General features: G+C 36.5%; 4 protein-coding genes across 8 annotated transcripts; 2 read left to right on the forward strand and 2 right to left on the reverse strand.

The window, feature by feature from the left end:
• Positions 1–24,243: 24,243 nt before the first annotated feature.
• Positions 24,244–26,001, reverse strand: LOC111880170 (uncharacterized). Of its 2 annotated transcripts, none has more exons than XM_023876575.2 (5): positions 25,355–26,001; positions 25,016–25,115; positions 24,803–24,923; positions 24,605–24,691; positions 24,244–24,523 (listed from the first exon to the last, which is right to left on the reverse strand). In XM_023876575.2, exons 1-5 carry the CDS (start codon positions 25,773–25,775, stop codon positions 24,386–24,388), a joined length of 867 nt encoding a protein of 288 aa, XP_023732343.1. In that variant the 5' UTR covers positions 25,776–26,001; the 3' UTR covers positions 24,244–24,385. The 2 variants fall into 2 exon arrangements, with proteins under 2 accessions (XP_023732343.1, XP_023732359.1); XM_023876591.2 differs by having other exon boundaries at positions 25,016–25,197; positions 25,355–25,655.
• A 3,773-nt stretch (positions 26,002–29,774) lies between these two features.
• Positions 29,775–31,519, reverse strand: LOC111880187 (vesicle transport v-SNARE 12). 3 transcript variants are annotated; one of them, XM_023876595.3, is made up of 6 exons: positions 31,379–31,519; positions 30,844–30,978; positions 30,673–30,731; positions 30,420–30,593; positions 30,166–30,336; positions 29,775–30,050 (listed from the first exon to the last, which is right to left on the reverse strand). In XM_023876595.3, the coding sequence occupies exons 2-6, from the start codon at positions 30,938–30,940 to the stop codon at positions 29,898–29,900; spliced, it is 654 nt and encodes a 217-aa protein (XP_023732363.1). In that variant the 5' UTR covers positions 30,941–30,978; positions 31,379–31,519; the 3' UTR covers positions 29,775–29,897. The 3 variants fall into 3 exon arrangements, with proteins under 3 accessions (XP_023732363.1, XP_042756784.1, XP_023732370.1); XM_042900850.2 differs by having other exon boundaries at positions 31,326–31,429; XM_023876602.3 differs by lacking the exon at positions 31,379–31,519 and adding an exon at positions 31,051–31,148.
• Positions 31,520–35,131: 3,612 nt separating this feature from the next.
• On the forward strand, positions 35,132–39,542 carry LOC111880201 (CSC1-like protein At1g69450). 2 transcript variants are annotated; one of them, XM_023876615.3, is made up of 11 exons: positions 35,132–35,403; positions 35,646–35,985; positions 36,090–36,245; positions 36,316–36,379; positions 36,470–36,679; positions 36,776–36,892; positions 36,986–37,284; positions 37,407–37,683; positions 37,774–38,046; positions 38,135–38,368; positions 39,164–39,542. In XM_023876615.3, exons 2-11 carry the CDS (start codon positions 35,705–35,707, stop codon positions 39,326–39,328), a joined length of 2,076 nt encoding a protein of 691 aa, XP_023732383.1. In that variant the 5' UTR covers positions 35,132–35,403; positions 35,646–35,704; the 3' UTR covers positions 39,329–39,542. The 2 variants fall into 2 exon arrangements, with proteins under 2 accessions (XP_023732383.1, XP_052626118.1); XM_052770158.1 differs by lacking the exon at positions 35,132–35,403 and having other exon boundaries at positions 35,410–35,985.
• A 5,186-nt stretch (positions 39,543–44,728) lies between these two features.
• Positions 44,729–45,526, forward strand: LOC111880571 (uncharacterized). The gene has a single exon (XM_023877006.1). The coding sequence runs from the start codon at positions 44,729–44,731 to the stop codon at positions 45,524–45,526; it is 798 nt and encodes a 265-aa protein (XP_023732774.1).
• The last annotated feature ends 26,563 nt before the right edge of the window (positions 45,527–72,089 follow it).

Genomic DNA, 72,089 nt, shown 5'->3' on the forward strand with positions numbered 1-72,089 from the left:
TCTAATTTACTTTCAAAATCATACCTATTAAGAAGATATTCTACTTTTAGTTTATTTCCAATCTGATATTAATTATACTTTGAAAATTGAAAGTTATAAAAAGTTTTTGTATAACTACGGAGATCCTTTTAAGTTGGCAATTTTCCTGCATAGTTGGAAAGGAATAAACATGAGAAATAAATAACAATGCACTTCCATTTTTTCTTAATTAATGCAATTCACTATAAAAATAACCAAAAAGTTCTTGACTCAACATCTAAACCCTATTAAAAAACTGATTAATAAAAAAATACAAATGAGAACATATAAAAAACAATTCTACTTAATATGTGCATGGCGTAACTAATTGTTTTTAATACATCCAGATTTTTTAATATGTGCATGGCGTAAGTAATTAGACAAAATTGTTGATGCAACAGAATCAGAATAAGGCATGATTTTTTAATACATCCAGATTCAGACATAGAGTAAAAGAGGTAGCAAAAGTAAAGTACAGAGGATCAGAATCTAAAGCTCTTCTGAGAGGAGTGGAATTGTTGAGGAATATGAAACCAAATCGCTTATTACATCTTTTAATAGACCAAAAGCTGTAATAAAGGAAAAATGAAACAGTTAAAGAGAATAACATTGATTTCCCATCTATAATAAATTTAGAAATCCAAGTAAAACGAAAAGGGTTGACCACACATACCCACAAGGGATTTTCCACGTTCAAACATAATCAATCACAAGCAGGCAGAAGCAATCTGCTTCAAATTAACTGATTTTTGCTTCAAATTCTTTATAGAGCGATGAAACTGAACCCCAAAGCACAAAAAACATATAAATTAAGAGAAAAAGAACTAAAAATCATGATGTTAATTTGGGAACTGGTCAGACTGCATTTACCCATCTTTCGTCTTCCTCCATCTCTACCTACTTCTTCTTTCAATCATGATTTCAGATAAGGAAAAGAAAACCCTAGACAACATGTAATCATATTGGAAAAAATTCTTCATATTCGGGCCTCAACTGCTCCATATTTCTAGTATCTCCATTAAGACCCTGAAAAGAAAAAGGTGAACGATTATATACGATGAGTAAGAGAGAAGACGTATGGCGAACTGAAGAGCAATTGAAACAAACTGATCTTGAATCCAAGATTGACAACATACGTACGGACTACGTGGTGGAGATCAAATGATTTTAAATCAACAAATGCAAACCACACTTACTGATAAAGGGGATGATTGTGATGTTTGAAGTTTTTTGAGGTAATAAAGGAAATTGACGGTGGATAACAGTTGTTTTTTTCTAGCGTTTTCATTATATGTGAAGAAGGTTGCGATGGTGGAGTGCGAATTTATTTATGCTCAGATTCCCGAGTCTGGATTATAAGTTTTTTATTTTTAAATAAATATACATACATATAAAATATAATAAAAAAAAGTTAGTCCCAAAAAAATTAGCCCTTCTAAATCAATAACAAAATCCCATAACTTCAAAGAGAAGTTAATGGCTCCACACTGTGACATCCCCAAAATCTCGGCCAGAAAAGACCGGTTTCATTTATGCTTTTAAAATAATTTATGAGTAAATCCTTTTGATTTAAAAGAGTTGCAGAATTTGTTCCCAAAAACAAAACGTGATAAAATAATATTTTCCAAAGCATTTCATAAAGAAATGTATTTTCATTATATAATCAAAACTCGAGATGTCATGTTCCGATACAGACCAATAAGCATAAATGATAACATTACAAGTCATTCAACAAATATATACATATACAGACTTGTAAACAAAACAACTTGATGATTCATCCATCTTATGCCCTCACATCACTTCCTGTAATACAAATGAACTGAATGGGTTAGGCTTGGGAGCCTGGTGAGCATATAGGGTTTTCAACCCACAATAAATAATTATATTTAATTCAACAATCACCATAACCTGATTACACATTCCCGTTATCCTCACTTTACATTCCTAAAACAACATCTATTACAAGAGACCTAATCTAGGATTTTCATCGAGACGGATATTACTGCAAAGGGGCTTCCTCAGCAATAAATGTCCTAATGGCAACCATGAGGGGGATAGAGTACACCGGTGAACACATCGTTCACAACACCTATAGGTTATTAGCCTGCTAGTGTTCCACAGGACCGTCTAGAAAGAGTCTGTGGTCGTCATCCATACTCTGCTGAATGACTAGATCAACAACAACAACATCGAGGCCTCTCATCTGTTTATCACACATCAACTATCTACCCATGTTCTACCCAACATATTAGTAGATAAAAATATACATATTTATACATAGTTTCAAACCTGTATAGCATGTTCAATCAATACATATTCCACATAACAGATGAGGCACACACACATATCACGTATTTCATAGAGAATAAATCAGATCTATGAGATAGAAGAAAGTGAATATACATTCACACATATAATCAACAAAATATACACATAACACGTATTTCGTACCAAATACTTCATAATTATGCAATAGAAGAAAGTAACTACACACTCACTTGATCAGAAGATGATCGGACAGCACTATAACTTGTAGAAGTAGTATTCTTCGGTAGATCTGGAAGATCTTCACAAAAACCGGACTCCTCGCGGGCAGAGCTTCGGCTTGGGAATCGCACTTCTCGGGATCTTCGGGGCTTCGGGACTTGCTTCGGGGCTCGGGAATGATATCGGGGCTTCGTTATATTTCTTGCACGAAAATCGAGGTAAAACGGGAGAGAGAGAGAGAGAGAGAGAAGAGAAAATAAGCAAATGAATCAGCTGTACTCAACTCCCTTTCATAGGGTCTGGATCCTCAATTTACGTTGGGCGTAAATCTAGGTACGCTGGGCGTAACCTGGATAGGATCACTGACTCCCCCCCCCCCCCCTTTGGATAATATCGGATATTTTTTATTTAAATTAAATACCGAAATTATTTAATAAACTTCAAAAATTCATATCTCCGTCATACGAACTCCGTTTTCGACGTTCTTTATATCCCCGCGTAGGTGAGACTATGCTCTACAACTTTCGTTTAGACTCTGTCGGCTATTTTTGACTTTATTTTTATTATTTATTTTTAGTAGGCCGGGACAGGAAAACTCCGTTATAAATTCATAACTTCTTCATCTGACGTCCTTTTTCGCCTATCTTTTTATCGTTTCGCTACTACTAACGAGATCTTCGATTCTCGTTTAGATTGTTTCGGCTAAAAACCGCTCGATCTCAAATCGAGTATTCGGACTGCATACTGCTAAGTCGAAACTTCAGAAAATCATAATTTCCTCAGACGAAGTCACATTTTGGCGTTCGATATATATTCGGAAACCTCGTTTCGGCCACTTCAACTTTATGTAAAGATATCGGGTTTATTTTACACTTAAATTTTGACGCTTATTTTATTGTTAATTAAATCAAATCACATAATTAAGCAATTAAGCACAAAACACATAATACTCAAATAATATGTTCTTATTATTTCAAAATGGGTTATAAAAGTTAACCTAGACTATTAGATTGCTAAAAATGGCAAGCCCAGAAACACAGGCGTTACAATTCTCCCCACCTTAGAATGATTCCGTCCCCGGAATCACACATCAACAAACAACTGCGGGTAGCGACTCATCATGTCACTCTCCGTTTCCCATGTGAGATTTGGCCCATTCGTGTGTTTCCATCGGACAAGCACTAACTCAACCATCTTACGTCGCAATTTTTTAGTCTTTCGGTCAACGATTGCTTCTGGTTCTTCAATCAACCTTTTGTTTTCATCAATTCTTAACTCCGAAAGTGGAATCATATCGGGAACTTCTCCCGTGAACTTCCTTAAATAACATACGTGGAAAGTGTTATGAATTCCATTCAGTTCTTCTGGTAGTTCGAGCTTGTAAGCTTGGTTCCCAATCCTCTGAAGAACTTTAAATGGTCCAATAAACCTTGGACTTAATTTTCCCCTTTTACCAAACCTTATAATTCCCTTCCACAGCGAGACTTTAAGTAAGACCGAATCCCCAACTTCAAAAGTTATCGGTCTTCGCTTTTTGTCAGCATAGCTCTTTTGACGATCTTGAGCTGCTAACATTCTCTCCCTAATTATTTTCAACTTTTCTGCAGTCTGATGGACTATCTCCGGTCCCATAAACTGTTTTTCCCCAGCCTCAAGCCAACAAGACGGTGTACGACACTTCTGTCCATACAAAGCTTGATAAGGTGCCATCTTTATGCTCGAGTGGAAACTATTGTTGTAGGAAAATTCTACTAGTGGTAAGTGTTCATCCCAGTTACCCTGGAATTCTAGGGTACATGCTCTAAGCATATCTTCAAGCGTTTGTATCGTTTGTTCGTTCTGACCATCAGTCTGTGGATGGTAAGCTGTACTCAAACACAACTTGGTAACCATTTCCTCTTGTATACGTTTCCAAAACCTTGAGGTGAAACGGCTATCACGATCTGACACAATCTTTAGCGGAACACCGTGAAGCCTCACAATTTCCTTTACGTAAGAATTCGCAAGCTTTTCCATAGACCATTTCTCGTTGGCCGCTATGAAATGCGCACTCTTAGTGAATCGATCGACGACCACCCAAATAATGTCGTGACCATTCTTTGTCCTGGGCGGTTTAGTGACAAAATTCATCGTGATGTCTTCCCAATTTCCCATAGGCACGGGCAAAGGTTCTAAACTCCCGTATGGTTTCTGATGTTGTGCCTTGACTCTCACACAGGTCACACACTCCGCCACATACTTCGCAATGTCGAGCTTCATCGTCGGCCACCAGTAATAGGGTTTCAGGTCCCTATACATCTTTGTGTTACCGGGATAAATGGAGTACATGGTTATGTGAGCTTCTTCCATCAGAAGATCTCTAACTCCTCCTGACTTAGGTACCCAAACCCGATCTTGGAATACCTTCAGTCCATGACCGTTTGTATCAAACACCAACGTTTTACCCAAACGTTCCTCTTTTCGGTCATTCTTTTCAGAAGCTTCGCTTTGAGCTTTCTTTATACTTTCCAAAATAGTCGAGACAACTTCTATTCTTAACGCTCTTGGCTTTTTTCTTTCAAGATTGACTTTCCGACTGAGAGCATCAGCAACAACATTACCTTTACCGGGATGGTAAAGTATCTCACAGTCATAGTCTTTAAGTAATTCTAGCTAGCGTCGTTGTCTCATGTTCAATTCTTTCTGACTAAAGAGATATTGGAGACTCTTATGATCAGTGAACAATTTGCATTTTGTTCCATAGAGGTAATGCCTCCATATTTTTAGAGCGAAAACTACCACTGCCAACTCCAAATCATGAGTCGGGAAGTTCTTTTCATGTCCTTTCAGTTGTCGAGATGCATACGCGATCACATTATCTCTCTGGGTCAAAACACAACCCAATCCAACCCCAGATGCATCGCTATAAACAGCGAAGTCTTCAACTCCTTCGGGTAGAGATAAAATCAGTGCCTCACATAGCCTCTTCTTTAGCAACTCGAAAGCTTCTCTATGCTTATCATTCCAAGCGTAAACATCTCCTTTGTGGGTCAAAGCTGTTAATGGACTAGCGATCGAAGAAAAGCCTTGGATAAACCTTCGGTAATATCCGGCTAATCCCAAAAAGCTTCGGATCTCCGTGGGATTCTTCAGTTGCTCCCACTTTGTCACAGCTTCAATCTTTGCCGGATCAACCATTATACCTTCTTGGTTGACCACGTGACCCAAGAATTGGACTTCTCTAATCCAAAAATCGCATTTGGAGAACTTAGCATACAGCTTCTCCTTTTTCAAAACTTCCAACACTTCTCTCAAGTGTCTACCATGCTCTTCTTGGCTCTTTGAATAAACCAAAATGTCATCAATGAACACTATCACGAATTTATCAAGGGACGGATTACAAACCCTATTCATCAAATCCATGAATGCTGCTGGAGCATTGGTTAGTCCAAACAACATAACCAATAACTCGTAGTGTCCAAATCGAGTTCTGAATGTAGTCTTCTTTATATCCTGCTCTTTCACCTTCAGCTGATGATATCCTGACCTTAGGTCGATCTTTGAAAAATAACTTGAACTTTGTAGTTGATTGAATAGGTCATCAATCCTCGGCAACGGATATCTATTCTTTATTGTTGCCTTATTCAGCTCTCTATAATCGATGCATATTCTCATACTTCCATATTTCTTTTTCACAAATAACACCGGGGCTCCCCAGGGTGATGAACTAGGTCTAATGAAACCTTTGTCTAATAACTCCTGAAGTTGCATCATCAACTCCTTCATCTCCGTCGGTGCTAATCGGTAAGGTGCTTTTGCTATTGGCGTGGTTCCTGGTAACAAATCTATTCTGAACTCCACTTGTCTATCAGGTGGTAATCCAGGAAGATCTTCGGGAAATACTTTCGGATAATCACACACCACAGGAATATTGCATCACCTTTTTTTCCTTCTTAGCATCGATCATGAATGCTAAGTATGATGTACACCCCTTGGTCAAACATTTTCTGGCTTTCATTAGAGAACTGATTCCAGAATTTACTCTGAGTTTATCTCCATACACCATAAACGATTCCTTCCCAGGTGGGTTTACTTTTACATAAAATCTCGGCATCGTTGGCGCTAAGCCAATCCATTCCCAAAACGATGTCGAATCCATTAAGTTCGATAGGAAATTATTCCTCTTAGAACTTATTCCCATTCAAGTCAATTAAGATGTTTTTCATACGATGGCTAACAGGTACAAACTTGCCACTAGTAACTTCGACTAATAAAGCATTATCTAGTCTATCAACATACAAAGCTAGTTTTCTACCAAATTCATGCGAAATAAAGGAGTAGTTGGCTTCAGAATCAAATAAAATTTGGGCAGGCAATTCATTTACAAGAAAGGTACCTGAAGCGACATCAGCTTCATCTTTGGCAGCTTCCAGTGTCATCTGGAATGCTCTCGCTTTTGGATTTGGCGGAATATTGGGTTTGGTTGCATCCTTCTTCTTAGGGCAGTCCCTCGACATGTGACCCTCCTCTCCACAACCATAGCAAACTTTCTTGGTAAGTGTGCATTCGTTGGCATAGTGCCCTGGCTTTCCACATGTAAAACATGTGACCACCACTTCACACTTCCCATGATGCATCTTCTTACAATTGTCGCACCATTTCGCTTCACCTCCTCCTCCTCTCGAACTAGACTTCGAGAATTTACTGTTCTTGTTGGACCCTGAAGGCCCATCGAACTTCCTCTTTTCACCAACCTCTATCCTTACCAGAACCTTTTCCTTCTACTGGGCCTCCACATTCTTAGCTGCTCGAACAACTGTTTTCAGAGTAGTTTCCATCTTGACTGTCGGACCAAAGTCGGCAGGCAGTCCATTAGCGAACCTCTCGATCTTGGAGAGTTCTGTTGGCACTACGTATGGAAATAACTTCATTTTCTCAGTGAATGCAGTAGCATAGTCATCTACGCTCATCTTCCCCTTCTTCAAGTTTTGGAACTCATTGTTCAGATCAATCAGATCTATCTCTGAACAGTACTGCACCCTTAGTTGTTCCAATAACTCCTCCCATGACATTTTCAGGGCTTCTCCTCGTGGCATAGTATCTGCCAACAACTTCCACCAACTCAAGACTCCAGTCTTCAGTTGTCTAACTGCAAAGACAGTCTTCTGTTTGTTGCTACAATCGCAACTTTCAAATACCATCTCCATTTCGGAGATCCAATCCATAATTTCAACAGGCTTTGGGCTCACAGAAAGACTTGGCAGCTTGGCCCCCAAGAAATTCTTGTACATTCGCCCATCCTTGTTGTTTCTCCTTTCAGGATCATTCCTTCTTTCTTCTTGAGTCCCAACTTGACTCACAATGTAACTATTGTTCCCTTCCTCCGATTGCTTGGGAATCAGTTCGGGTTCCACAATATGTATGATAGGTTCGTCCCTATTTTCATGCAACATTTGTCGCATTTCTTCCATTTGTTCGACTAACATAGCTCGAATCATGACTTGCACTCCAGCCATGGTGATCTGTTCTGGTGCAGCAGCTTCAACGGCTACTTGTTGAATTACAGGCGGTTTATACCTATTCTCGTTTGCGTTTCCAACACCGCTTCTTGTTATTGCCATTCTTGATCTATACACCGAATAAGGTGAAATTTAGATCTTCATTCATGATAGATATTACGATCTTCCATATCACTCGGAAACGTTTACATGCTAGTTCTAATACCGTCATCATACACTCAAAATCCTAAACACATAAGGTTTCCAGATCCGGTCGGCAACAGACCATAGATCCGAACAAATAATATCATATATGGAAACATATAACATTTAGCACATAAAAGCATTTTAGGCAACTTTCCTAAAATAAACTAGTGCTCGTGTCTAAAACATAGCAGACACACATCTCAAAATATTCATTTAGCATTTTAAGTTTAAGTCTAGAAATCCTACAAATTCCTTGTTCGCTTAAACTAATGCTCTGATACCAACTGAGACATCCCCAAAATCTCGGCCAGAAAAGACCGGTTTCATTTATGCTTTTAAAATAATTTCAGAGTAAATCCTTTTGATTTAAAAGAGTTGCGGAATTTGTTCCAAAAAACAAAACGTGATAAAATAATATTTACCAAAGCATTTCATAAAGAAATATATTTTCATTATATAATCAAAACTCGGAATGTCATGTTCCGATACATACCAATAAGCATAAACGATAACATTACAAGTCATTCAACAAATATATACATATACAGACTTGTAAACAAAACAACTTGATGATTCATCCATCTTATGCCCTCGCGCCACTTCATGTAATACAAATGAACTGAATGGGTCAGGCTTGGGAGCCTGGTGAGCATATAGGGTTTTCAACCCACAATAAATAATTATATTTAATTCAACAATCACCATAACCTGATTACCCATTCCCGTTATCCTCACTTTATGTCTCTAAAACAACATCTATTACAAGGGACCTAATCTAGGATTTTCATCGAGACGGATATTACTGCAAAGGGGCTTCCTCAGCAATAAATGTCCTAATGGCAACCATGAGGGGGATAGAGTACACCGGTGAACACATCGTTCACAACACCAACAAGTTATGAGTCTGCTAGTGTTCTACAGGACCGTCTAGAAAGAGTCTGTGGTCGTCATCCATACTCTGCTGAATGACTAGATCAACAACAACAACATCGAGGTCTCTCATCTGTTTATCACACATCAACTATCTACCCATGTTCTACCCAACATATTAGTAGATAAAAATATACATATTTATACATAGTTTCAAACCTGTATAGCATGTTCAATCAATACATATTCCACATAACAGATGAGGCACACACACATATCACGTATTTCATAGAGAATAAATCAGATCTATGAGATAGAAGAAAGTGAATATACATTCACACATATAATCAACAAAATATACACATAACACGTATTTCGTACCAAATACTTCCTAATTATGCAATAGAAGAAAGTAACTACACACTCACTTGATCAGAAGATGATCGGACAACACTATAACTTGTAGAAGTAGTATTCTTCGGTAGATCTGGAAGATCTTCACAAAAACCGGACTCCTCGCTGGCAGAGCTTCGGCTCGGGAATCGCACTTCTCGGGATCTTCAGGGCTTCGGGACTTGCTTCGGGGCTCGGGAATGATACCGAGGCTTCGGGATATTTCTTGCACGAAAATCGAGGTAAAACGGGAGAGAGAGAAGAGAAAATGAGCAAATAAATCAGCTGCACTCGACTCCCTTTTATAGGGTCTGGATCCTCGATTTATGTTGGGCGTAAATCTAGGTACGCTAGGCATAACCTGGATAGGATCGCTGTCTCCCCCCCCCCCCCCCCCTTTGGATAATATCGGATATTTTTATTTAAATTAAATACCGAAATTATTTAATAAACTTCAAAAATTCATATCTCCCTCATACGAACTCCATTTTCGATGTTCTTTATATCCCCGCGTAGGTGAGACTACGCTCTACAACTTTCGTTTAGACTCCGTCGGCTAATTTTGACTTTATTTTTATTATTTATTTTTAGTAGGTCGGGACAGGAAATCTCCGTTATAAATTCATAACTTCTTCATCCGACGTCCGTTTTCGCCTATCTTTTTATCGTTTCGCTACTACTAACGAGATCTTCGATTCTCGTTTAGATTGTTTCGGCTAAAACTGCTCGATCTCAAATCGAGTATTCGGGCTGCATACTGCTAAGTCGAAACTTCAGAAAATCATAACTTCCTCATACGAAGTCACATTTTGGCGTTCGATATATATTCGGAAACCTCGTTTCGTCCACTTCAACTTTATGTAAAGATATCGGGTTTATTTTACACTTAAATTTTGACGCCTATTTTATTCTTAATTAAATCAAATCACATAATTAAGCAATTAAGCACAAAACACATAATACTCAAAGAATACGTTCTTATTATTTCAAAATGGGTTACAAAAGTTAACTTAGACTATTAGATTGCTAAAAATGGCAAGCCCAGAAACACAGGCGTTACACACACCCAAGCACGCTTGAACATGTTATTGTTGTTCATAATCCAGTTGGGTTTTAATTATATATATAATAGTGTATCATTTTTTAGTTTTTTTTTGTATTATTTTATATTTTTCAGCTAACTTATTATTTATTTTAGTTTTTAATTAAATCACATTGTTTATAAGCTAAGAATTAGTTTTTTAACTAGTCTAACAAACACAATATGAAATCCATAGGGTACCACTTGCTAGATGCACCATTCTGTCCACTTGGCATTTTCTAATTGTTTTTAATTTTTTCTTTTATTTTCTAAAAATAACACATGTAATTTTTCTTGATTTTTCTTTTAGATTTAAATAAATTATGTTGATACTTTCGTTTTCTAATCAGTATTCTAATTCCTAAATTTTTAGGATACATATCTATTGCCCCGAATTTATTTAGGCACCAATTTATTCAATTCGATGCATTCCACGAGAAATCAACATGTCTTCTCCAAATTTGAAAACGATTACTACATATATTCCTTTGAAAACTCCATTTGTATTTCATATACACCACAACGACACAATTTTTAGAAGAATCCGTGTTTCTTTTCTGCACGACGCTATCGATTTGAAGACAATTTTAGTCAGTATTTTCTTCTAATTTTTAGATTCTAATCTGATTTCGCGTATTTTGCTTCTGAAATTTTGTGTATGTACGTTTCTAAAACAAAACAGCTATGACTGCTTCAATTTTTGGCAATCTTAGTTCGGAGGCATGAAACCAAAAGGGAAAGCAACCACACAGACCAAAGGATGGCACAGGTTGGCTTGAATAGTTTCTATCTATGTAAATATAACACCCACTCCAAAACACTTATTGATTAATGAGTTTTCTCTTTACAAATTTTGAATCTATTCCCTTCTTTTTTAAAAACTCCGCACACTACCCAAACCGGTATCAGAAACAACAATAAATACGTAACCACTACCCAGTTAGAAGTTGCATCTGCAAAAATTATTGCAGACTATGATTTCTGCCCTGAACCTAGTCACAAAGTCCGACCAGGTCATAGCCTCGATAGCTAAGGCTTCCAACGAGTCACCCACTGACTCCCACCAAAAGCTGATAAACATAACATAAACTCGTATGGGTACTTTGGGGAATACTTACTTGAGCTCGGCCGGTCGCGCACATCACACACTTCGTTCTTTCTCGAAACTCTTTTCTCAATTTTTAGAAAACATTTTCTTTTAGAAAATCTTTTAATCCCTCGATTTGAGTTCAGACACCCCCGAAGGTGTGTCCGAATCCCTCAAACCAGGGCTCTGATACCAACTTGTAACGACCCGAATTTCACGTCTAAAAATTTCGTTATAACACATTACATAAAAAGCAATAATAATTAAAACATTGTTTGATTTAAACCAATTCACATCGAAACAAGAGTGTGTGTGATGAGCCGCTACCGCGCCTGCTCCTTCCCCTTAGCTGAAGAGGTACCTGAAACAACAACTGAAAAACGTGAGCACGAAGCTTAGTGAGTTCCCCCACCGTACCACATACTACAATAATAACATAACACACATATATTGTCAGGCATATTTGGGTGCCTGACCTACCCCTTCGGTCCTCTCGACCGGGTATTGCCGGGCATATCTGGGTGCTAGCCTCCCCTTCGGTCCTCTCGACCGGATACTGCCAAGCATATCTGGGTGCTGGCCTCCCCTTCGGTCCTCTCGACCGGATACTGGAGACTATCTCTCCCCCTCTACTACTACCACATAGCACATATCACAATATCAGAATCCAACTAGCATGACTGGGTATAACTACCCCTTCGGCCCTATCGACCGGATATCTTGGGGACTATCTCCCCTGCCACTACTAACACATAGCATCATATCATATTAGCACATAAACATAGCACAGGTAGTAGTAACCCCAAGATGAATATCACAGAGACAAACATCTACATACAACTCCTACTGGTGGGCCGACATTGTGGCCGTAGACCCACCGCTACTAGAAGGCAACTCACCTCGAAAAGGCTGCTGGTCTGTGTGGGACTTGACTGTCTACTGCTGCTCCGGACGTCCCCCGACTATAATTCCCACAAAACGATCAGTCAAACACCGCTAGATGTTCTTAGGGTAAAATGACCCTTTTTACCCCTTACCAAGTCACTCTACATCAGTACCGCGCCCAACCCAGAAATGGACGCGTCGCAGTATACCACAAAATCCTCTACGCCCTCTGGCAGGGCTAAGATCGGCGCCTCGCACAGTCTCTATCTCAGCGTCTCAAATGCAGCCTGCTGCTCGGGTCCCCACCGAAAGACCACGACTATCTTGGAGAAATCCTGAATAAACCTCCGATAGTAGCCTGCTAGTCCCAGAAAACTCCGAATCTCAGATGGAGACTTCGGAACCTCCCATCTCATCACGGCCTCAACCTTGGCCGGATCGACCAGAATCTCGTTCTGGTTGACGAGGTGTCCGAGAAATTGCACCTCGCGCAACCAAAACTTACACTTGGAGAACTTGGCATACAAGCTCTCCCTCCTCAGGGTCTCCAACACCTCTCTCAGATGCTCCTCATGCTCCCCCTGGGTCTTGGAATAAACCAAGATCTCATCGATAAAGACTATCACAGACCGATCCAGCATCGGTCTGCATACGCGGTTCATGAGGTCCATGAACGCGGCAGGAGCATTGGTGAGCCCAAACGGCATCACCACGAACTCATAGTGGCCATAGCGCGTCCGAAACGCGGTCTTAGGCGCATCCTCCTCCCTGACCCTCATCTGATGGTATCCCGAACGCAAATCGATCTTGGAAAACCAAGACGCTCCCTGAAGCTGGTCAAAGAGATCATCAATCCTCGGGAGTGGGTAACGGTTCTTTACCGTTACCTTATTCAGCTCCCGATAGTCTATGCACATCCGGTGCGACCCATCCTTCTTATTCACAAACAGGATCGGGGCTCCCCAGGGTGAACTACTCGGACGAATAAATCCCTTGTCTAGCAGCTCCTGCAGCTGCGTAGACAACTCCTGCATCTCGGGAGGAGCCAACCGATGCGGTGCCTTGGCTGTCAGAGCCGCACCAGGAACGGGGTCAATCCTGAACTCCACCTGTCGCTCCGGAGGTATCCCAGGAAGCTCCTCCGGGAAAACATCTGCAAAATCTCGAACCACCGGAACCTCGCTGTTGAACATACAGTGGGTCCGCCATGTGGCCTCTCGCCATGAATCACTAACTCTCCCCCTCCTGGGTCCTGACTCGCACTAGCTGCTGCACGCAATCTATCACTGCCATATTAGGGCTCAACCAATCCATGCCTATAATCACCTTGTTCCCACGCAGCGGAATGGGAACCAAGTCTACCAAGTAACGCTCCTCAAACAAACGCAGTACGCAATCTCAAAATACCATCGATGACCGCACCGATCGATCATCAGCAATCTCTACCTCTAAAGGGCAATCTAACTCGCCCGAAGACTCCTGAAACTTCTTGCTAAGCGCAAGGGAAACAAATGATCGGGACGCACCCGAGTCGAACAACACCTGAACTGGGATGCCGTTCACATGGAACGATCCTAGTGCATACATATACATACGGAGCACATATCAATATCATAACGTTATAAAAATAAAAGAGAGGGAAAGAGTCATACCCGTCACCACATCGGGTGCGTGCGTGCCTCCTCGGTAGTCAGCTGAAACGCTCGGCTCCTCACCACTGGAGCCTCTGCCTTGCCCTGTCGGCCATCCGTGATCCGCAGGGTCGCTGGAGCTGGCGCCTTCACCGGCGCTGAAACTGTCAACTGGGGGCAATTGGCCTTCTTGTGGCCCCTCTGGTTGCAGTGGAAACACAGCAACTCAGACGTCTGAATAACTGCTGCCGGAGAAGTGCAATCCCTGCTAAAGTGCCCAGACTTGCGGCACTTGTAGCAGCCTAATGATCCCAACCTGCACGCCCCCTCATGCGCCTTGCCGCATTTCCTACAGCGTCCCCGTCCCTATTGGCCTTTCGGCCCCGCATCTGATCCCTTGGGCTTCTTCCCCGAAGCCCCTCCTGACTGACCCTCTTATGTCTTCCGTTTCCGGATGTGTTCCAAATCTATCTCCCTCTCCCTCGCCCTGGCAATCATGGAGTCCAGGGTAGGGCAAGCCGAAAAGCTAACATGCTCCCGGATGTCAGCTCGTAGCATTTCATGATAACAGGTCCTCCTCATATCCTCGTCACCAGCATACTGGGGCACCAAAAAGGCCCTCTCTCGGAACTTGGCGGTGATCTCTGCCACAGTCTCCGTCGTCTGTCTCATGTCCAAAAACTTCGTGGCCAACTGCTGAAGCTCGACAGCCGGCGCAAACTCTGCCATGAACCTAGTCACAAAGTCCGACTAGGTCATAGCCTCGATAGTTGAGGCTCCCAACGAGTCACCCACTGACTCCCACCAATCCCGGGCTCGGTCCCGTAAACACCCGGCTACATACCTCGCCTTCGACCCCTCGGGGCAGAAGCTAGTCAACTGTGCAGACTCGATGTCTACAATCCATCGCCTAGCAGCAATGGGGTCTTTCACCCTTTGGAAATCTGGCGCACCACTGCCCCTGAAGTCCTTGAAGGACAGTGTGTGAGATCCCGACTGGCTAGATGCCATATCACTCCTGAATGCCCGAAGGCGATCCTCCATCAACTCGATGATCCCTTCCTTGATCGACCCGAAGATGATGGGGGTCGACTCAAGGATGCATCTGGTAATCTCTGACGCGATGAACTCGCGTAGTCCCTCACCTACCGGCTCGGAACCTGAACCCGAACCTGACCCTTCTCCTGAACCGCCATCTATCGGCCTCGATCGAAGTACCACCATTCTGCAATACATAATACAATCATTAGTGATACTGATACTTCCTGAGGGATCACTGCTACTTACAAGTTCCCTGGTCTTATCTTGGCCTTCCTTGGTTCGGGTACGAATCCTCTGCTTTCAGTAGTACGAGGCCATACTACCTTCCACGTCTATCCGTACTTTCTTCATGGAATGCCTCGACTCCACCAGATCCCCTTCACTACCGTTGATCACTGCTATACTCATCCTAGGCTTGCCCTAGGGAAATCTCTGGTTCTAATCTATCCAGTCCTCAGCTGTTGCAGGCCTCCTTGTAATGCCAATTAGCCATTACCCGAATACCATCACATGTGACGAGGCTCAGATAATCCTTCGAGTACCCGACTCGTCCCTACAACGGTTGGACACAAACAAGAGTTGCGCAGTAGGATCAAATCCGGCACTCTAAGATTATTCAACCCTGATCACATGTGACGTGACGTATTCGCCTAATGGCTAACTCCCATTATTCAGAATCCCACATAGCACAAAGCAAGCAACATTTAGACAAGGGTAACAATCTCAATCAACTCTATCTACTTACAGGAACTGTACTAGCATAAAGTGCTAAGCTCATACTATCAGGCATAACCTAATCAAGCTATCCTACTTGCTGTCTACTCAATAACTAGCATGCAATTCTCATACAACTGAAACACATAAAGCAGGCACATAAGGCATCACTCCTAGATCCTTAGTCCTATTTTGGGTGCTGGCCTCCCCTTCGGTCCTCTCGACCGGATACTGCCAAGCATATCTGGGTGCTGGTCTCCCCTTTGGTCCTCTCGACCGGATACTGCCAAGCATATCTGGGTGCTGGTCTCCCCTTTGGTCCTCTCGACCGGATACTGCCAAGCATATCTGGGTGCTGGCCTCCCCTTCGGTCCTCTCGACCGGATACTGCCAAGCATATCTGGGTGCTGGCCTCCCCTTCGGTCCTCTCGACCGGATACTGGAGACTATCTCTCCCCCTCTACTACTACCACATAGCACATATCACAATATCAGAATCCAACTAGCATGACTGGGTATAACTACCCCTTCGGCCCTATCGACCGGATATCTTGGGGACTATCTCCCCTGCCACTACTAACACATAGCATCATATCATATTAGCAGATAAACATAGCACATGTAGTAGTAACCCCTAGATGAATATCACAGAGACAAACATCTACATACAACTCCTACTGGTGGGCCGGCATTGTGGCCGTAGACCCACCGCTACTAGAAGGCAACTCACCTCGAAAAGGTTGTTGGTCTGTGTGGGACTTGACTGTCTAATGTTGCTCCGGACGTCCCCCGGCTATAATTCCCACAAAACGATCAGTCAAACACCGCTAGATGTTCTTAGGGTAAAATGACCCTTTTTACCCCTTACCAAGTCAAGTCCAGGTCAAGGTCAACTTCCAGTTGACTGGACTCACCAAGTCCGCGAGCAACTAGCCGAGTCCATCCCTTACTGATCCGGTCCCACTCACCAGGTCCCTCTCCCCACTCACTGAGTCACCCTTGACTCGCTACCCGGGACTATAGGGCCGACTCGAGTCCCAACTCGCCGAGTTCCTCGAGCAGATCCCCTGCTCGCTTTCAATCCACACCAGAACACCCCATACAAGGGTTTGGGGTTTCGGGACTACGTTACATAGTTAATTCCGCGCACAGGTACGAAGGGTTGAGCCTTCGATGCTTAAACCCCTTGTGATCTGTGGATGTTCATATGACTCGCCGAGTTTGAGGAACTACTCGGCGAGCTCCAGGCAATCTTCATAGGACTAGCCGAGTTGTTCTTCAAACTCGTCGAGTCGACGACCATCTTCATAGAACTCGCCGAGTTCCACTTTGGGACTCGCCGAGTCCTTCGACCCATTCCCTGAGTAGGCCAGATCTGGGACATGCAACACTTCAAAACCACAGATCCAAGGTCCTAGGGCTCATTTACCACGTAAAGTTGCAAACTTTACGTGCATGCATGGCCCTATGAGCTCAAACATGCAATTCCAAGCTCTTTAAGAGGTCCAAAACTCAATGGGGACCTCAATCACCTCAATCACCTCAACCACAGAGACTTTATGCTACTAGGATGTCCAAAAGGTCCAAATCCGAAGTCATTGTAGAACATTAACCATAGACACATAGAGATTTAGGTTCTTAGGGCTTAAAACCTCTTTTTAGGGACAAAAAGGGGACTCAATGAACTAAAGATCAAGGTAGGAACTTTTCTACCTGAATAGAAGCCCTTCACATAGTAGATTTCGGATCTTCTTCCCTTCTTGCACTCTCCAACCTTCTCCTTCTTCTCCCAAGCTCCAAACCACCTTCAAAATGCTAAAAAATCACCCACAAGGACACAAAAGGGGCTAGAGTTTCATTCTACAGATCTCTGGGAGTGCTAGGGGAAATGGAGGCTGGGTTAGATCGTTTAAATAGGGTGCAAACACCCGGGTTAGGGTTTAAGTCTAGACAGGGTCTACTCGCCGAGTCCCTCGGACCTACTCCCCGAGTAGACCGAGTAGATCCCGCGTCTAGTCCCGCTTCTACTCGGCGAGTTAGTCCTTCAACTCGCCGAGTCCAAGGTTAATCATGCAATATAAGGAGATTTAATAACCAAGAATACATACCAGGAACCAGGTGCTACACCGAGCAACTCGAGAAATATTTCTTTAATCTTCAATATGAAGACTATGATAAACCTGACCAAAAACTCATCCAGCTTTTATCCTTGGAAACTGAAGAATGCGAAGAACTATATCAAAAAAGAGCCACAACTTTCTAATCAATACTTTAAAGTAGCCAAAGTAAATGAACTTGATACCGAATCAGAACAGGAAGACAATCCTAACATAAACGCTGTCAAGTTCGAATACTCAGATAGCAACGAAGAAATGGATGCAAAATCTTCATATACGGCCACAAACAGAGGCGAGAGAAAGAAGAAAAAGAAGTATGAGTTCAAAATGCATGTCCACAATGGTATTCCAAACAATGGTAAAGGACCCAATACGATCAATGTACTCAATATTGATTGTATCCAAGACTTAAAACTCAGAGAAAGAGTTATGTACTCAATATTGATTGTATCCAAGACTTAAAACTCAAAGAAAGAGTTATAGAAAAATGGGTTACTGAGATTTCGCTAATCTTACAAACAAACCCAGATGAATTTGGAAATGCAAAAAATGTTCTCCTACTTTTAGAACATAAGATTGATGGAATTGTGCAAAAATTCCTTAGAAATAATAATTGGAATGAGGAATTACATGGATTAGACCTTTTTGATAGTCTTATAAATGTCATTTACACTACCTTCTTAGGACTAGATTATGTCTCCAATAAAGACTTCACTATAAATAAGAAAGTCGACATAGCAAGAGTCTCAATGACAAAACTCCAGTTACATGATATTTGTCTCCTTGACAAATATACATGTAGATATGAATCATATCTTTATGATATTCCATAGAGAAGTGAATATTCACAATGTATATCTGCTTATCTTATGAAAATACCAATCATTGGAGAAATCTGTACTAAAAGATGGAAAAAAGAAGCCATTAGAGAAATTCAGCAAACCAGTCTTTCTTATGCAAATCATTGGAGAAATCTGTACTGAAAGATGGAAAAAAGAAGTCATTAGAGAAATTCAGCAAACCAGTCTTTCTTATGCAACAAAAATTGCAAAAGAAGAAATTGACAGAATATGTCAAGACAGATATTAACAACAAAAACTTAAAACTATAAGCAAAGATTGTTGTAACATTCTGTCTGATTTCAAAGATTTTGATATCGGAAGGAAAACCTATACTAAGAAGAAGTATAAAGATAAAAACAAAAAGAAATACAATTCTTTTTGGAAGAAGAAAAAGAGAAGATTTTCTCCAGGAAAATACTTCAAAAAATCTTCGAAAGACACACCTAAAAATAATACTTCCTACCCACAAGGAAAGAAAAAATGCAGATGTTGGATCTGCAATGAAGAAGGACACTACGCTAATGAATGTCCAAATAGGAAAAAGTACCCTGACAAGGTCAATGTATTACAAACTGCTAATAACGGAGGCTATGAAGCTCTTGAAAAAGAATACGATGGTGTACAACATGTATTCATTTTACATGTTGATACTAATTCCCTGTCATCCTCAGAAGAAGATGAATCAACTACCGATGACTCAGAATAGCCTTAAACAAACTCCACCTTTTAAGAAGGGAGAGGTTAACCATTTTTTTGCAAACCTCCAGAAAAATAATGATTCTCTCATGAATCTCACTAATCCAAACTCTATTTATGTTTCTGCTTTCCTTAACTTCAAAGGATATAAGAAATTTAGGGTACACTGCTTTGTAGACACAGGAGCATCGTTATGTCTTGCAAGCAAGTTCATCATTCCAGACAAACTATGGGAAAATGCTCCCAAAGAAATTATCGCTACTATTGCAAATGGTGACACCATAAAAATTAATAAAGTTTGCAGAAACATTAATCTCGAACTTGCAGGTGAACATTTCAACGTTCCCACTATTTATCAACAAGACTCAGGAATTGATATTGTAATTGGCAACAACTTCTGACAAGTCTATGGACCATTCATACAATGGATAGATAGAATTGTCTTTCATCTTAACAACGATATGGTAATTTTAAAAAAGGTTACTGAAGCTTTTAGTAAAGGAAAACCAAGTTTTCTTGAAACCCAGAAAAAGGGTTCTAAAGAAAAACAAATTTCGGGTACCAATATAACCCAAGAAGGAATTATTGGAGAAATGATTGTTTCTGTCCAAACCACCATTTTCAAACAGATAGAAGATCTTGAAAAAGTTTGTTCTGAAAATCCTATTGATCCAGAAAAAACCAAAGGATGGATGAAGGCTTCAATCAAGCTCATTAATCCTAAAACAATTGTCAGCGAAAAGCCTATGGTTTATTCTCCACAAGATAGAGAAGAATTCTCCAAACAAATCAAAGAATTACTTGATATGAGATTAATCAAAGAATCAAAATCTCCTCATATGTCCCCTGTTTTTCTTGGTAACAAAGAAGCAGGGAAAAGAAGAGGAAAGAAACGCATGGTTGTCAACTACAAGGCAATCAATGATGCAACCATTGGAGATTCCCATAATCTCCCTAATATGCATGAGCTCTTAACTCTACTATGGGGAAAAAATATTTATTCAAGTTTCGACTGTAAATCTGGGTTTTGGCAAGTCCTACTTGATGAAGAATCGCAGCTACTCACTGCTTTTACATGTCCTGATGGCTCTTTCAATGGAAGGTACTACCCTGTGGGCTTAAACAAACTCCTGGTATTTTTTTTCAAAGACACATGCAGAACGCCCTTCGAGGTCTTGAAAATTTTTGTACTGTATACGTTGATGACATCATGGTCTTCAGCAAAAATGAACAAGAACACTATGTTCATGTTACCCAGGTTCTCAGAACCATTTTAAAATACGGAATAATACTTTCACAAAATAAAGCTCATCTTTTCAAAACAAAAATCAATTTTTTGGGCTTAGAAATAAATGAAGGCACTCATTGTCCTCAAAAACATATTCTTGAACATTTACATGATTTTCCAAATGTTTTAGAAGATAAAAAACAATTGCAAAGGTTTCTTGGTGTCTTAACTTATGCTGAAATATATATTGAAAAACTTGCAGCCATGAGAAAGCCCTTACAGGCAAAATTAAAAAAAGATGTCATTTGGAATTGGTCAAACACTGATACAGATTACATCAAAAAGATAAAGAAAATTTTAATCAATTTTCCAAAGCTTTATCTTTCGAACATTGAAGATAGTTTAATTATTGAAAATGATGCTTCTGATGAATTTTGGGGAGGAGTTTTAAAAGCCAAAAATTCCAAAAACGAAGAACAAATTTGCAGGTACACCTCTGGCAGTTTCAAAACAGCCGAGAAAAACTATCATAGCAATGAAAAAGAATTACTCCCCCTGTAAAAAGAGTTATTACAAAATTCTATGTATATTTAACACCGGTAAAATTCCTGGTCCGTACAGATAATAAAAATTTTACTTATTTTCTCCGAACTAAGATTGCAGGAGACAACAAATTAGGCCGACTAATACGTTGGCAAGAGTGGTTCTCTCGATATACTTTTATTGTAGAATATCTTGCAGGAGATAAAAATGTGCTGGCAGACTGTCTCACCCATGACTTCAGGTATGTCTTACATCATCCATGATCTTACTTGCTCATCTCGAGCCCTATAAAAGGATATGATCCCCACGACATATTCCTTACAAACTTCACTCACAAAAAAGAGAGGGGGAGGATAAAAGAGTTTAAAAATTTACAAAATGGAAGACCTTAAATCCTTGAGGATGAAGAAACAAATGCTCCTCATAGAGCTATCAGCAATCGAACAAAAAATCAACTTGTATGAACAAGTAACAACGGTCACCGATGTACCAGAAAGCGAAAGCTTAGAAACAAAGGCTATTTCAGTGCAAACGGCACCTGGTAAAGAAACAACAAATCCGTTGAAAGCTGATGCATTGCTAAAAAGCATAATAAAGGAGACAGCTACTCCTCTTCCACATGGAAAAACTAGCTTGTTGGTTAATTCCAACCCATGTACTGAAGGAATCAGTAAATGACAATTTTGTCACCTACTAACAAATATGTGCAATAGCTCAAACCAGATTACAAAAAGGTTCTTAACAAAGAAGCTGAAAGATTCAATGTAATCTACAAAGGGCCACACGCCGGAATACATACAAACTAGGGAATTACAGAGACCTTCTGCAAGGTCGATAAAGTAACATGCAAGAAGTTCAGAAATGAAACAAGTGCACGACTTAGTTTTGCCACCTTCAATGACGAAGCCAATCAAACCAAAAAACCTCTTCTAAAGCCGAAAGTCCAGAAGATCAAAGAAGAGCACAGAGATCAAAGATTTGACATCCCAAATGACGTCGAATATGAAGTCAACAACCCTGCAATCTCCTTTGAAGATTTCAGAACAATCTGGAGTAAAGCTAGAGCGGCATGCCCAGAAGATCTTATCCACGAAAGATTTTTCACAACAGATAAGAAAACCAAAAGTATGTACAACTTCCTAGAAGGAGCAGATCCAAGATTAATCCAACAAGCCTTTTCGGCAGGATTAATAGACAATATCTACCCAAGCTGCAATTTGCAAGAGCTAAAATTCTTCCCAACCAGTATGATAGAAACCATTAAGAATTTCCGAAAGAAAGTTCTCAAAGCAAAAGATGATCCAATTTACATCAGAGTCATCTCCTCTCTTCCAGAATGGATTCAAGAAGCAACACTTGCCCCTTATCACTATCTAGAAATTGGCTTAGCAAAAGCTAAAAAAGACATCGAACAATCTCGACCCACGGAAGACAAAGATCTCCCATTCAAAGAAATCCTTCATCAAAATCGTATCAACGGCCTTAGAAGAATTTCTGAAAAGATCATTGAGATAATCTCAGGATCAAAGAAAAAAGTTAATTATACAAATTCACACTGTATAATCACCAGCTGGAGCTATGGCAACACCAGCAACGAAGACCTTGAACGAGCATCCAAATTCGGAGAACAGTTCATGAACAACAACTTTGATGCGTCTACCACTACAAGACAAATCTTCTATAGGCATGCGGAGCAGTTGTTTGAAGACCATCATTGCAACTACTGCAAAAGCAGTGATTCCATGGCAAAGGAGGGTCCCTCCTCTAAAGATGACAAATCTTCATCATCTTAAAGAAAGATGCTTCACGCGGCCCCAGCCACTCAAGCAAATAATGCCTCCTACATTATTAAAAAAGATGCCCCGACATCAAAACGATGATAAAATCTTCGATCTAAAAGCAGCTAGCTTTTCCGGCTGTCCACAATAATGTAATCATAAGTGGATAGAAACGTCATGCCTGATGTAATAAGCAATTATCAGACCCTCTCAATGTGTTTATAAATTGAGAGTTATGTTTTCTTCGGGGGATCATCACAACTACGAGTGCAAGAAAACCACTCCCTATCTTGTAAATTTTCAAATTAATGTCTTGTGAGTAAAATCTCCTTTAGAAGGGAGAAGATGTAAAATATTGTAAGAGTACTCCCTTTTTGGGAACTCTTTTATCAATAAATCCATGTTTTGTTATACTTGAGTGTTTATACAAAAATAGTCATGAAACTTGTAAGACAGAGTGTCAAGTCGACGATGGTCAACAGTACCGCATACATGAAACCAACAGAGAAAGCAACCATACAGACCAAAGGATGACACAGGCTGGCTTGAACAGTTTCTATATATGTAAATCTAACACCCACTCCAAAACACTTATTGATTAGTGAGTTTTCTCTTTACAAATTTTGCATCTATTCCCTTCTTATTTAAAAACTCCGCACACTACCCAAACTGGTATTAGAGCCATTACGATTGCTCTTTCCTTATTTTCTCCGAACTAAGATTGCAGGAGACAAACAAATAAAATAGTTTTTTTTAATAAAATAAAATCAGATAATTATATGGGTTGTGGCTTACTTAACTAGCCAGTATGGTTAGCAAATGGTCTGAGCCCGAAACCGTTTAAGTTGGATAAACAGAGGACCAGATCGATTCGGTACAAATTTTTATACAATAGGTACGAGTAGATAAAGCTTTATGTGTTGAGTCATTAATTTGAACACAAATGTTTAGAATAATACCAAATCAACCAACAAATATTATTAAGCATTAAGCATATAACAAGGACTTAACTCAACTTCTTAACTTCTTATCAAAGCTTCTTAAGCCGTATATATATGTATTAACAGTTTTTGGTAGATCAAATCAAACTTGTCCAATGAAACATGGTTTATCCTATGCCTTTAAGAGAGAGAAACAGAAGTACGTAGAGAGAAAACAGACACATTGATCTATATCATAAAAGGTCAATTTGTTTCTAAATGAATATGATTGTTAACAGTAAATCTATTTATATACAGTATATATATAAATTATAATCATGTACCATATGGCAAACTTGGGATTTGTTCAGATGACATCATCTTGATCTTCAAGGGAACGTTTGCGAGCACTCAAGTTAAGCTTAAGGCTTTCTGGTAGAGGAGGTGTTCTTCCTCTCCTAAACAAAACCGCAAGTGCCCTCATCTTCTGGCAAAGATCAAACACCTGAAAATTCATAATTCAAAAAGAATTTATTAAAGTTAAAAAGCAGATTTGAAAAGTCGATGATTGATTGTTGTTAGTTACCGATGAGGCTTCAATCTCTGCAACCCCTTCACAATTTCCTTGCAGAAGGTCACAGTATTTTGCTGCTTCTGTCTCATCCTCAAAAACCTTACAAAACATTTCATTAATGGTGTCAATCGTCAAATGCCTTTAAAAATATCATATCAACATGAGTACATGTACATGAGGATGAGGATATTATGATAAAAGATAACTTACAAGCACTCCATCCCTGACATCTTCAACAAGCATCTGGAACTTATTGGGAGTTGGTTTCTTTGTTTGATTTCTTAATTTACGACCTTTGGAGAACAACATCCCAAGTTCCCTTTCAACTTCACTGTTTGTGAGTTTGGGATTAGAAGAAAGGAGGAGGAGTTATGAAAGTAGTACTGGATGTATGAGAATTTAACAATTAATCAGAAGCGAAACCTGCGATTCATTCTGGTTTTCATAGTGCAGAGCTGGTTTTCCCTTCGGGTTAATACATAAACAGGTTTTGCATCTCCTCTCCATGGATTTGATTCCAGCACTGAATTAATACAGCAGAATAACGAGTGAGTCAAATTCATAGCAGGCACCTTGAAGATCCTAATTTTTAATCTAAGATCAATCTGTGGAGGAGTGAGTTTCAATTACTTGACATATCAATGAAAACAAGCAAATATGAACGATTCGTACAGAAAAAAACTAATCAGAAAGTTTGATGAGAAAAGGTCGGATTTATAATTGAAAAAACAGTGGTCGGAACAATGATGGATAGAATTATACCGTCGTAACTGCTGCTGTCAAAGGTTTGTTGGAGATGACGACGCATGTCGTAAGCACGCGACGAAACTTGTTCAACGAACTCATTAGAAGAACCAGGGATCGTCCCATCCAGTCGTAACGCCTTTTCCACCTCATCATCCTCTTCTCCTTCATCTTCCCCTTTAGTTCCTCCTCGATTTCCTACAGCGTTCAGTTTACACGCCATACCATCGACTCTGCTTCCATAAGGGTGTAGTTTAGGGTTTGAAGGGGTCACGAAGGTTGAGAGATATCGGGAAGGATGACGGTGATCGGGATGAAGGCATGAGGTGGAAAAGGAGGAGGATCGTAGATGGATTCTCCGGCGGTGGTGGTGGTGGTGGAAGGGGGTTCCGGGGGGTAAGACGATTGAGGTAGATACGGAGGAGAGGGATTCCATCATAGAGGCTCTTGCTTGTGCGTGTGAGACGTGTAGGTGTTTATATACAGAGAGGGCGGTAGAGAAGAAGTTGGTAGCGATCGACAGCGTGAACGACTGAAAGACCACCGGAGAATCGAAGGAAAATTGGTTCACTGAATCCCTGGGGGATTCTAATTTCTAATTTCTATTGGTGCAGATTTTTATGTGCCCGAGTTACAACTCACGAGTCAAGCTGAACTACAAAATTATCAGGTATGTACGTAAGTGTGGGGGGTTGTTTGATGTAGCGTCTAACTAGATCAAAAAAAATTGGGTTCAAAAAAAGTCAATTGAAATGTTTGATAAAGATTAAAAAATAAAGGACTCGGTCCAAGTTTTTCATCAGTTTCGGTCCTTTCTTTGCAATCCACGGACCGGGAACAAAAACGATGACTTCCCATTTTGCCCTGTTATTTTTTTTTGTACGCCTCCATTAAAGAAATAGAGAAACCGAAGGCTGAAGTCGTTCACTTCGAGTCAATTTCTTCCCCCGACGAAGCAACCGGAGCAGCCTACTTCCGACGACGAGGTATCTGTTTCTTCCCATCTTGTTCCTAAGTTTATTGGTATCGATTTTTTCTATATAACACCCTATTGGTATCGATTTTTTTCTTTTTGCAGATCTATCTATGAGTTTTTTTTTAGATTTTTGATTGGCTAGTTGTTGCTGTGATTTTATTCTTGTTTTGCTAGGATTTTCAATTGAGTTTTCGTTCCTCTTTTGTTTGATTTTTTGACTGTTTGTGCTTTTTTTTTTGTAGATTCTATATGCTTTTATGTAATTTTGTTATAGAAGTAATGCAAATGGTGTAGCCTCGCTGTTAAAGTTACATTAAAGAATTTCTGGAAGCGTGATCTCTGCATTGAAGCCCCTGCAACAAGCAAAGGCTAATTAATAATATATATTGTGGTTTTTTATAGTTTTTAATTGGTAAGAAGGTGAAGACAAATCAAGAAATATGTTGTTTTTTTCTTTTTATTTTCATTTTTTTAGAGTATTGTATAAATGAAGTTAATTAATAATATATTATGGTTTGAGATTATTGCATAAATGTATTATTATACAAAATGTTTTCGAGGGTAATATAGTCATTTTGCTCAGTCAGTCAGATGCAAAATCAAACAACAAGATTCAGTCTGAAGTTAACTCGATCAGAACTTCTAACCCAATCAACTTCTAATCCAGTCAGCTCTAACCCAATCAACAACTATCAAACGACCCCTCACTTTAGTTTCTATTTTTTGATTAACAGTTTAAAAAGTTATCCTAGAAAAAACAGTTGGAAAAAAAATCTTATTTGTTTGACATTTTGATAGCTTTCAAATTTTTAGTTCTAAAATAAAAACAAAAAACTTCGTGTTTCACAGTATGAGTTTTAAATTTTTATTTTACATAAAAGTTTTCAATTGAAAAACTACTTCAAATAGTTTTTTTTTGGGACTTTGAACTTATAAATTTTATTTAATCTACATATTTAACAGGTCAAAACTAATTCTTTTAAAGTTTATATAGAGTTAAAAGTTACATCTTTCAGTTAACGTTAGTTTTTGCCAAACATGTTCATTGTAATTGTTTTTTTACTTCTCCTTGTAAATTGATAATAAGGTTTTGCTGGGAGTTTTTCCAATTATTTTGTTTTTTGTTTTCTATTTAACATATTCAAATATAAATTCTTAATTTAGAAAAGACAAAATTGCAAGAATGGTCCCTGTGGTATGTCAAAACTAGCATGTTTGGTCCAAAATGGGTTTGGCTCGCAAGGATGGTCCAAAAGTTTGATTTTCTTGCGAGTTTGGTCCGTTTCATAATTGGAAGTGTGTAAAATGACCTATTTGCCCTCTCTATTTTGTTTTCCCTTTTCTTTTTATTAATTTTAATATTTTCTGATTAATAATTAAACAAAAAAGAAAAGAAATACAACCCTACCCCCATCCAACTCCCTTTCTATGATTCCAACTATTCTTGACTGCATCATACTTTGTTTCAAGAAAATGCAAAAAAAAGAAACACATAAATACTAGTCTTGGAGCTCTCAATGATTGAGTTTCTTCTTTTTCTTGTTTGGTTCCTCGTGGAGATTTATCAACTGGAGAAGGGGATCGAACCATCGACTAGGGTCCGTCCGACTGTGATGGTGGTTGTCGTCGTTGAAGCTGCTGTTGCTAGAGGGATGTTGTGGCGAAGGAAAAGCAGTCCTCGACCTGCGAAAAGATGTGGTTGACTAAGGGCGACAAATCGAGAAAACAGGGGAGGCTGCGATCATTGTCGACGATGTTTCGTTGGAGGTGCTTTATGGGGGAAGTGACATCTCGGAGGTGTTTTGTTGGGGTCTGCGTTTGCTAGCCGTAGACAGCTGGTGGTGGTTGAGTTACGACTGTCGGTGGGGTTTGTGCAGTGGTACCAGTGGTGGAATGTCGGCGACCATCAAGAAGATGTGGGTGACCGGTGATGTTTTGGATCATGTCACCGGAAGCAGGTGCTTAGATGCGTAGGTTGGAGGAGGTGGTTGGTTGTGATGTTATGGCTCCGGCGGTGGGGATGAAAATTGTTATCAGAAATTTGTTCCGATCGATTTGTAGGTTTCAAAAGAAGAGAGAGAAGGGGAAACGGGGAGACCATTTTACATACTTGTATCTATTGGAATCGATTTTGGGCCATAAAATTGTTGTCTGAATATGTATAATGGTGGGTCACGATTTACTCGGTTTATTTGAAGATAGATTTGTAGGTGGGTCTCAATTTATCTCTATTCTTTGTTACCAGATTAGCCAAACAAGGAGACCCCCAAAATACAAGGTTCTTTCATCTGGTTTTGAATGTTTTATGTACTTAAAAATTGCTGAACATTCATAGATAGACAGGTGTTTTTGAGTTTTGAATTAGATTTTGGTTATGAATGCTAAATATTTGATGATTTTGATCGAATCAACTTTTCTTTTGCAAGAATTTGAAACAAGAAACAAAAACGATTTTTGATTTTTGATTCTTTTATAGTGGTGGCATCCGGTGGTGGTGGTGGTGGTGGCGGGGAGGGGTGGTGATGGTAGCTGTAGGTGGTGGTTAAAGAAGGAAGTGGTGGACAGTTGAGAGAGAGAGTGTGTGTGTGTGTGAGTGAGAGATAGATCTATTTTCTTTTTTCTTTTTCTTTTTTGATTTATGTAATAAAAAAATTGAAAAATGGGAAATACCAAGGGCAAATCCGTCATTTTAAAAGGTTTCAAAATTTTTGGACCAAAGTCGCAACAAAATCAAACTTTTGGACCACCCTTGTGAGTCCAAACTTGCTAGTTTTGACATACCATAGGGACCATTCTTGCAATTTTGTCTTTAGAAAACACAAAATAGAATATGCAATTGTGATTAAAAAAAAAAAATCAACAATCTACTTAAGTTAATCGTATACTTAACTTCTATTTCTTTATTTTCTCTTTCTATAATAAAAAGTTATGTTTGTTTATATTAGTTATCTTCTTTTATAATAAGAAAATCCTATACTACTTAGTTATTCTTATGTAATTTTTCCTAGGCAAACTTGTACAAAGAAGAACAACATGATATATGGCAAGTCTCACAAATAAGTTTATGAAAAAGTTTTGGTGATGTAAAAACTTATTACAAATATAAAATAAATTAAATATATCATATATCTACATAAAATAGAAATGTAATTATACAAAAATTAAATCTTCTAATAGTATAAACTTTTAGGGGTCATTTTGGTTTCGCACATTGTTTTTACAAGTAATATTTATAGAAATCATTTTCTATCTTAAGTTTATGTGGTAGGAAATAATTAATATGACGAAAAGGTTTTTTTTATTTGTCCTAAAAAAACCCGTTGATTGCATTGCAGATATACATAATTGAACTTTTCATAATATATAACAAAGGCATTTTGATCTTGAACAAAAAAAAAAAGTATGAGTAAAACTGAATCTTTTTCACAAAAATGAATTATTACAGTAAATGGCAAAAAGATGAAAAATCAAAGTTGATGTCAATTTTATAACAAATCTGCAAACAAGGTCTAAAACATAACAACATATATATACATACATACACCCAATATAATATGGTCAAACATGTTTTAGATGTGAGAATCGCTAATGAGTAAGCTTGAAATATAAAATAAAAATAATGGCAAGCACAAGAGCTCCAATCACAGACCCAAGTATCCACTTGTTCTTTGATATCCTTCTTGACATTGCTGTCAACACTTTCTTACTCTTGTCAATCGCATCATCTACTCCATGCAGCTGTCAAATTTACTTTTTTTTTTTAATTATGTTCAAGAAGAAATGACCATTTTATCCTTCCATAACATTCATTAAGTTGGGAAGAAAAGAAACAAAACCCCTATAAATAAAATACCTTTGCATGGGAATTTAGAAGACTTTCTCGTTGTTGATGCAAATCTTGAAGAATTGAGACACCAAGTTCTTCTGTTTCAAACACAGCTCTCCTGCTATCCTTAATTCTCTCACTAGATTGATTTAGCCTCTCAGTTGACATCATCAGTCTATCTCTTTGATCTGAAGAAGCCTGTAATGGGAATTGGCAATTCCAGATTTAGTATATGGGAATAGGCAATTCCAATTCCAGTAGTTAGGAAATGGAGATTTTACCATTCCGGACTCCAGCAACTCTTCATGTGCAGTTAGACTGGATTTAGCTGAAGCAAGTTTCTTAACTTCCCTTTTCAGTTTTGTTAAATCAGATTTGTATTCTCGAAGCTTTGCAAGCAGCATTGCCTTCACACTTGGTTGCAAACTTCTTGCTTCAAGATCCATTTTTCTTATCTGGTACAGTTTTCCATGCGTAAATTACAAACCAGAATTGCAGAAAAAAAAAAAGATAAAAGGACTAGTTATTGTTTACCAGAACATCAGCTTCATCTAATCCAGATAGTAGTTCATTGATCTCTTTGCTTTTTTGCTCTTCGTATCATGATATCACAGGTAAAGGATCAGATCAGTTGTTGATAACACAATCACAACCCAAAAAATTGAACTGAAGAAACTAAATGCAATGAGAGCTGAAAAGAAATACCTCCATCAAGAATAGAACCAGCTGCGTTACATTTTCTGGACAAATTCGCAGACAGCTCACAATACTGTCGCTCGTAGCCTTCGAATACTTCGCTCATCTCTGCCTTTCTTCTACAAAACCCCCCTCAATCACAATCTGCTTCAAATTGAAAACCAACATTACAACGTTGCCTTTTCCAATTAATCATATAAAGTTGTAGATTACTACCAAAATGCAAATTCATCAAATCGAAACGAACGAATCGCCTAGAAGAATCCATCATTTTCGCACAGGAAGAAATTACTCAATAAACTAGTAACTCCAATTTACTGAAAGCACAAATCCATACAGCTAAACCTTAATTTATGTTTCCTAAATCATAACAGCCGAAAAAACCATCGGATTTGTAAAACCCTAATTCGTGATCCGGTCAATATTAGAGAAGCAATCGATCTAAATTACAGATGAAAATGTTAACATAGAGCATGAAGTGAATTGCTTACATGAATTCATTTGCAATAAGATTTGTAACTAAAAGTGTAGATCGATGACTTACAGAGACGAAGAAGAGTATTTTGAGGAAGATCTGATGAAGAAACGATTTTCGTAAACGGTCAGTTGTGAAATAGTACATTCTCCGGATGTGGGGCCATAATATAGTGTCCGCAGGCATCTCGAATGCCGGTAAAAATATAGCTGACTCGATTTCCTAACTGACCCGATGTGAAAAATATTGGCCGTCAATCCGTGATTGTCGATGATTAGCAATGTCTTTTTTTTTTTTTTTTTTTTTTTTTTTATAAATTTCGGTTTGATTGTTAAAAAATTATTATATTATATAATTATTATTAATTTAAAATTATTAAAAAAATAAAATTTAAAATACCATGTAACTGGTAATACATGTTCCATATATGTTCTTTTATTTTCTATTGATTGCCCAGATACAAACTAACGCATTAGTGACATTACTAACTAAAGTTGGGCCCGAAGTTGAGGTTCCTTAGCCTTAGATGCCCTAGGTTGTCCCTCGTAGCTTAGGCCGGCCTTGGAATGTCCCGAGTGAAAAGTGCTAAAAAACTTTATTACATATATTTTTGTTGAGTGTCAAGTTAAATTTAGGATTAAAATTTAATGCAAATAATCAAACATTTTAACACTTGCCAAACATTTATATGTTTAGATTATCAAGAGTCGAATACGTGGTAAGTGTTATTGTTCTAATCGATGATTGTGAAACAAAAAGAGACGAAGAAAGTATTACAGGATTTATCTTATACGGTAAAGTGTTGCTCGATAATATGCGTCATTTATGAGAGAACAAAGGATATTGCAAGGATATTGTCGGAATAAGCATTAAATGTCATAATTAAATTGGTCAATGTTGACTAAAATTAATCTAACTTTACGGAATAAAAGTAAATTTATTTTTTGGGTTGTTCTCAAAAGCTAGAAATGACTTTATGAAGATTAAATCTATTATTTAATTATTCAAATCTAGGTTTATCTGCAAGTTACCTAAACTATAAATAAGACTCGACTTGCAAATTTCGTTCATGACCTTCATGGAATGATGAAAACTGAATTTCATCATTGTTTCCTTTCTCTCCTCTTGTCTTTTTAGTGTTATAGAGTTTTAGGTGTGAACCATTAGAGGCGTGCATACTTGTGGCGCTCGCTTTCCATGGAATTTGAAGATCAAAGGAGATTAACATATTTGATTATGTTAAAGGTATGTATTTTTATCTATGATTTTCGATTACCGTTAGGGTTTAGTTTTGTTTCATAATGTATGTTATTATTAATAGTAAAAATTCATAGGTCATTTTAGGTTGCATGTACCCATAAGTATTTATGTGAAATTTCGTAAGTATATTGCTATTGTAACCTAAAAAACTCAATAGTGGTATTAGAGTCATGATTTATCAATTAGTAGCAAATAAAGATGAAACTAGAAAACCAAAATAAAAAACGATAATTTAAATTACACTACGTGGGCAGCCTTCTGCCACATCGTGGGGACTGTCTGAGTTCAAAACTCGGGGTTTTCTTGCCTTGTGCTGCTTTGTCCTGTTAGTCAACAAACCCGGAAAATCCAACCGATAGGTTGTAGGCCAGGGGTAATCAAATCAGGAGGTTGTGGACCCAGTATGTATTAGGCAATCCAACCGAAAGGTTGTGGGTCAAGGCAATCCAATCGGAAGGTTGTGGGCTAGAGGTAATCCAACCAGGTGGTTGTGGACCCAATATGTGCATTGTATATGTTATGTTGTGTGATAGTTGGAAGAAACTCACTAAGCTTTGGCTTACGGTTTAAGTTTTATGTTTCATGTAATTCAGATGATCGGAAAAAAATAAAGGTGTGATCGTGCACATCTTTATGATTTTATGATATTTGCTTTTGGAATACTCTAATATGTGACTATTATCTTTGAAAACAATGTTTTTGTAAATAGTTATGACTTTTGGTTGGATTTTAAAAATGAAATTTACTGGATGTTACAAATTTTATGCTCTAAAATCACGAACATCTTTGAAAAAATTCATATGTTCGAAAGTAACTTTTTCCTTTCACTAATCTTTTGTATTTTTATAAAATAATTTCCGGTTCCACCAACAATTACGTCATAAACAATATGAGTTACAGGTCCTGGACGATTTGCTTGCTGATATTCTTCGCCAATTTAGGCATTCACATTGTCGTTAGGTAAGAGATTATCAAATCTAACCTACAACCGTCCATGAAGATATACCTATTCCTGTGTACAATCCAAAAGGCTCTACATGTGATGTGGAATGCCCTTGAAAATAGTAATGCTTTTCTCTCTTTTTTTTGATAATTTTTTTAGATAAAATTATATTGGGGTTTACATGAAGGAATATCAAACAAAAGATAATAATTCATTACTTTATATGTAAACTTTATTAAAAATAAAAAGCACTTTTATGTGATAAATATTTTGTAATATATAATGTAAACTTTATTATAAATAATAAAACTCTTTTAAGTGATGACCGTAAGATGAATTGTTTCCTTCTAAGAAAGCAAGATTTAAAGGAGAAAAGTTCAAGGGCCATAGTGAAGATTAAGCTTTTTGATTTCTAACAGAAGATTTAAAAAGCTCTTGTCTTCTTCTATATGGACAAATTATCAAATTTTCTTCTTTTATATGGAAAAATTATCTAAGAGAGACCTCTAAGTAAAGTTTCTAACACTTTAATGCAGTTAATGAAAAAAGTGCATAACTAAACTTTATTTACAAAAAAAAAAAAAAAAAAAAAAAAAAAAAAAAAAAAACATAGTCTCTGCTAAAAACTTAGAAAAAACTCTTTTCGGGAAGTTTTTGTAAATTTAGTCGTTATCTTGTATTTTTGTTAATTTTGTCAAAATATTGAGACATTTCTGATCATTTTCTTATTTTTAACCAATAATCAAAATATTGAGATGATTCTTAGCCTTGAATTAATGTATAATATTATTAACAAACCATTTATAAACATAACACATCTTTTTATTATAAACAAAAAAAAATACAATTGTTGCTAGTTTTTAGGAATAAAAAAGTGGACAAAATACTCTCTTGTTTTTGTTTAGTGACCACTTCAAACTCTCTATATTTGTCTTCTACATTGTTGTTGGGTGTAGTGGTGAGATTATTATGTGGTTGTTCATCTTATGTTTTTAACCTAACTATGACAAAACCTTATATGGTAACAACCATGGGTTGAGAGACATCCATCAAAAGTGAAAAGTAAATTTTGATTAACAAATTCAAGGTATTTTCTAAAGAAAAAAACTGTAAATATTTTAGTTATTGGTTAAAAATAAATTAATTTTTAGAAAGTTTTAATATTCTGACCAAATTAACATACGGCTAAATATACAAAACTAGCCAAAAAAAGATTTTTCAAAGTTTTAACAAGTATTATGTGTTTTTTTGTTAATAAATTTAGGATAAGATTTTTTTTTCATAAACTAAACTAATATTAAAATTTTACAGGAGATTTTTCAATTATCAATTTTGAGAAATGAGAATCGTTGGAAAGGGATCTCGTTGGATGATTTTTTTTTTAAATAGTAATAATTATAATAAAAAATCTCTTAGTTATTTCATATTGCATATAAATCAAAACCGTAAAAAAAAAGTGTCATATGTGATAGTGAGGGACATAATGGTTACAAAATAAACCTTTGGATTAAAACCGTGGATTTTTTTAAACCAAAAGGACTATTTCCGTAATTTACTCTATAAAATTTGAATTCGATATCTAACACGTTAAGTTTTTAGCATCCGTCCAATAACAAACGTTTCAATCACATAAACAAGGAAAAATTTCGATCCCATGGCGTCAGTTTAACTGTCAAATACGTACATTGGGCATATGGTGCTACGTGTTTCCGACATTATCGTAGGTTTTGGAGCCATTTGGATTCTAACAGCAAGTCAACAAATTGCGTTACCTACCTGCTTTCTTCCGATCCGACCGCGTGTTGACCGCCGATAACTCGCAACTCCGTCACCATCACCACCACCAATCATTCAACAGCAGACAACTTTGAAAAGGCAACGAAAGGGCTATGTACGATTTCTTACTAATTCTGTAATTCATTCACGTTTCTGAAGTCGATTAAATAATCTGCTTTTAATCTATTCAGTTCTCACTGAGTGATTTTAGCTTTTCCGAAATCCTTTTGTGAAATTGTTCGTCTGGAATCTATTTGAGTTGTAAAGCCACTGTAGATCGATTTGTAATTGCGTGTTAGGGCTGTTAAATCTATTGATTAATTAAATAATTAGTCAACGCCTTGAATCTGTCTGCAGCTCTGCTGATGATTCTCACTAATCCGTGAGTTTCTTGAGCAACGATTTGGGATTACCAAATGATTGTCTCTGGTCTTCTAACGTCTGTTTCAATCAATTTCGCGCTTTGTTCAATCTTCTTCATCTTGTATTCGGTGTTGAGGAAACAACCTGGAAATTACAAAGTATATGCTCCACGTTTGCTTGCTGAAGGGAGAGCAGAACGACCGAGTCGATTCAAAATATTCAGGCTGCTACCAACTGCTGGTTGGATATGGAATGCATGGCAGCCTTCAGAAGATGATCTGTTAGCATATTCAGGACTCGATGCTGTGGTGTTCATGCGAATCATCATCTTCAGGTGATTTCAAAATTCAAACACACTAAACAGTAACATATGAAGCTTTTAGGTTTTAATATCTGCTTTTTTCCTAATTGATGTTTATGGTTGTTCTCACTTTTCAGTTTAAAAGTGTTCAGTATTGCTGGATTTATTGGAATCTTTGTTCTAATTCCTGTGAACTGCTCTGGAAATCAGCTGCAAAACATCGATTTGATAAACATATCAAACAATTCACTGGAAATATTTAGCATTTCGAATGTAAACAATGGGTCAGACAGGTAAAACTTGATATCATAAAAGGTGAGAAGATATCTCATATCTGACATATTCCCTCTAATCTTGTTGCAGTTTATGGATACATGTAGGTGCTGTATATCTACTCACCATTATTGTGTGTTACCTTCTCTTTACAGTAAGTCATACATTAATTATCAGAAAACAAGTTAAGTGTCCATTTTTATATGACCTAATGTAATGATCTTGTTTTGTTTTCATCCTTTAGGAATATAGATATATAGCTTCAAAGAGGATTGATTATTTCTGTTCATTAGAACCTCAACCAAATCAATTCACTATCCTAGTCAGCAATATACCTGTTCCAAAAGGGAGCACTGTTGGCCAGAGTGTTGAAAAGTTTTTCACTGAAAATCACCCCAACACATATCTATCTCATGTCGTGGTTCATCGAAAGAGCAAAATGTGGACTGTAACTGTAAGTTATTTCTCATATTTTTATAAAAAAAAAAAATACACTTTGAATCTTTGAGGCCATTTTCCCAACATAGTCATAAATTTTCATTTATTACAGAATGCTGCAAAGAAGATCTACAGAAGGATTATGAATTCCATAAAGTCAGCAAATGAGCCACAGTTCATGCATTATGGTCATTTAGAGGCGAATGTGAAAAAGGACCATTCAAGAGAGGTAGACATGAGTTATATTACTTTCTCTTCTATTTATGATGTTTTTTTTTTTGTATTGATTTCCCATTTTTGATTAATTTTATTGATAAGAAAGGAAGTGAGAGCTGCGTTTGTGTCTTTCAAGTCACGTTATGGTGCTGCAGTTGCTGTTCACATGTTACAAGCAAATAATCCAACCCAATGGCTAACTGAGCCAGCACCTGAGCCACAAGATGTGTATTGGCCATTCTTTTCTTCAACATTCATGGGAAGATGGATTTCTAGACTCGTAGTCATTGTAGGGTGTATGCTTCTTACAATTGTATTCCTTATTCCAGTTTTTATAGTTCAAGGACTCACAAATCTTGCTCAACTCGAAACTTACTTCCCCTTCCTCCAAGGCATCCTTACCATGTAAGTACTTTCAGGCATCCATCCAAATACAAACACAAATACAAATACAAATACAGATAGAAATAGAAATAGAAATGGTGGATTAATTTTTTGTGAATTGGGATGTGAATGTGATGTGGCAGGTCGATTGTGAGTCAAGTAATCACGGGATACCTTCCAAATCTGATACTTCAAGTATCACTGAAAATAGTTCCTCCAATTATGAAACTTTTATCTTCAGCACAAGGCTACATTTCCATTAGTGAGATCGAAAGAAGCGCAACTCACAAAGTAATCTGGTTTACTGTTTGGAATGTCTTCTTTGCAAATGTTCTATCTGCCTCAGCCTTCAGTCTCATTTTCATATTTCTAGAATTCAAAGACATTCCTTCAAAGCTAGCTGTCTCCGTACCCGCCCAAGTAATAAAAAAAAAAAAAAAAAAAAATTATATCCATAAATTTTCAAATTCATTTTCCATTAAAATTTAATTATATTAATTTTTATTTCAGGCGTCATTTTTCATTGCTTATGTTATGACATTAGGGTGGACGAGCACCTCATCAGAACTCTTCCGTGTTGTTCCTTTCATTGCAAGTCTAATAACCAAACCCTTTGTTAAAAATCCAGATGATTTCACAGTTCCATCTTTTCCTTATCATCAAGACATTCCGAAAATTCTTTTTTTCGGACTTTTGGGGTTTACGTATTTTTTTCTTGCTCCTCTCATTATTCCTTTTCTCTTGGGTTACTTTTCTCTCGCGTACATCATTTATCGTAACCAGGTTGGTTTCGCTTCGACTTTCATAAATCATATACTTTTTTTATTTTCATGTATATTAAAAGTGTAACTTTTATGATGATAAAATGTAGCTTTTGAATGTATACGCGCCAAAGTATGAATCTGGAGGAAAATTTTGGCCGGTTGTTCATGACTCGACTATTTTTTCACTTGTTTTGATGCAATTCATAGCATTTGGGATCTTTACTTTGAAGAAGCTTCCTCATTCAACAAGTGCGACTCTTCCTCTTCCGATTCTCACTCTTTTGTTCAATGAATATTGTCGAAAGCGGTTTCTACCCATTTTTATGGCCTATTCAACCGAGGTATATCATATCATAATGTTAATATTCTTGAAAAAATAAATTACAAAATTGGTTTCATTTGTTGCAGATATGGCCCATGACCATGAGTAGTTAAATACTTAAATCTAACTACTAATTGTTAGTTTTTCTAATTTGGACATTTTTCCCTTGGAACAATCCCGGAAAAATAGTATACCCCAAAGACCTAAAATGTAGTAACTTACTGTTAATTATCTTTAAAAGATGTACGTTTTTAAATTATTTTACATCTTGAATATGATAGTTTTCATGGTTAATTTCATATATGGGTAACGAACTATTTTTTTTTCCCCACAAAATATCATTGTTTTAAAGTACTATTAGAAAGTAAGAAAAACAACCGGAACATTATATTTACAAAATATCATTAGTTTTATAATAATCCAGATAGTTTATTACCTATTTATGACATTAACCATAAGTTTTAACAATAAACTTTTATGACATTAACCGGTAGGTTTAACAATAAACTTTTTATAGTATTTTTAATTTAACTATTAAATAAGTTTTTTTACATTTTTTTTGAAATATAACTACCTAACTATGAGTAAGGTAGAAATTTGGTTATTATTTTTTCAGGTTTAGTCCAAGGGTAAATTGGTCATTTTAAAACACAAACTAATAACCGAGTATCTAGATTTAACGACAACTCAAGGACCATATCGGACCGGACATGTAGTTTCCATGATGTCACAAGGACCAATTTTGTAATTTACTCTATTAAATAAATAGAAATAAATTCTTGCTACTAAATGCTTTTTTTTTTTGGGTGTAAAGACTTTATTAAAGAAAGACAGAGAAGATAGAAATCTACCTGGAATGGCTCGGTTTTTGGGGCAACTTGATGTGGTGTATTATGACCCTGCGTTAGTGCCTCTTACGTATTCTAGAAGTCAAGATGCTCTTCATGAACCCCTTATACCTACACAACTTCGACGCTAAAATAATATATAATGTACTTAGTCTTTTAAGATGCTAGTTTAAGTCATCATGATATTTGCGAAAAATCAGATTTTTTTTTTGATAAACCTCAATTCTTTTTTATGCTTGAAAATCTTGTAATTATGTGTTCGAGTTGTAATTTGTAAAAAAGCGTTCTTGTTATGTGCTCACAAATGTTGAATTTCATAATGTTATTTCATATGTAACCTCAAAATGCTCACAAATGTTGAATTTCATAATGTTATTATTAGTAAAGAAAATTTAGATATGTTGGTTTTATAAGTTAAGGACTTTACCTGGATATTTATACAATATTTTACTTATTTTTTCACCAACTACTCACACTTTAAAATCTATTATAATAAATGAAGGTTTTTTTTGTCACATGTCCTTTTCTCCTTCATTTGGACACATGTCATTTTCTAACATTTTTTAATTTTATATTTTCCACTTGTTATTTTATTGTATTTTTCATTTTATTAAATTAAAATTACACATTTAATATGTAAGGTAATATATATGTAAGATATTTATTAGAAATGATTTATATATGTAATGTATCTAATACATTAAAGCCTCTTTAATTTTAATAATTCAAAAGACTCCTCATTTTTCTTATAAATTCTAACTTTTCAAATTGTTAATATTTCCTATTTAATTTTTTAAAATAAACTCATATAATACATGGGTCTCACTCCTAGTTGACAAATATTACAAAATTAAATGGTTGGATGTGCTTTGAGGCTTTGAGACTTGAGTAGCATTATTCTGTTGGGCCTAAAAACTCTTGCTCATTGGGTCAAGCCCATAGAGTAGCATTCCATTCGCATTATATGTATTTGTATTTTTGTAGTGAATTATCAAAAGTATACAAAAAATGCTTAATGACATTTTATGTGGACGAAGTCTTTGGAAGACTAATGCATTTATAAGTCGTAACTACAGTTGGATGCAAGTCCCCTTTGAAATATGATATAAAAACAATACCGTCAATATATAATAAACTTGTTATCTAGTTCAAAGTTAACTTACATAATATTTCAGAATTTCAGAATGTTCTACTTATTTTGTTAGAATACTAGATGTAAAACACATGTATTATATGAATTTATTTAAAAGAAAAATTAAATATGGAATTTTAAACATTTAAAAGTTTGAATTTATAAGAAAATTAGAAGAATATTGAATTATTAAAATTAATGTTTTCTCTTTAAAATTTAAACAAATAATTTAAATAAATAAAAAAATAAAACTAATGAGGTTTAATTTAGAAAATTTTAAATTAAAAAGAGAGTCAATTAATGAAATTGATATGTATTTATTATTATAATTATTACATTTAAATATTATATAGAATTTGATAAAATGAAAAAAAAAACCCACAAAATATCATGTGGAAAAAATTTAATTGAAAATAACCACAAAATGACATGTGGGCAAATGAATGAAAATGTGACATATGACAAAAAGATTTTCATTTATTAGAGTAGATGGTAATATTTATTAATTTTTAATATATATATATATATATATATATATATATATATATATATATATATATATATATATATATATATATATATATATAATTTAGGGTTTATATGTCTGTTAATCTCTTGACCCCGATTAGTTATTATCAAATGCTTTTTACAATCTTGATAATATACATACGTATACATATTATACCAAAGTTTTTTAGTAATGGTATCTGCAGTACATTATAAAAATAATTTCATAAAACATAGTATTACAAAAACAACACCATCAACATCATATATATGCATCTAAAATCATATCTATGTTAACATTTTGTTTTTAATATACAACCATAAAAACAACACCCACAATCTCAAAAGAAGATGGTGAGGAAAAGATATTTGATATAGGAAATGAAGATCTGCAATAACATAATACAAAAGCCGATTATAAATTTAAATTATATCGAAAAAATTTTATTACTGATACAAATAATGAACTAATGATTATATATTTGAATTATATCCAAAGTTGAATAAATATCAATATTTGGTTTCCTTTTACATTGTTAACGCATTCGACTAAAACAATGTCACTTTTGGAGTAATCAAAGAGATATCCTGAAGGGGATTACATATGATGGTGACCTATGGTTTCTTGAGTGGATAGGGAATCAACATTGTGGTTTTATTGGAATTCATATGTACAAGATTTGTTTCATTAGTATCGAAACAATGCAATATAGGATAAACCAAATTCTCAACATCTAATAATATATGCTTTGTTTTTATTTCTTTAGGTTACTGATGGTACGCATATTTTAAGGGTTGGTTTGATAATACTCATGTTTATTTGTTTTTGTTTTTGCTTTTTTTTTTCTTAATTAAAAGTCCTAAAACTAATAATAGCAAATTTATAGTTTAAAATCATATATAAACTTTCAGCTTTGATATCTTGACTTTGGAGGACTATAAGTCAATGAATATAAAACTAATAATAGCAATTTTATAGTCTAAAATCATGTACAAACTCTAAACTACACGTTGAAAAAAAACCGCATGTCAATCGGAGTTGAAACGAATGAGATATGTCTCTTTTAAACATTTCACAAAAACTGGTTCTGGCCCTAAAAGTGGTTCCGGTTCGTAACACCGGTTCCGGTTTTCCAGTTCTAAATCTCATCCCTAATCTAGTCCAGTGATATCCGGTATTGTCCTCCCTTTTTAAGGTTGATGGTTCAAGTTCCGTTATGGACATAGGTGTATTTAAGAAGTCTAGTTTAGAAGTAGGTTAAGGTTGAGGGTTTAAGTTCCGTTATGGACACAAGTGTATTTAAGAATTGAGTTTAGGAGTAGGATAATTGTTTTTCAAAAAAAGTAAATACCACTCGGCATCATCAATTTAATTTTTAGAGTAAGTTACACGAATGGTCCCTATGGTTTGGGATAATTTGAATGTTTGGTCCCAAACTTATTTTTTTACTCGAAAGGTCCCTATTGTTCTTTTGTTACGACTTGGTCCATACTATTTGTTTTTGTTACGCGTTTGGTCCCTATCTTACATAAAAAGACTATTATTTAAATAGAGAAAAATCGTAGGGTAGGTAAGGTAAGGTGAGAGAGTGTGGTTGAGGGTGTGTTAATTTAAATAGATTAAAAAATCAAGGGTAAAATAGTCTTTTTAGGTAAGACAGGGACCAAATGCGTAAAAAAACAAAGAGTATGGACCTTTTGAGTTAAAAATAAGTTAGGGATCAAACATGCAAATTACCCTAAACCATAGGGATCATTCATGTAATTTACTCTAATTTTTATATTCATTTTTTCAGTAGATAAAATAATAAATGAAACAAATAAAAATGTTAGATTTAATTAAAAATGTTGCATCAATTTAATTTTCACCTTCAACATTTGCATCTCCCTTCGTGTAGAAAAGCGATTTTGGAGATTTATGCAACTCATACTAAGTGTTCAAATAAGTAAAAGGTTTAGAGTTATGATGAGATTTTTTGTATTGTTTGAGCGACGCATTGAGGACCTTGTAGTCATTAATCTTATTTGGATGTGTATTTTTGAGGTTTTGTACTTATAAATGTCGTTGAATTCACGTATTTTTAACCTCATATCGCGCTATCTTGATAAAAACCCGTTGAGATGCCGATAAATAATTTTATTGTAGAAATGGTTTAGAATACTCTCAAAATGCATCTCTTCACTTTGGAAGGTTTTTAGACAAAGAAATCACTTTTTTCTTGTTCCTCCTAAAATTGTTAGGTTTGGAAATTTGATTATTGTAGAGTTAAATCCTTATAAAAATATTTTAATTTAAAATCAATTGATTATATATATATATATATATATATATATATATATATATATATATATATATATATATATATTTTAAACTATCATAACAAGGTATATATATAAGGAGATGATCAAATGAGAATACCTAAAATGTTGAGAACGCGAGAAAATCGTTCCATAAGGAAGTAAAAGGAATTTTACAATGTAATTAAATATGGATAATTAATGATTTCCTACAATCATGAAATGTTGTCTAATTAATTGATTTTTACCTAAATATAATAAATGACTTTAATCTATTTTTAATCAAATAGATTATTTAAAAAAAAAAAAAAAAAAAAAAAAAACTCTTTTACCATGATTAAAAAACATTTTTTTTTAAATTTTTTTACTAGTATGTCAAAAAATTGATGAATTTGTCATTTCAACCGAATATGTGTAATCATAAAAAAATAAAACATATTTGTAATTATATATGAATCCACTGTAATCGTGCATGAATAGATGAATTAAGTTGTAATAATAAACGAATATAACGCAATTTATAGAGAAAAATTACAATACAACTATAATTATAAATAAATAAAAACATATTGGATATATATCTAGATTATACATATATTCATAAATAACAGTAACACAAAAAGTTACAATATAATACATATCTATTTTTCTATAATCACATATGAATACAACATAAACAAACATTCGAATAAAAATAATTAGCTATTATTATATAATCATAAATAAATAAGGCGATATCTTTTCCACTTTGTATTGTTTGGTTGTATATTACCACTCCAACATCCCGTTTGTAGATGTATCTCGATTTCCTCTACACACTGTCAAATAAAGAAATAAATACAATTAACAATCAATCAAATGAAAATGATTTAGAAAAACACATATGACGTCAAATTATAAATGAAGAGACGTGAACAAAATAAAAAATACATATGAATTCCTATAATTGTAATTATATTCATACATGAATATATCACATATGAATACACTTCTAATCATAAATTAATATGAGACATGAATAAAAAATAAAATACATATGAATTCCTATACTTGTAATTATATTCATACAGGAATATATATATATATATATATATATATATATATATATATATATATATATATATATATATATATATATATATATATATATATATCATTAACAAAAAATGAATACACTTTTAATCATAAATTAATATCATAGTATAAATTACTTTTAGTTCTAAAATTGTTTGATCCCCCTAAATCTTTATATCAATCGAGAAACAACTGAGAAGAAGTGAAGGGAAAACAAAAAATAACTCACCTGCAGAAGCAATGCTTAGAAAAGTTAAACAAAACCATAAGCACTTAAAAGAAGAAAATGATTTGTTGACGTCATTATCTTTTCTCTATTAGTTATCTTTGATCCGTTAGTTATCTAGTTTCTTGAGTTGGCATATTTATCTTTTCCTAGCTTATCTAGGTTTTCTTTTGTTGAGTATAAATACTTTTGGGCCGTTTATTTTCAGTTGATGAATAAGAAAACACAGATTACAATTTTTCTGTCAAATTTGTCATGGTATCAGAGCAGCTTTGGAAGATCTGATCGGATTCGATGACTGGAGGTGGAGAAAAGCCCAGTTCCTCAAGTGAGAAGACCGTGATGGATATTTCATCACCATACTTTCTCACCACGGCTGATCACCCCAGACAGAATTTTACTGGAGAGAGTTTGCTTCAGGACGGAAACTATAGCGATTGGCAATGTGAGATGACTAATGCACTGCTTGCCAAGAACAAAATTGGCTTCGTCAATGGTAGCCTACCCATGTCTAAAGAAGACTCAGCAGACCTGATGAACTGGAAAAGGTGTAACGCTATGGTGAGAGGATGGTTAATCAGTGCAATGGAAAAGGAGATCAAAGGTAGTGTCAAATATGCCATAACAGCCCGTGACATATGGATGGATCTTGTAGAAAGATTTGGAAAAGAAAACGCACCACGAGCTTATGAACTTAGAAGAAAGGTCACAACAATACGTCAAGATGATCCGACTGTTTCTGCCTACTACACGAAATTAAGAAGTATATGGGATGAAGTTCAATCTATAAGCCCCACACCGACCTGTACATGCAATGGATGTTCCTGTGATGTTGCAAAGGAGTTTTTGAAGATACGTGAGAAAGAGAGACTATATGACTTCTTGATGGGTTTAAAGGAGGAATACAATGTGGTCAAAACACAAATATTTAGTACTGATCCTCTACCTATCCTAGGTGTCACATACCACTTGGTAAGTCAAGATGAGCAACAACGACATGTTGCAATGGCTCATTCTTCCGGCAACGACACAGCAGCTTTTCAAGTTTCAGGAAAGCCCAACAATAAAGCATTTGGCAAGGGAAACTCTTAATCGTCGAACAACAGTAAAAGAAAAAACAATGACCGTTGGTGTACACACTGTCAAAAGTCCGGACACACGATGGAGGGTTGTTTTGAACTTGTTGGTTACCCGGAGTGGTGGACACCGAAGGGAACTAAACCACAAAATAACAAAGCTAAGGTATCACCACGCGCTGCTGCAACAACTGCTGGTGAGAAACATATGCCAAACATAACGAAAGAAGACTATGATAAGTTACTCAAGCTTTTGCATGCCACACAAGTCAACGAAACTGCTCGTGTCACTGCCAACATGACTGGTAAGATTTCTAATCTGGTTGAGCCTTGGATCATTGACTCGGGTGCTAGTGATCACGTTGCCCACCATGAAAATTGGTTGAAGAACGTGAAAATTAATCCTAACTATACTTCTGTAACTATTCCAAATGGAGAATCTGTGGCTGTTAAGAAAATAGGAAACATTCACTTATGTGATGAGTTTAAATTAAGAGATGTGTTGGGTGTACCAGGTTTTAAATGTAACCTGGTATTTGTGAGCAAAATCACTAGGGACTTAAACTATTTTTTGACCTTTTTCCCGGATAAATGCCATGTACAGGACTTAGTCTCGAAGAACCTGATTGGGTCGGGTAGAGAGAAAGATGGATTGTACTATTTGGAGCCATTTCGGGGTAAAGAGGTGGCCATGTCGGTTTGGAGTAAACATGAAGTTTGGCATAAAAGATTCGGACATGCATCTGATGCAGTCATCAAGAAAATACCACAGATAGGAAGTATAGGAGGTTCTAGTTATGAATTTTGTGGTTCTTGTATTCGTGCCAAACAGAGCAGATTACCTTTTCCTCTTAGCTTTGCAAAAACTACTAGTTACTTTGATTTAATTCATGTTGACATTTGGGGTCATTATCATCATGCTTCTTTTAGTGGTGCACATAACTTATCTATTGTTGATGATTATAGCCGTGGTGTCTGGGTGTACCTCATGAAAAACAAGTCTGAAACACCATACTACTTGACTATGTTTTACAACATGGCTGAAACTCAATTTGAAAAACATATAAAGAGGATTCGAACAGACAATGGGTCAGAGTTCCAATCTAGATTTATGCTAGAATTTTATAAAGTTCATGGAATCCTTCTTGAGACCTCTTGCCCACACACCCCTCAACAGAACGGGATTGTCGAAAGGAAACATCGACATTTGTTAGAAATAGCTTGAGCTCTCCGGTTTCAAGCCTCTCTTCCAATTGAATTTTGGGGGGAATGTGTGCAAACAGCTGCATACATTATAAATAAATTACCCACCCCGGTTCTAGAAAATAAGACCCCTCATGAAATTCTATTAGGAAAGAAACCAACATATGATCATTTTAGAGTGTTTGGTTGCTTGGCATATGCTCACAACAAAACTGCCAAAACCGACAAGTTTAGTGAAAGAGGGAGAGCATGTATCTTTCTTGGATACCCCAATGGACAAAAGGGATACAAATTGTAAGATTTAAAGACCCTCAAGATTCAAGTCACCCGTGATGTAACCTTTATCGAAAATGTCTTTCCTTTTGATGACAATTATAAAGGATATAAAAATATTTACGATAATACTTTTGCTGAATGTATGAATAATGCAGAGAATTTTATCAAGAATTACAGTCCTAAAACTGTGACTGAACCTACTACAGAGGCTGTTGAAAACGAGACAAAAAAGGGGGATGCAAATGGAAACAATAACAGTGAAGAACAAATCAACGAAACTGTTAATAACTCTCCTGATGACTCTGTTGTGTCCTATCATGAGCCTAACACAAGCTTACCTACGGAAACTCCTCGACAGAGTACCCGGGTCAGAACAAAATCAAAGCACCTGGATGGTTTTATCACCGACTTACCTCCTTCAATTGATCCCTCGGCTACTATTTTTAACTCAGATACAGCAAGACCATATCCCATATCTCAATATGTCACGTATAACAAGTTTTCTAAGCCCCATCGTATCTTTCTTGCAGCTATTACCTCTACTATTGAACCGAAAACCTTCTTGCAAGCGTCTAAAGACCCAAATTGGCAAGAGGCGATGAAAAGGGAAATTGCAGCCTTAGAATCCAATGGTACTTGGATTCTAACTACTCTACCTCCAGGAAAGAAAGCAATTGAATCGAAATGGGTTTATAAGATCAAGTTCAAGCCGAATGGAGAAGTCGAAAGGTATAAAGCCCGCCTTGTTGCAAAAGGGTACACAAAAATCGAAGGAGTTGATTTTCATGAAACGTTTGCACCGGTTGCAAAACTTGTTACTGTTCGTTGTGCTCTTGCTGTTGCTGCTAAAAAACATTGGGAGGTACATCAACTTGATGTAAATAATGCCTTCTTACATGGGGACTTGGAGGAAGAAGTGTACATGAAAGTGCCTCAAGGGTTTCTCAAATCAAAGGAAGATCGTGTCTGCAAACTTCAAAAATCGATTTATGCGCGGAAGGAAGCTTCCAGAAACTGGTACCAGAAGTTTACTAAAGCTCTTATTGATGATAACTTTCAGCAATCGAAAGCCGACCATTCTATGTTTATTTACAAGACCAAAACGACACATGTTGTTGCTCTCATTTATGTTGATGATGTGCTTCTTATGGGAAACGACAATTGCAAAATCAAAGAGGTTAAAGATCATCTCCATAAACAATTTAGTATCAAGGATTTGGGCCCACTCAAATATTTTTTGGGTATTGAGGTAGCTAGATCATCTAAAGGGTTTGTTATAAGTCAAAGGAAATACACTCTGACATTCTTGAAGATTGTCATATTCAAGGGTGTCGTCCCAGTGCTTTCCCTATGGAGCAGAATCTCAAACTAGAAAAAGAAGATGCTAGTCCTGAGGTAGATGTTTCAACATATCTTCGACTTGTTGGTAGACTTCTGTATCTCACCGTGACTCGCCCTGATATTTCTTTTAGTGTTAGTCAATTAAGTCAGTTCTTGAGTAAACCAAGACAATCTCATATGGATGCTGCTTTTAGAGTTCTTCGTTACTTAAAGTCTACCCCATGTCAGGGTTTATTTTTGCCGGCTGAAGGCAATTTAGACCTAATAGCTTATTGTGATGCAAGTTGGTTGAGTTTTCAATCAACAAGACGTTCTTGTACAGGCTACTTCATTACCATTGGTGGTTCACCTGTCTCCTGGAGGACGAAAAGCAGAGTGTTGTTGCTAGATCTTCAGCAGAAGTCGAATACCGAGCTATGGCAAGTACGGTATGTGAAGTGTTATGGTTGAGGTGGTTACTTTGCGATCTTGGTGCTGCCCAAAAGGGAGCTACTCCATTAATGTGTGACAATGAAGCTGCTCGTCATATTGCTGCTAATCCTGTCTATCACGAACGCACAAAGCATGTAGAGATGGATTGTTACTTTGTTCGTGAGCGAGTATCCAGTGGAGAAATACAAACTTTAGGTTGCCTTCAATAACTAGAAATAGCTACAATGACTTTAAGAGAAAGATAAAATGATTTTTTTATATATTATATGATTAATAAATTAATTAGAAATAGTTTGAACTAATTAATTATTAATCAAAATTAACCTAGAATTAATTCAGGGTTAATTGGAATTAATTAAAGGTGTAATGACTGAATTGTAATTGTTTAATAATTAGGCGAGGTGCATTTCTAGAACTCTTCGTGGTATGGACGGTTTTGGATGACTTTTATGGTTTCTGGAAGCCTCTTATAGTTGATAAGGATAATTGCATTGAATAAATTAAATCTGAATATTTAATTATTCAAATTAGGATTTATCTTGGAGATCCACTAGTTATAAATATGACTCTTTGGCATCAAATTTTTGTGACTTTTACCTTACACAAGTAAAAATGCAAATTTCACTTCACCTCTCTTATCTCCTTTTTTTATTTCAAAGGTTATAGGGTTTTGGGTGTGAGTCATTAGATGTGTTCACACTAGTGGCGCTAACTTTCCATGTCATTGAAGATCAAAGGTATAATTATATGCGTTTTATACTTAAAGTTATGTTACTAATATGATTCATAGTTTCTTATGAGTATATTAGATCGGTTTTTGATAGTATGTTGTTATAATAAGAAAATGTGATAGATATCTAGGTTGCATGTGCCCATAAACTGTTTTATGAATTCTGATGTGTTGTTTTATGTTTTATTTCTAACCTAGAAAACTCATCAGTGGTATCTGAACCTAAGATTTTCTATTATACGCGCATTGGTGAAAAACTGAAAACTAGGAAGAAACCTGTTGAATTCCATGTGCGATGCACCCCTCTGCCAGGCGCGTCACGCCCGATCCTCATGTAGCTCTCGGGATTTGCTTGCCTTTTTCAAATTGTAGGATAATTACTAGTTAATTATGGTTATTTTAATTGCTTCAAAATCAGAACATTTAAACTAGGTAATTAGATAAATTCAACATTCGGAAATTAACGAAGTAGAAAATAATTAATATTATTTAATTATAATTTTAATGATGATAATTTTTTATTTCCTTAAAGAATTAATATAATTAATTAAATTATTAATTAAAATATAATTTTTAAATCTTGATAGGTTAAAATATTAATTAATTAAAAGTTAATAAAGTTAAAAAGATTTAAACCTTGTATTTTTAAAAAGTTTAAAATACACACTTACATATATTTATAAGAGTATATAATATTGTATGTAAAAGAAAAATAATTTATCATCTGAATCAAGACTAAGTCTCATTCATGAAGTCATACTATAGGAGATGTATAAGGAAGCGACCTATAAAATGATCGTTGAATATGTATCCTTTTCACTCATCGCTTATTTGTGTGGTGGATTGTTGTTAGCCGAAAGGGTTATGATATGACATAAATCTCATTAAAAGTATAACATAAAGTACTAGAATACCAAAAAATCTCACTCTAGTTACTTAGGAAAAATGTGAACTTGTATGCTAATATAACAAAATGTGCATAATTTCTTTGTGAGTCATTAGTGGAGCGTGTGAGATTAACCGACATACTAATTTAGGACTACAAAGTAGAAATGGTGAGACAAATCGAGTTTGTGATTATTGATGGAGCGTGTATGGTTAACTAACACGTCAATTTGAGATCATAAATGAGAACGAGGGTGTCACGCAGGTTTGCATGGTTATTCACATCTTGCTTGTCATCCTCTATATCCATGTCACAAATGTAAGAGCATAATTCGAGATTAACACATCATTGTTAGTTTAATGAATCTCAAGAGGTCTAGGAGTTTCATTGTGATTGAAACGGCTAAAGTGTTTTACTTACCTAAAATAGATTCATGATGTGATTACGACATCCCTCTTCATATTACGTGTAACATCTCAAAAGTACTCGTAAAAATTTCATTTTTAAACCACCAAAAACTGTACAGTCATTTGTTCAAAATCCAACTTTTGTATAACGTATTCTCAAGCATTAGATTAAATCAAAATAGATAATGTGGAATAAAACTCCAGGGAATGCAGTGCGATCAAGTCGGGCCCTTCCCTTTGGAACCAGAAGAAGGTAAAACATTTTAAACATAAAACTGTAAGTACAAAGCTTAGTGAGTTCTCCAAAATACCACATACCATACATAACTGTAGGACCAAACCAAGGTGTGTGTTCCAACCCATGTGAATACTATGATCCAACCATATTCTTACAATCACTACCAATGCTACAACCCAACTACAGTCTTTAATGCCATGATCCAACCATGGTTTTCCATGCAAGTGTTGTGATCCAACCACAGTCTTTCATACAAGTGATGTGATCCAACCATAATCTTTCATACAAGTGTTGTGATCGAACCACAAACTTTCATGAAAAAGTCACAAAGACAATCTAGCACCCTACATAGTACAGTGAGGAGACTCACCTCACAGATGCAGTTGACAGCCAACTAGCTCACATAATCACAAAGCAGGTGCTACACAATTGCTATAGAATCATACAAGGCAACCATTAGTATACCTTTTAAACTAGCAATTTGACTAAAAGTCAACGGTTAAGGTCAACGATCAAATTCAACTCTAGCTAAACTCCATGTCGTGGCCAACCCATGGCCATGTCGTGACCAACCCATGGCCATGCCGTGGCCATTCAAGTTGTTCATGATCAAAATCATCTACCTTATCGTGGCAGACATGCCGCCACACCGTGATAGAATCTAAAAAAATATCCGTGACATTCCTCCCCCCCCCCCCTCACACACCCACTTTATCATGTTATAACCACTTCACTAGGACAACTTTGCCATGGTATGGCCACATCGTGGCACCCAATTTGACATTCCTCCCCCCCCCCCCCCACACACACACACACATCCTGGTACCCACTTTGCCATGTTGTGGCCACTTCACTAGGAAAACTTAAGGGATTAAGCTCTCAACCCATTAAGCCTTCAGTTCTAACTATCCAGGATGCTTTTTAGGACTTTAATGGTTCATAAAAATCTGAACTTTATTGACATGCATGACCCATGCATGTCCTTCACCCCAACTAGGTCAAAATATGAGAAAAATGACCTAAACCACATGCATGAATCTAAAAACTCAACCAATTTCTAGATCCAAAAGGTATTAGGCTCAAAGGACTTGGATGAGTCATATAGTTGCAAAATTTATCTCATTTAACCACTCAAATCACAACTATAAACTCAAAAATGCTTAGAATCCAATATCTAGTAAGAAGGAACCAAAAGGATTAAGTCTTGAAGTCTTACAAATGGTCTAGAGAGTGATTCCAAAGATGGAAATGAGTTTCTTGCTTGATCCTTGCACTAAAATCTCCTTCTTCTTCTTCTTCCTTTAAAGTTCACCAAAAATACCAAAATGAGCTCAAAGATTGCAAAGAGGCTAGGGTTTGAGCAAGAACACATTTGGAGGCGATGGAGGCTGAAGGTGGAGGAAACCCTAGCCATCACTTCCTTTAAATAGGGAATTGAGCCCGAAAATGAGGGATTGTACATCTGTCGCCACCACATCGTGGCCATTACATGGCCACATTGTGGTATCCAAATGAAACATGTGTTTCATGTAGGATTGCCATGTCGTGGTGATCCCTTCACCACGTTGTGGCCACCCAAATTTACCAAAATTAATATCTAAAACCGGGTGTTACAACTCTCCCCTACTTGCATTAGATTTTTTCCTCAAAACTCTTTGTTGCAAACAACTCATGGTAATTCTCCCTCTTTTCCTCCTTAGGGTTTGATGTCCATTCGGAACGCTTCCGGTGCTGCCATTACACCTTCACGAAACCCACCACCTTGTTGCATAAGGTCTTTGTCTTCTTATCTAAAATAACAACTGGTTTCTCCAAATAGTTCAGGTGCTTATCAACCTGAATGTCATCCAAGGAAACTATTGCGGAATCATTGGCCAAACACTTCCGCAACTGAGAGACATGGAATGTGTTATGAATCTGGCTAAGATTGGCAGGTAGATCCAAACGATATGCAACCTTGCCCACCCGGGCAAAAACCCTGAAAGTTTCAATGAATCTGGGGCCCAACTTGCCCCGCTTCCGAAACTGAAATACACCTTTCTATCACACCACCAAACCAAGATGGCGGATATGTATGGGGCTGGATGACTTCATGAACAATATCACAACATATTGAATAATAGTGATCAAAGCAAACACAACCAATATAAATATAATTGATAATATTAAATTGTTTCCAAGTATTGTATGTTTCAAAACCAATTACATTATGATGACAAAAATAAATAGCATGACGCACTAACGTCCCATCCTCAAAAGCCTTGTGGATTACTTGTTTAATGATTTCCTAAGAATACAAGTAGTTTTGAAAAGTGTAAACAATTAAGTTGGTGAGTTCATAAGAGTTTAGTATGTGAAAAATCTAAAATCTTTTACTTGTAAAATGATAGTGTCCGTTCCCAGAAAATCCAATATTTTCTTAAAGAAAATGAGCTAGAGTCTTAAAAACCCGAAGACCAAAATGTGTAAGTATTTCTATACTTAAAATAGTATTACCTAGTTTTATATAAAACCATTTGAATGCATGTTACCCCCGTAAACTAAATGTATTGTTGATTCCCCATATAAGTTGTTAAAACCATGCTAAAACCATAGTCTCCTGCTACGGCGTTCTTCAGGCGTCGGAATGTTAGATAATTGTCACTCCAAACCTGTCGGTCTAGCTATAGCTAGCAGCTTAGATGCGATATTGTCAGTCCCGTATAGATCTGTACACAAGTGTCACGCTCTCTTACCGAGATTCTGGTTATAATTTAGGACTTTAGTGTGTACTCTGATAGGTACGATGCAAACTATGTCTCACATAATTCTATCAACAAGTTTATGTATAGTGTAATGAAAACCCTTTGTAAGTGAAAATATCACCTTACCATAGTATTTGCATAGTTTAAAATAATTATAATTTTATATAGTTATTTGTTTTGACTTAAAACGTTAAAATAATGTTAATAACCCATAAACTATACCCACTATAGTTTATCTTAAATGTTTTGGTGTACCTTTTTATGGAGGTTAAGTCAAGCTAACCTTATATGTTTCAAACAACATATTTTAGGTCAAATCTCACAAAAATGATACCATAATCTAGTCATGACCATTTTTGCTAGACAACCCATGTAGTGTTCATAAAAACCATAGTTTTTATAGTTTTGTTTTTATGACCTCTTCATAAGAACATAGTGCATGTTTATACTCATTTTTCATAGTTTTGCATTATAAACAAACTTACCACACAAAAATTTTCATAATACTAGGTAAGAACATTATTGCATGCAAATAATAGTTTTACACAACATAAAGAAGAAGCATGCATAACAATTAATGTTATTATACACGTTTACTTGTATCCCCCCCCCCCTAAAAACATTGATAAAATGAAAATGAGTGGTATGAACTCACATTGAGTGTGTTTCTTGGTGGATAAAGAGGTGAAGATGAATGATTTCAAGCTTAGAACACTTGAATACACTTGAAGAACACTTGAAGATGGAATTACCCTATGGATATTAGCACATATTAATGTGTGTAATTGTAACAAAACTAGTATATTTATGTGTACAATTAGTAGATTAGTGAATAAAAGCTTACCAAAAGATGAAGAACCAACATATGGAGAATTAACCTTGAAAGAACTTGAGTTGTTCTTGAAGAAGAAGATGAAGAATGAAGAGGATGAAGAAGAGTAAAGAAGATAGGGGGTATCTTCAGCCGAGAATTTAAAGGGATGGGAAAGAGAGGGATGAGGGGTAGGGTTTGGGGGTAAGGTGCTAGGTTATGACCTTTTGATTAAATAGTTTAAGTAGGGTCATTCTAATTAAATAATAGTATTTTGTAAGAGATAAAATCATCATATAAGACAAAATATGTCTTTAGTTATTTTTTTTATAAAAGGATAGGAAATTTTTATAAAAGTTAGTGATTTTTATAAAAATTGTGGTAAAATGAAGTATATTTACTTAGTTTGAATCATTTAAATTCAAATTATTAAAAAATCATTATTATCAAAATAATAAAACATTACACGAAATTTAGGATAACTTCCTAACTCTTTTTGTTAACGTTTGAGTGTTTAAGTCGGGTATAGTATCTGTTGCATTTGGTGACGAATTCACCAAAAAATTGTATATGTAACCTTTGTTATGAATTTTTCATTTAGTATAATGTTTATGAACTCCACTACATGGTGTTATGAATATTATTTATACCCAAATAATATATAATTGCATTGTCAAATTTTTACGTCACTAACCCTAATTAGGGTTTATATCCAATAATTGACAACAAAATGGGCACTTTGTATTATAACTTGTCAATAGTACATTAGAAGAATTAGGAAATATCACACTTCTCCTAAAATTCTAATACGAGTTGAGTTCACTTGGTTGACTTTTGTTGACTTTGTTTGACCAAAATTGACTGTTGTCACATCATCCACCGTTAGAAGGAATTTCGTCCCGAAATTAGCACTCTGAGTGGGTTCTCAAGAGTTAGGGAAAAGATGTGGGTATTTTTGTTTCATTTGGTCCTCACGTTCCCAGGTAAATTCAGGTCCTCGCTTAGCATTCCAACGAACTTTTACTATTGGTATGCGGCTTTGCTTCGTTCTTTTGACTTCCATGTCCATGATTTCCACGGGCTCCTCGACTAAGTGGAGACTCTCATATACTTCTATTTCGTCAAGTGGAATGACGTGGGTCTCATTAGACAGTCACTTCTTTAAGTTGGACACATAGAAAGTGGGGTGCACGTTGTTGACTTCCTACAGTACTCGAAGTCTGTAAGCTACCGGGCCAATCTTGGCAAGGATCTCAAATAGCCTTATATACCTTGGATTTAGTTTCCCAAATTTTCCAAGATGTATCACACGCTTCCAGGGTGAGACTTTCAATAACACATGATCACCAACCTGGAATTCCATGGGTTTGCGTCGTTTATCCGCATAACTCTACTGTCGATCCCGAGACGCCTTAATCGTTCATAGATTTGAATGATCTACTATGTCATTTCCCGTATGATCTCAAGGCCGGTAAGAGTGTTTTTAGGCACTTTTCCTCTAGATAGCTAAGTGTCACCTACCTCAGCTCATCATAGAGGTGATCTGCATTTGCACCCATAGAGAGCCTCAAATGGAGCAACTTTGATGTTAGAGTGGTAACCGTTGTTGTATGAGAAATCGAGGAGTGATAATTGGGTATCCCAATCTTTCCGAAGTCCATCACACAAGCTCTCAACATATCTTCCATCGTTTGAATAGTTATCTTGATTTGCACGTCGGTTTGTGGGTGGTAGGTTGTATTCATGTTAAGCCTGGTTCCCAAATACTTTTGTAGTGATTGCCAAAACCGTGAGGTAAACCTGCTATCTCTATCAGAGATAATAGATATTGGCACACTATGTAATCGTACAATCTCCTTGATGTACGTCCTTGTTAGTTTCTCCATTTTGGCTGTCTCCTTTATTGGTAGGAAGTGCGCGAATTTGATTAACCTATCGACAATTACCCATATGGTGTCATGCCCACCAGCTGTTGTAGCAAACCCAAGGTCTTTTGGTATTTTACTTTGACCTTGGCGCAAATCAAGCACTTGCCCACATAAGAATCGATTTATGCCTTCATGTTTGGCCACCAATATATTTTCTCGAGGTCTAGATACATCTTATCTGACCCGGGATGAACGAAGTACTTGGTCTTGTGAGCTTCGTTCATGATAACGTCTCTGTAACCGTCAAATCTTGGTGTCCATATTCAATTCATGAGGTAACGAGCTTCGTCATCCTTGACCTCAAGGTTCTTATCCATTCCTCACAAGACTTCACCGATGGGTTTTGGTATAATACAACATCCTATGGTGCACATACAACCCTAAATACCTTGGATCTATGTTTTCACTAATTATACATGCAAATGGTTTCCAAGGCATTAAACCTATAACTAGCATGCATTTGACATAAACCATATAATATACTAGTTAGGGAAACATACCTTTTATGTGGCTTGAAGTCTTGATGTATTTGGCCTTAAGAGCTTAGCACCAATAGTATGAAATGCCTCAAATGGAATCACAACACACCTAGGACACAGGTGGCTCCTGAGAGAGAATTCCATGCACCAAAACACCTCTATATTTCTCTAAGAAAAGAAGTGGTGATTTTGGCTATGGAGTGACCTATTTATATGTAGGATTCCAAGGGTCATGGGTATAACCCATAATCCATACCCATGGGTTTTATGATCTATGGTTCATGTGGCCCAACTCTTTATGTATCCATACATAAACTTGGTCCAACATGGGTCATAAGCCCAACACATATAAATATAACTAATTATCATAATTAGTCCCCATAGATTTAATTAATCTCTTTTGATCACTAAATTAATTCCAAATTAATTCTTGATCGATACTAATTAAAACATATGATTTCATATTAATATATTATAACTTATAATATATTAATAAACCATAAATAACCTTCTCTCAAAAGTCCATCCTAACAAATTGTCCTGATGATATGCAACCCAAATGGACCATGCTACTCTCGGGTCAAGTACATACAAATAATAGTTATGGGCTTAGACATCTAATCCAACAGTCTCCCACTTGGATAAGTCTAAAACTATTATTGCAAGTACAACTTCATAACCCGACTAGCAATCGTAGCTCTTAAAGTCGTTGTCGAACTCTAAACAAATCAATGACGCGTCCATTAGATAAGGGATCATATATTCCTCCATTCTAGATATCATATGGACTGAGACATGGATTATAATCATTCTCTCTGTCCATTTGCTGTTTCCCGATTTCCGATTTATGATGACTAACTAATTGAACAAATCAAATTAGTCTTGGCCCGGCCGAGCACTTCAATTTGTCATCATCAAATCATTGAGGGGCCCACAGATATCGCTTTTATCCCGAAGGTAAAAGGAATGGATAAACTTCGACTCATATGGCTTGTTCTACTACTTGTTGAATCATACACAAAGGCACGTTTTATAACATTGAGTTATCGAGTGCGTTTTCGTGCAATCAATGTACATCCAACTCATAGTAACAACTCATATCTCTAGGTTTGAAGAATATAAGATATTATCGTCTCATGATCACTCATGATAAAATCCATGAAGTGATTCCAATGAGCGCGGGTTGAATCCAATACTCAGAACTTATGAGGACTCATGAGTGTTGTAGCCCTTTGTCCAACATCTTAGACCTCTACAAGCCAACCCATGACAATCTTAATTCATATCTACTTCCAACATATGACCGACTGTGGATGGTTTAAATAACTTAGTCATTCCGGAAGAATAACCTAGTTTATTCTGGAATTCAAAACATGCAAAATGAAACACAAGAATAATTGAATCCAATATGGTATCAAAACCTATGAACATAAATAAAACACCTTTTATTTATCACCATATGATTACACATTATTCATTGTATACTATTTCAGCTATCAACTTTATTCTTGAATTTAAAACAATCGTTATCCCATGCTCCATGCATGTACACTATGTTTTCTAAACACTAGTCATGCCATACACCAAGTATGCATACTATGTTTGTCTATGATCTTCACTTTGTGAATCAGATCAATTGAACATAACTCCAATGATCCTCTTTCACAGTCCCAAATCCTTACTGCAAATGCAAGAATTCCAAATTCATGTCATTTACTGAAATCTGTTAGATTCTAAACTTATATGCATTGATCTTCTTGTAATGATTATGCACAAAGTCAGAAAGACTTGGCAACAATCATTATAGAGTATTCCAAAGGAGATCAACTCCTTGGAAACATCCTTCTTGTATTAAGTTTCCTAACCATACAGATTGAATACTTTCTAACTTTGAAGCATTTCCATATTCCATTTTGACTATCACTTCTGAACAAGAGTTGCCTCCTTACAGATTATGTCAATATGGTCCTTCCAGAATTAATACTATACTTCGAACTGTCCTTGAGCAACCAATCTTTGGTAAACCTTAGATTGTCCTCAACAATTGCTTAATCATTTTAGTCATATCAATTTCTAGACCTTTTTTCCTTCTTCATCCCCCAGGCATTTGGAAAAACTTAGATATAGTGAAAATAGCACATGTAATCGATCCTATATCTGAAGTATATGGGATACGATTCATGATGTCTCACATAAAGACTAAACCAGTCTTTTGCTATAATATTTCCATTTCTATTTGCCAAGGTCTCATAATTCAGATTATGAAAAGGGATGCTGTAATCATAATCGAATTTTAGAAAGCAAATAATGAACCCATATACAGAATTTCCATATGTTGAGCCATCCCAACATGAAATTCATATATATTCTTGACTAAATACGATTAAGACCTCAATCTAAGCTTTTAGATTTGAGATGAAGTATAATTTCATCTCCCTTAATTATAGCAAAACAACTTTTTCAACCCCTGCAACCTCACGAATTGAAACTTTTGTTTTCTATAATTAACATTGCTAACTTGCAATACTTATCATAATTATCATGCTCCCACTAACATGATGATTATTAGCATAACACTTATGCTCCCACTAGCTTTGACATGTACCCAGAAATCAACTGAACTTCTAGAAATCAATATTTATTGAATTTCTTACCAAAGTTCAGATTTCTGATACTAGATTGCCTTGATAAGACTTTATCAATATCATACACCTCTCTTAGATAGCTCACATGTGTGTCTAAACAATTATGAAGAGGGATGCCGTAATCATAATGTTTATACCTTTTGTCATTCCCACAATTGCTATCTACTCAGAATCTACTTAGTGAAAGAGTTTCCTTACCATCATTTTCATGAATCGAAGAGAAACCTTATGACACTTAGAATTAATGGTGTATGTGTTCTTATCCATGTGAATTGTCAAAACCATAGTCACAAGACAAGGATAATGACAAATCCAAACTCATATGGATTGAACTTGTGCAATCTTAACTTCTTGCCACCTGGCAGCTCAAGGGCCTGCCATTGCTTCCAAGTAGTTATCCAAACAATTGAGAACATGTAGAACTCAAATGTATAGCCAACTTAACTGGAATAGGCACAGAAATGTCGGCACGATAGGTTATAAACCTATACTTGTGTGCTAGCGATGAAATACAAGTTTTATTCTTGATTACTTCTTGTCTCCTTAACCTATACGACTTTCTTTCCAAATATTCAAGAGATAGTGTGGATTCTAATCAAGACAGACACTTAACACAATTAGCCTTAGTTGGTGTTTGTTTTATCCAAAACATCACAACTTACCAATTTCAAATGTACAAGAGTATAAAACTTTTACTCTTACATTTGACAAGTGTTTTAAACCTTCTTTAAGACATGTCACTCAAGTTACAATCTTAGAGTATAACTCTATGAATTGTTTTGGAATGAAGTATGAATCATCTTCTTGATTTAACCACTTCAACAATTCATAACTCCTCTTCTTAACTATCAGAATGTACTTAGAGGATGAATTGTGATAAGGTCTCAAAATCATTAAGATGAACTTAAAACATGATACTAAAGTACTCTCCCATCTTTTCAGATTTGAGAAACTTTTATCCTTCTGCCTAATTTGATTCTTCTTATTCGTTCTGTCATACATTGAAAATTTTCCAATGTTTCAGAATTATACTTAAGCTTATAAGTATAATCATATTTACTATACCTTTGTAAATCATGACGAATAGTCTTATCCATCTTTTGTGGTGGACTTTGACAAGTGCACAAGAAAGTGTACTTGATCCCTTAGTCCTTCTCTTGACTCACACATCCATGTGAACAAGTAGTTAGTCTTAATTTTTCCAATGCTCGAAAGTTCTCATTCATCATACTATACAACTTGCATGATTCCAAGTTTCGGTCCAATTGAAACTTGGTTGATGAGAATCTTTCCTTATTTGGTAAATTTAGACACTACCACAAATGAACGAATCAAATTCATATTTCCCTTATTGCTATAAACATACAAACATCAAGTTTTCATGAATGCCATTGTAAGGAGATAAAAATAAAGTAAAACAAACTTTTATTTATTTTAAAATGCGAAAAAAACTTTTTCCTTACAATGTAACTTGAAATGAAAACTATGTTATTACTTGTTTCCTAGCAAATCTATCGTAACTCCCAAGAGTAGCTCAAGAATCCAATCTTCAATCAAGCGATAGAAATCCATCTTCGCAATCAGATTCAACATACTCTTTCTTTAAGTTTCCTTCACTTTTCATTTGATTCTTAAACATCAACATGTGACCCAGTCACATCTTGTAATAAGAATCTGAGAATAGAAACTTAACCGAGTTAGATAGTGGACCTTACCTGAAATAGAGTCAAACTTATTGACTTTACTAGCCTTATGATCTTTCAGGTAAAATTGACAGCTTCGCAACCAATGCCCTTTCCTTTTGGCAATAGGACCATATGGACCCTTAGCTAATAGTACATGGGACTATCTCGGAATTAGCCTTTCTCTTTACCATTTGGTCAACCGAGTTGACTATGACCGATCCCTTTCCATTGGGAAGAGAATGCTTTTCTGGATTTCCTGTGTCACTATTGTCCCTGTCCATAAAGTTTTGGGAAGTTGATCTCCTAATTAAATTTGCTTTACTAGTACACTAAATCATTTCTGATTTAGCAGCACCAAGCAAATAGATAAGATCATCAAGGGTCTTGTCATAGTCTGTTTCATAGGAGTCCCAAGGAACTCACTATGTGACTTAGAAAGTGATTGAACCACTAACTTTCTTAAGACTTTGACACCCAACTCTCCCGGCTTGTCAGTATGTGACTTCATATCCAAGATGTGATCACACCTAGACCTTGCCTTGCCAATAGGGCTTGAGTGACCTTGAACTTGGGGGTTAGGGAGAATAATTGGAGGAGGTGGAGGAAGTGAAGTTCCAAGATATTTGGGAAGATCATAGATGTCTGAACTAGACATCTTTTGGGAGATATTCAAGATAGTTGATTTAAAGTCCTTAATATAACACCCAATATGAAATATTAAGGCTAGGACCCAACAAACTATTTTATAACTTGGAAGAGGGATGTCGTAATCCAAGCTATAGAATATTTGAAGGTAGGTGAATGACGATTCACCAATTTCCACCATGAAAAACAAAATAATTTATTAGGTTTTAATTAGATTTGAAACTCCTAGATCTTTTGAGATTCATTGAACTTTTCAATGGCATGTTTCAATCTCGAGTGTGCCCTTCAGGTTTTGTGACTGGGATGCCGAGGATCACAAAACAAGGTGTGAAGTAACCATGCAAATTACTTGGCACCCTTAAGTGTTTACCCCTCAATCGATGTGCCGGTTAACCACACACGCTCCATCGATACTATGATAAACATTAAGTTACCCTTTGCCTACCTTGTTAAATACGAGTTAGTGTGCCGGTTAACCACACACACTCCACTAACCGACTTAAACAAAGTGCAAAGTGTAATTTCATGGATTAGCACCTTATTCACATTTTCCTAAGTAACTAAGATTGGGTATTTATAAAAGGTTTAGTTAGTTAGTATTTATCATTAATACTTTTAATGAAGGGAGAATTATAGTCCTTGTCCTACCCGTTCGGCTAACGACCCTCCACCGGTCAAGGAAGTGGTGGGTGAGAGTGGACACCCATTAAACTGCCATTTTATAGGCAGTAACCTTATACCCCCCCTCCCCCTTATAGACCGGCTTCGTGAATGAGGCCTACTAACGGTAAGAATGACTTTACTCTTATACATATATATAAATATTATTAACTTATAATATTATAAAGTATAAGGGTTGAATTTTAACTTTTAAAATTCTAAGGTCTAGTTTGGAATTAAAGTATACACGGGGAGTAACTTTACAAATTCCAAAACTTGAGGACAAGTTTTGAAACCTTTCAAAACTCTTGGATTTTTCATAACTTACGAGTTTAATTAAGGTTTAATGAAAAAAAATCAGGTTCCATAACTTGAGGATATGGAAGACATTAAATCATTTAATGATGACATTAAAAATAGGGACTCTTCTATTTTCCTAACCTATGAGACTTAATGACACTTTAAAAAGAAAAACTCTTCACTTTCCATAACTTGAGGACAAGTTATGGAGTTCATAAAAACCATTAAGATCAAATATTCCAATTAACACAATAATCAAATAATTTTTCTATGATCAAGATTAAACTCATAAGTAAAGATAATTCACATCAACAATTTTCAAGAAATTAGATAATCATATAAACTAATACAAATATTGAAACTTTGACAATTATCCTTTGAAGACTCTTGGACTTCATAACCTAAAGAGTTAATAAATGAGACATTCCACATCCATAACTTATGGAAGTTTCAAAACTCTTAAGATCATAACCTTAAAAAAAACTTTTGAGTTCCAAAATTTTATGACAAAATTTGTAACTCCTTAAAACCACTTAGATCAAACTTTTAAAACAAATAAAATAATCATATCATTCTATCTTTTAATAAATTGACCTAATTCAACTCTTATAGTAAAGTGACTCAAACTTTACAAATAATTAGTTTTTCATAAAATCAAGTAATTATCATAAAATTTGACACACTTCATGTTTTTTTTTTCTTTTTTTTTCCATCAACTTGAAAAAAAAAATACATTTGCATCAAATATAGTATAAAACAACCCATGGCTCTAATACCACTGTTGGGTTTTGGTATAATACATCATCCTATGGTGCACATACAACCCTAAATACCTTGGATCTATGTTTTCACTAATTATACATGCAAATGGTTTCCAAGGCATTAAACCTATAACTAGCATGCATTTGACATAAACCATATAATATACTAGTTAGGGAAACATACCTTTTATGTGGCTTGAAGTCTTGATGTATTTGGCCTTAAGAGCTTAGCACCAATAGTATGAAATGCCTCAAATGGAATCACAACACACCTAGGACACAGGTGGCTCCTGAGAGAGAATTCCATGCACCAAAACACCTCTATATTTCTCTAAGAAAAGAAGTGGTGATTTTGGCTATGGAGTGACCTATTTATATGTAGGATTCCAAGGGTCATGGGTATAACCCATAATCCATACCCATGGGTTTTATGATCTATGGTTCATGTGGCCCAACTCTTTATGTATCCATACATAAACTTGGTCCAACATGGGTCATAAGCCCAACACATATAAATATAACTAATTATCATAATTAGTCCCCATAGATTTAATTAGTCTCTTTTGATCACTAAATTAATTCCAAATTAATTCTTGATCGATACTAATTAAAACATATGATTTCATATTAATATATTATAACTTATAATATATTAATAAACCATAAATAACCTTCTCTCAAAAGTCCATCCTAACAAATTGTCCTGATGATATGCAACCCAAATGGACCATGCTACTCTCGGGTCAAGTACATACCAATAATAGTTATGGGCTTAGACATCTAATCCAACATTCACTTGCGCCATTCTACGGTTTCAAAGCTTCAAGTTGCGCCTCCTTGATCCAGGTGGTCAGATGTGAATGGATAGTCATTGTTAACGATTTTACTTGGTGACCCGAGTACTCCTTTTGACTTAGGGCATCTGCTACCACATTGGACTTTCCCGGATGATAAGGAATTTCACATTCGTAATCGTTTAGTAACTCTACCCATCATCGTTGTCTCATTTTGACTTCTTTTTTATTAAGGATGTGCTGGGGACTCTTATGATCAGTGAAGATTGTGCACTTTGTACCATAAAGGTAGTGTCTCCTGATCTTTAGGGCAAGTACTATTGCTCCTAATTCTAGGTTGTATGTGGTGTAGTTGACCCCATGAGTCTTAAGTTGTCTCGAGGCATAGGCAATGAGCTTTCCCCGTTGCATGATTACACAACCTAGATCCTGCTTGGATGCTTCATAGTAGACCACAAAGTCTTTCGTTCCTTCTAGAAGAGACAAGATCGGAGCACTACATAAGACCTGCTTTAGTGTCTGGAAAGTAGTTTCTTGTTTGTCCCCCCAGTTGAAGGTTACTCCTTTCTGAGTCAGGGTAGTAAGTGGCTTTGCAATGTTGGAAAAGTTCTGTATGAATCTTCGGTAGTAGCCTGCAAGGCCCAAAAACTGTCGGATTTTTGTCGGTGTCCTCGGTGCTTCCTTGTTTTTAATTGCTTTGATTTTGGAGTGATCCACGTGTATTCCCTCTTTTCTAACTACGTGTACCAAGAAGTCCACCTTTCGAATCCATAATTCACTTTTTGAAAACTTTGCATACAACTTCTCCGCCCTTAGCGTCTCCAAAACCTGTTGCAGGTGTTGACTGTGCTCTTCCTCACTTCGCGGATAGATTAGTATGTCATCGATGGATACTATAATGAATTTATCCAGGTAAGGTTCGTATACGCGCTACATTATATCCATGAACATTGTGGGTGCATTGGTCAATCCGAAGGGCATCACAACGAACTCGTAATGGCCGTAACTCGTCCTAAACGTCGTCTTAGGAATATCTTCCTCCTAGATTCTGAGCTGATGGTACCTCGACCTTAGATCGATTTTCAAGAAGTGGCTCGATCCCTGAAGTTTGTCGAACAGGTCGTCAATTTTGGGTAGGGGATACCGTTTCTTGATAGTGAGTTTGTTCAACTCCTGATAGTCAATGCACATATGGAATGATCCGTCTTTATTCTTTACGAACAAGACTGGTGCTCCCCAAGGTGAGAAGCTTGGCCTGATGAATCCTTTACTTAGTAGTTCGTACAGCTGACTAGACAATTCCTGCATTTTGGCTGGGGCCAATCGATATGGTGATTTGGCTATGGGGGTGGCTCCAGGAATCAAGTCGATTATGAACTCGACTTGTCGCACGGGTGGTACTCCCGGAAGGTCTTCTGGGAATACATCGAGAAAGTTACAGACCTCCGGAATATCCTTGATGTCCTTCAATTTTCTCTTATCATGAACGACGTGGGCTAGGAATGCGTGGTACTTTTAGCCTTAATGCATCAGACGATTCGAAGGTTCGTTTCGGGTTTGTCACCCTAGATGACAAGGGTTTCGTTATTTGGTAAGTTAAGTTGGACGACTTTTTCATAACACATGATATCGGCATGGTGAGAGCTTAACCAATCCATGCCAATGATCACATCGAAGCTTCCTATTGTAACATGTATTAAGTCGATTTGGAAGGAGTGATTGTTTAGGGCTAGGGTGCATCCTATGTATATGTCTTTAGTGCTTTCAGTTTTTCCATTTGCTCTTTCTAATATGAATATTTCATTGAGTGTTTGAGTTTTTTTTTAGTATGTGTTTAAACTTTTGGCTCACGAAACTCCTCTCCGTACTGCTATCGAAAAGTATGCATACATATGAGTTATTAAGGAGAAACGTACCAGTAACCACAACGAGGTCCTTCATTGCTTCCTCATGCCCCATTGCCAAGACCCTTCCCAGGGTTCCAACATTTTTTTTCTTTGATTCGGGCACTCCCTTTTGAAGTGCCCTATCTCCGCACATCCGTAACATGCATGGCTTACCCCAGCATTAGCAGCTTGGTTGGTCTGTTGAGCTGGCGCCTTATACAATCGAGCGGTATGCCCCCTTTCTGTTACAGTTGTTGCAGTGCAACTCCTGGCAAGCTCCATTGTGATGGAAGTGGCATTTGTTGCACTTAGGCATGTTCCCATCATATTATTTGGTCGATGTTGGGGCAGTAGGGACAATGGCGGCATGGACGGCCACAGTTTGTTGTCTTTTGGCAGGCTCTTGAGTTGGCTTGTAACATTCTGTTTAAAATAAAATAAGTAAATAAATAAGTAATAATACTTAAAACTTCAAGATGCAATTTATTTTATTTTCTTAGCCCTAAATCCGTACTAATTTATCAGTGTTAGCCTTTGGAGTTAAATGTTATAAATATGGAAATGTACAGTGTAAATTGTAACATTTGGACTTGAATTGAAATGAATTTGGAAGTTGGGGGGTTGTTTGGTAATTATTTGGTTTAGTTTGAAAAAGATCTTGTGGAGAAGAACTAAACTTGGAAAATGGAAATAATGTTTGAATAGGGACACGAGAATTAAACCCGGTACCCTTCCCCTCTCGTTTTCCCGGATGCAACCCTAACCCTAACTTGTTCCCATAGCCACCACTTTCATCTCTCCTGTCTCCGGCGCTTCCATCCCTACTGTTGCTGCCACCATCAAGCGTCGCGGCTGCTACCCTTTTGGTGAGTGTGAGTCGATGTTGTGTGTGTTGGGTGTGTTCGCTTCCCCTATCCATCCACTTTTCTTCTTCATTTTCTTTTCTGTTGCCATCCACAGCCATACTCGGCAGTTTCTGGTGTTGTTCCGGCTGCCCCTTTGCTCCTGATGTTGTTCCACAACAGCTAGCCCTACCACCGCTCGTACAACCTTCTTTTTCAGATTACTCCGGTCGAGGTTCACCACCCTAAGAAGGGACCAGCTGCGTTCACATTTGTGTGTATGATCATGTGTAGGTGTGTTTTGTCTATGGTTGTCGTCTATGTAGGTGTGTTTGTTGGATGGAAACCGAAAGAGAACCACAATGACTGCCAACCATGGTGGCTGCCGCTTTCATCCATCTTTTGCCGCCACCATGGGAGGTAGTTGTGTGTGTATGGTTTGGTGTAAATATGCATGTGAGTTATGGCGTGATGTGTAGAGGCGATTCTTTGGCCAAAAAATCAAGGAAAATCCACCACCACCGCCCCCCAGGTGGTGGTTGTTGCCGTCGCCCACCACCACCCCGAGGTGGTGGTTGCCGCCGTTGCCCACCACCGCTCCGAGGTGGCAGGGGGTGGTGACTGGACTAGTGAAACCCTAATTGACCTAAAAACTTAATCTTGGACCTAATTGGCATGTGTTTGGGTTGGAAACCCTAATTAGGGTGTAGAAAACCCTAATCTTGGAGACTCTTGTTTGGGACTTGCCAGGACCCGCATTTTGGACCGCTGCATTGGAATTATGAATTATTGCCGACCATATTGTATGATTGACCTAATATAGTGATGGACTTAATGGATTAAGTCCTTAATGGGTTAAGTGTTTTTACTTAACCCCAATCATCATTTTATGTGAAAACCCTAATTGTGTTTGGGATCGAGTTGGGCCTTTTCTTTTGGGCTCAGGTGTTTGGGTTCTTTATAGGCCATTTGGAACAAGTGTATGGACTAGGATATTTGGACGGGCTTTAGGGTAAGGCCCATGTAAGCGGTTTGGGGCCAAATTCGGAAAATTGGGCCATAGTTGGGCCTTAGTTGATTATTTGGCTTTTAGGCCTTAGTCTAGGACCAAGATAGATTAGGGGTAAAATAGTCTTTTTAACCAAAGTATGGATTTATGGTTATGTATTGGAACCCAATTATTAATTGGGTGTTATTTTGATGATTGACAATTTGGGAATTTGTCAGCCAGCAGCTAGAGATCGTCTGTAAGAGTCGGCAGTGTGAGGTGAGTTTCCTTACCAGGTTTAGTGGGTCAAAGGCACCAAGGCCAGTCCATATTTATATTATGTTGTTAGTATGCTAGTTGTCTTTGTGACTCTTTCATGTGCTTGTGTTTATATGTCTTACGGGCTAAGGCCCAATGTCGGGCAGGGCCTGATGGATATTTGTATGCTATGTATCTCTATGACTATTGCATGTGTATGTTTTTATTTGATATATGTTATTATACGTTGTGCGGGGCCGTTTTACCAAGCTTATATCGATACCGGGTGGGGCCCGATGCCGGACGGGGGTTCGAAGCCGGACGAGGCCCACTATGTGTTTATTGTATGTTTGGTATGTGGTATCTAAAGGGACTCACTAAGCTTTGTGCTTATAGTTTTCAGTTTATGTTTTAGGTACTTCGGTTTTCAATGGAAGAGCTCGAGTTGACTGCATGGCACACACATTTTATATTTCGCATTGACTTATTCTGGGATTTATACTCTGATTGTAATGTATCGGTTTTAAAACAAGTAATTAATGATTTTTTCCTTTATAAATAAAACGTAATTTTCTGTCAATATTTTGGGGATGTGACAAGTTGGTATCAGAGCCTTGGTTTGATGAATTCGGGCACACTTCCGTGTGTGTCTGAACTCAAAGTGTGGCTGTCACAACGGCTCGGAACATAGCGGGGTCCACTTGTGGAGTTGGTGTTGGTGTGGCTGTTGGTGTCTCGCTGGTAAGTTGGTTGCTTCTGCGTGGTGGCATTCTTCTGCCATAGGGATTTGAGATGGAATTATGGTAAGTCCTCGATAATAGTTATAAATCGGGTATTTATTGAAATAGAATGTCTCAGCTATATGTTTGTCATGACTTGCCTTAATTGCAACTTGTAAACATTCAATAAAATAAAGAGACTTATATAATTACTATAATAAGTGAACAATTGCATAACAATTTATGAACTTAATAGTAATACCCAATGAAATAAAATTCAAACCATTTCATTGATAATGTTTCATAATGGTACATAGTTTTGGAAAATTGACATTGATGGAGGTCTACAATACACCTAAAACCCAAATAAATTTAGAAACGTAACGACCCTTAGAATAGTGTAATCACTTATTCGCAGGGTCGAACCTACATACATGGGGGGGGTAGCTCCAACGCTTACTCATAAGAACCTAGTCTATAACAATAGTCGAGTAGCATAAGCACTACTTATGGCGAGTGGCATCTTGTGGTCCTCGAAGTGTGGCTATGAATGCTCGCATCTCCCTTGCTTCCTCTCTGGCCTCCTCGGCTCGACGCTCTGCCTCGAACACCCTCTGCTCCATGATGGTGTGTCGGTCTCTGAACTCCCTAACCTCGGCTTGGGTAGTCGTGACCTCTTCCTGAAGACAGTCAATGATCCTGCATGTCTGATCATGATCTTCGTCTAGATGACGAAACTGAGCAGCGGTGACCTCAAAAGTGGCACCAACATCTAGGATCTGGCTGGTGGATTCCCTATCCTACTCGTCAAGTCGAGAGATGCGATGAATCATGACAAGGAAAGCCCTGTCGGCTGGACCTCCGTTATGGAGGTTGTAGAACTCTCGGATCATACCATATGGAGCATGCTGGCCATGCTCACGGCTCCATCTACGCAAGTTCTCCGCCCATCGGGGGTGTCAGACCCTAAAATGATACCTCTGTCAGCAAAGTCTCGGGTCTATGAAAAGGTAGTACCCTCTTACAAGGAGTGTTGGTAAATTTAGACTTGTTGACCTCAGATAGAGGAATACCTGGAAACTCGGCTCGGGCGCAAGATCGCGTAGATCACAGAAGGAAAAAGGGTGGGTTGCTGACCTCGGATTCTGCATCGGAATCCTCCTCACTATGGTCCTCTTCACTGTCCTCGTTGTCATACTGACCCTCCTTCGGGTCCTCTTCTACAGCTGGTACATCGACCTCAATTTTCTCCTCAAGATCCTCCTCGATCCATTCGCCGTTCCCATTATTGGGAAAGTAAGGGTCTCCAGATAAGTGGAATCCGACCATGTAGACTGTGCAAGAATATAGGTATAAGAGGCACATAAAGAACTTAAATGTATGGTTCTACTATATCATAAAGTGCTCCTATAATATTTCAAACTTTATGGTTGGTTCAAGCATTTCTTTGTATGGGGACCACGACTATTCCCAAACACATGTTAGTCACATCGCGCACAAATATAGTTGACCAGGCTATATTTATCTCATATATGATTACATAACTATCTAGGCCTAATTGTAGTGTTCAAATTATCTTTTTACTCTTGTATTGTTCCTGTTATGACACCGTTCCAGGATGTATGTATGTACTTATACTTTATATAAAAAATATATCATTATATTTTGAAAGTATACTTATACGAAATGTTTTAGTCAGAAAGTTTTAGTCTCATTGTATTTATAGTTGTATATCTTACATGATTTGATATACTTAGTTCACTATAAGCAATGCTCTGATACTAATCTGTCATGCCCCTAAACCAGGATGGAAGAAACGTTTGAGGGTGGATGACTTCATTAACAGTATCACAACATATTGAATAATAGTGATCAAAGCAAACACAACCAATATAAATATAATTGAGAATATTACATTGTTTCCAAGTATTGTATGTTTCAAAACCAATTATATTATGATGAAAAAAAGTAAATAGCATGACACCGTAACGTCCCATCCTCAAAAGCCTTGTGGATTACTTGTTTAACGATTTCCTGAGAATACGAGTAGCTTTGAAAAGTGTCAACAATTAAGTTGGTGAGTTCATAAGAGTTTAGTATGTGAAAAATCTGAAATCTTTTACTTGTAAAATGATAGTGTCCGTTCCCAGAAAATACAACATTTTCTTAAAGAAAATGAGCTAGAGTCTTAAGAACCCAAAGTCCAAAATGTGTAAGTATTTTTATACTTAAAATAGTATTACGTAGTTTATATAAAACCAATTTAATGCGTGTTACCCCATAAACTAAATGTATTGTTGATTCCCCATATCAGTTATTACAACCATGCTAAACCACAGTGGCCTGCTATGACGTTCTTCAGGCGTTGGAATGTTAGACAATCCCAGACCTGCCGGTCTAGCTGTAGCTAGATGCTTAGGTGTGGGATTGTCAGCCCTATATATATATCTATACACAAGTGTCACGCTCTCTTACCGAGATTCTGCTTATAATTTAGGACTTTAGTGTGTACTCTGGTAGGTACGATGAAGACTATGTCTCACATAATTGTATCAACAAGTTTACATATAGTGTAATGAAAACCCTTTGTGAGTGAAAATATCACCTTACCATAGTATTCACATAGTGTAAAATAATTATACTTTTATATAATTATTTGTTTTGTCTTAAAACGTTAAAATAGTGCTAATGACTCATAAACTATACCCACTATAGTTTATCTTAAATGTTTCGTTCTGCCTATATACACACACATATATAAGATAACATGTTTAGATGTTCATGAAAACATATATAAAACATCTAACATAACTATATGAACTATTTGTGTGTTAAAGTCAGTTTTCTGGTTTTTGGCCTTTTTACATCACCAACCGGTAAATATTGAGTTATAAACTTTGTAAAGTCCATTTTTACCCTTT

The sequence above is a fragment of the Lactuca sativa genome, chromosome 4 (assembly GCF_002870075.4).
Source record: "Lactuca sativa cultivar Salinas chromosome 4, Lsat_Salinas_v11, whole genome shotgun sequence".
Taxonomy (NCBI): domain Eukaryota; kingdom Viridiplantae; phylum Streptophyta; class Magnoliopsida; order Asterales; family Asteraceae; genus Lactuca; species Lactuca sativa.

Bases quoted from the DNA above. Each gene is read 5' to 3' on its own strand.
- LOC111880170 (XM_023876575.2), bottom strand. From the start codon at position 25,775: ATGATGGAATCCCTCTCCTCCGTATCTACCTCAATCGTCTTACCCCCC. The intron at 24,924-25,015 runs GTTTCGCTTCTG...ACTCACAAACAG, and splicing joins AAAACCAGAATGAATCGCAG to TGAAGTTGAAAGGGAACTTG. The intron at 24,524-24,604 runs GTAACTAACAAC...ATGAATTTTCAG, and splicing joins CAGAGATTGAAGCCTCATCG to GTGTTTGATCTTTGCCAGAA.
- LOC111880187 (XM_023876595.3), bottom strand. From the start codon at position 30,940: ATGAGCGAAGTATTCGAAGGCTACGAGCGACAGTATTGTGAGCTGTCT. The intron at 30,594-30,672 runs GTAAACAATAAC...AAACTGTACCAG, and splicing joins TAGATGAAGCTGATGTTCTG to ATAAGAAAAATGGATCTTGA. The intron at 30,337-30,419 runs GTAAAATCTCCA...TTCCCATTACAG, and splicing joins AGTTGCTGGAGTCCGGAATG to GCTTCTTCAGATCAAAGAGA.
- LOC111880201 (XM_023876615.3), top strand. From the start codon at position 35,705: ATGATTGTCTCTGGTCTTCTAACGTCTGTTTCAATCAATTTCGCGCTT. The intron at 36,246-36,315 runs GTAAAACTTGAT...ATCTTGTTGCAG, and splicing joins GTAAACAATGGGTCAGACAG to TTTATGGATACATGTAGGTG. The intron at 36,380-36,469 runs GTAAGTCATACA...TTCATCCTTTAG, and splicing joins TGTGTTACCTTCTCTTTACA to GAATATAGATATATAGCTTC.
- LOC111880571 (XM_023877006.1), top strand. From the start codon at position 44,729: ATGACTGGAGGTGGAGAAAAGCCCAGTTCCTCAAGTGAGAAGACCGTG.